The sequence below is a fragment of the Vicia villosa genome, linkage group LG5 (genome assembly GCF_029867415.1).
Source record: "Vicia villosa cultivar HV-30 ecotype Madison, WI linkage group LG5, Vvil1.0, whole genome shotgun sequence".
In the NCBI taxonomy this organism is placed as follows: Eukaryota; Viridiplantae; Streptophyta; class Magnoliopsida; order Fabales; family Fabaceae; genus Vicia; species Vicia villosa.
Genome location: NC_081184.1, coordinates 132,080,326 through 132,152,414, shown reverse-complemented (window position 1 = coordinate 132,152,414; position 72,089 = coordinate 132,080,326). Strand labels below are relative to the sequence as shown.

At 33.8% G+C, this 72,089-nt stretch overlaps 6 protein-coding genes and 3 non-coding genes across 9 annotated transcripts; 5 read left to right on the top strand and 4 right to left on the bottom strand.

Moving 5' to 3' along the window:
* Positions 1 to 626: 626 nt before the first annotated feature.
* On the bottom strand, positions 627 to 708 carry TRNAS-AGA (transfer RNA serine (anticodon AGA)). The gene has a single exon. It is a non-coding gene; the product is annotated as a tRNA-Ser (tRNA).
* A 2,112-nt stretch (positions 709 to 2,820) lies between these two features.
* Positions 2,821 to 2,902, bottom strand: TRNAS-AGA (transfer RNA serine (anticodon AGA)). Its single transcript has one exon. It is a non-coding gene; the product is annotated as a tRNA-Ser (tRNA).
* A 2,054-nt stretch (positions 2,903 to 4,956) lies between these two features.
* TRNAS-AGA (transfer RNA serine (anticodon AGA)) lies at positions 4,957 to 5,038 on the bottom strand. Its single transcript has one exon. It is a non-coding gene; the product is annotated as a tRNA-Ser (tRNA).
* Positions 5,039 to 11,945: 6,907 nt separating this feature from the next.
* LOC131607392 (10 kDa chaperonin, mitochondrial-like) lies at positions 11,946 to 12,760 on the top strand. The gene is made up of 3 exons (XM_058879402.1): positions 11,946 to 12,132; positions 12,219 to 12,358; positions 12,465 to 12,760. Exons 1-3 carry the CDS (start codon positions 12,028 to 12,030, stop codon positions 12,511 to 12,513), a joined length of 294 nt encoding a protein of 97 aa, XP_058735385.1. The 5' UTR covers positions 11,946 to 12,027; the 3' UTR covers positions 12,514 to 12,760.
* A 4,837-nt stretch (positions 12,761 to 17,597) lies between these two features.
* Positions 17,598 to 18,623, bottom strand: LOC131607391 (mitochondrial import inner membrane translocase subunit TIM17-2-like). The gene has a single exon (XM_058879401.1). The coding sequence runs from the start codon at positions 18,547 to 18,549 to the stop codon at positions 17,902 to 17,904; it is 648 nt and encodes a 215-aa protein (XP_058735384.1). The 5' UTR covers positions 18,550 to 18,623; the 3' UTR covers positions 17,598 to 17,901.
* Positions 18,624 to 28,711: 10,088 nt separating this feature from the next.
* On the top strand, positions 28,712 to 35,314 carry LOC131602543 (protein ESMERALDA 1-like). Its single transcript, XM_058874683.1, has 10 exons — positions 28,712 to 29,390; positions 31,188 to 31,257; positions 31,774 to 31,841; positions 31,935 to 32,023; positions 32,207 to 32,404; positions 32,890 to 33,094; positions 33,199 to 33,366; positions 33,583 to 33,750; positions 33,834 to 34,024; positions 34,121 to 35,314. The coding sequence occupies exons 1-10, from the start codon at positions 29,037 to 29,039 to the stop codon at positions 34,281 to 34,283; spliced, it is 1,674 nt and encodes a 557-aa protein (XP_058730666.1). The 5' UTR covers positions 28,712 to 29,036; the 3' UTR covers positions 34,284 to 35,314.
* A 9,790-nt stretch (positions 35,315 to 45,104) lies between these two features.
* On the top strand, positions 45,105 to 48,015 carry LOC131607389 (phytanoyl-CoA dioxygenase). The gene is made up of 9 exons (XM_058879400.1): positions 45,105 to 45,249; positions 45,332 to 45,456; positions 45,544 to 45,604; positions 45,690 to 45,758; positions 46,705 to 46,823; positions 46,962 to 47,109; positions 47,226 to 47,370; positions 47,492 to 47,578; positions 47,696 to 48,015. The coding sequence occupies exons 1-9, from the start codon at positions 45,138 to 45,140 to the stop codon at positions 47,736 to 47,738; spliced, it is 909 nt and encodes a 302-aa protein (XP_058735383.1). The 5' UTR covers positions 45,105 to 45,137; the 3' UTR covers positions 47,739 to 48,015.
* Positions 48,016 to 52,856: 4,841 nt separating this feature from the next.
* Positions 52,857 to 53,639, top strand: LOC131605466 (uncharacterized). Its single transcript, XM_058877815.1, has 3 exons — positions 52,857 to 53,142; positions 53,266 to 53,326; positions 53,420 to 53,639. Exons 1-3 carry the CDS (start codon positions 52,857 to 52,859, stop codon positions 53,637 to 53,639), a joined length of 567 nt encoding a protein of 188 aa, XP_058733798.1.
* Positions 53,640 to 65,624: 11,985 nt separating this feature from the next.
* LOC131607388 (WUSCHEL-related homeobox 6-like) lies at positions 65,625 to 68,052 on the top strand. Its single transcript, XM_058879399.1, has 4 exons — positions 65,625 to 66,218; positions 66,344 to 66,682; positions 67,041 to 67,117; positions 67,472 to 68,052. Exons 1-4 carry the CDS (start codon positions 66,074 to 66,076, stop codon positions 67,826 to 67,828), a joined length of 918 nt encoding a protein of 305 aa, XP_058735382.1. The 5' UTR covers positions 65,625 to 66,073; the 3' UTR covers positions 67,829 to 68,052.
* The last annotated feature ends 4,037 nt before the right edge of the window (positions 68,053 to 72,089 follow it).

Genomic DNA, 72,089 nt, shown 5'->3' with positions numbered 1-72,089 from the left:
CGATTATTTTATTTAACACTAAGTAGAATTTTAATTTATCCCCGAAATTTTGGAGGATGTGATGTTACCATGATGTAACATTGACGTGACACATCAGAGATGTTGATCTATAAGTGAAACTATGTTGCCTTTGCGAAACCAAGCTCTCAAAGATCGTTGATCATGAGATCTCTAAGCATTTTTCAAGATAAGAACCTTGAAATCAAATTGTTAAAGAGTTTATTGAAATTGTAGATGTTAGACCGTAGTACCAATTTTTTCTCACAGCAATAATGATTATTCCATTTCATCAAAAGAACACGAGATCAAGAAATCTCTATAAGATTGTAAAATATGGGGGACTAAAAATCCAATTTTAAAAACCAAAAGATTGCAAATTAAGTTGTCAAAATAGAAGAACAAATTATGTACTTTCTACTTTTATATTAAAATCATAAATTATTAAAAATTAATTAAGTGATTTTTTGTAATTTTAAAAAAAAATGATGTGTTACTAATAATTTTTATTGTAAATTTAGTATATATAACTAGAAGTGGTATTTGTATACGTTTAAAAATATTCTTTAAAACTAAATACAATTGTGTCCCTACTACTACTATATTTAATAGTATTAATTAAAAAACTTCGTGGACGGCAGGATTCGAACCTGCGCGGGCAAAGCCCACATGATTTCTAGTCATGCCCGATAACCACTCCGGCACGTCCACCTTTTTGTTTTATTTCTTCGTATTTAGGTGTATCACAATATTGATTTTTTGATATTAATATTTTATTACTCTTTCACCCTAATAAGTAATACTAAATGTAAAAGCATGACATTTAGTATCACACAATTAATCTAAAACAAGCCTTTGTTTGAGCAATCACTAAATAATGTAAGAAAATGAAGAAACATGCATATTTTAAAAGTAACTGATTTCATATGGCAAGTTTTCAATAATTTATATAGAGACTCGTTACATGATATCATGTATCCTTAAATACCAATGTTCTATGATAAAAGACATAGGCATTACAACCGGTTCCTAATGTGAATCAAACTGCGCAGCTCCAAAAGGAAAGAGTAAGGGGACTAATTGTTGGCAATCTCGATGTTTGTTCGGGCTCATCTGATAGTTGTTTCCCAAACCTCCTTGTAGTAGAAAGTGGTGGTTTATCCATGCTGCTTGGATATTTTCAAAAAGCAAGTTCAAACGCGAAATTCAATATTGACCTAGTGAACGAAATTTTCAGAAGTATAGATAACAGTTGCCTTATAGGGGGTGTCAATTTTGTTGTGGAACTGTGAAAGATAACTATGATCAAGTAATACCCATCAAAAATGATTCTCTAGTCTTCAAATAAATACATTATGGAAGAAACTTGATATCTTATATGTTGGCTTCTTTACTTCTCTAAAGAGTATTAAGTATAATGTGATGGAATTTTGAACTACAAGCCTAAAAATGCATAGAAAACTCCTAGTCGAGTTGATAAAGCTTTAAATATAGCTTTATTTATTGACTGGATATGTGCACTTTATTATTGGATGTGGCATTTATTGAGAAAATTATCAAAACGGCAATAGAGTTTCGGCCTTCTTAATTGTTGCCTTATTAATTACTCTACTGGAATAATGCATGAGATTTCACTATAATATGATGCATGTGTTTCCCGATAATTGGCTTGGTTTTGTTTTTTTTTCTCAACATGTTTCGTTGTTTTGTCCCCTATGGGCATCTTACTTAGGTCTAGACCCCACAATATTCACTATATTTGATTAGTGGTGCTTTAAACACATTACAAGATCATAAAGACCAGTCTTCCTATCCTAATATATTTTGATTGTGTGTAAAGTCTTTGTCATCAGAGAAAACTCTACAAGATTTGAAAAAGACTCATTCAACTCACGTTCAGAATAGTGTATGCCCGTTTGGTTTACCATCGGATAAGGAACGTTCACCTTACACTAAACTCGCAAGTTTTTTCGAGTTTTTGAACACACTCTAATTATTTTTAGGATTAGTCAACTATTTAATATGATTATAATATTAGTTTTTTTTATGAAACTACTTCACTTTTTTTGCTCTTTTTTTATAAAAATAAAATTTTATGTACCCCGTAATATAAGACCGGGTTTTCGATTATTTTATTTAACACTAAGTAGAATTTTAATTTATCCCCGAAATTTTGGAGGATGTGATGTTACCATGATGTAACATTGACGTGACACATCAGAGATGTTGATCTATAAGTGAAACTATGTTGCCTTTGCGAAACCAAGCTCTCAAAGATCGTTGATCATGAGATCTCTAAGCATTTTTCAAGATAAAAACCGTGAAATCAATTTGTTAAAGAGTTTATTGAAATTGTAGATGTTAGACCGTAGTACCACATTTTTCTCACAGCAATAATGATTATTCCATATCATCAAAAGAACACGAGATCAAGAAATCTTTATAAGATTGTAAAATATGGGGGACTAAAAATCAAATTTTAAAAACCAAAAGATTGCAAATTAAGTTGTCAAAATAGAAGAACAAAATATGTACTTTCTACTTTTATATTAAAATCATAAATTATTAAAAATTAATTAAGTGATTTTTTGTAATTTTAAAAAAAAAATGATGTGTTACTAATAATTTTTATTGTAAAGTTAGTATATTGAACTTAATCAACTTACAATTTTATTATCTAGTAGATGAATTTGTAAGTAGATGTATCGGACGAGTGATGAATAACTAGAAGTGGTATTTGTATACGTTTAAAAATATTCTTTAAAGCTAAATACAATTATGTCCCTACTACTACTATATTTAATAGTATTAATTAAAAAACTTCGTGGACGGCAGGATCCGAACCTGCACGGGCAAAGCCCACATGATTTCTAGTCATGCCCGATAACCACTCCGGCACGTCCACCTTTTTGTTTTATTTCTTCGTATTTAGGTGTATCACAATATTGATTTTTTGATATTAATATTTTATTACTCTTTCACCCTAATAAGTAATACTAAATGTAAAAGCATGGCATTTAGTATCACACAATTAATCTAAAAACAAGCCTTTGTTTGAGCAATCACTAAATAATGTAAGAAAATGAAGAAACATGCATATTTTAAAAGTAACTGATTTCATATGGCAAGTTTTCAACAATTTATATAGAGACTCGTTACATGATATCATGTATCCTTAAATACCAATGTTCTATGATAAAAGACATAGGCATTACAATCGGTTCCTAATGTGAATCAAACTGCGCAGCTCCAAAAGGAAAGAGTAAGGGGACTAATTGTTGGCAATCTCGTTGTTTGTTCGGGCTCATCTGATAGTTGTTTCCCAAACCTCCTTGGAGTAGAAGGTGGTGGTTTATCCATGCTGCTTGGATATTTTCAAAAAGCAAGTTCAAACGCGAAATTCAATATTGACCTAGTGAACGAAATTTTCAGAAGTATGGATAACAGTGCCTTATAGGGGATGTCAATTTTGTTGTGGAACTGTGGAAGATAACTATGATCAAGTAATACCCATCAAAAATGATTCTCTAGTCTTCAAATAAATACATTATGGAAGAAACTTGATATCTTATATGTTGGCTTCTTTACTTCTCTAAAGAGTATTAAGTATAATGTGATGGAATTTTGAACTACAAGCCTAAAAATGCATAGAAAACTCCTAGTCGAGTTGATAAAGCTTTAAATATAGCTTTATTTATTGACTGGATATGTGCACTTTATTATTGGATGTGGCATTTATTGAGAAAATTATCAAAACGACAATAGAGTTTCGACCTTCTTAATTGTTGCCTTATTAATTACTCTACTGGTATAATGCATGATATTTCACTATAATATGATGCATGTGTTTCCCGATAATTGGCTTGGTTTTGTTTTTCTTTCTCAACATGTTTCGTTGTTTTGTCCCCTATGGGCATCTTACTTAGGTTTAGACCCCACAATATTCACTATATTTGATTAGTGGTGCTTTAAACACATTACAAGATCATAAAGACCACTCTTCCTATCCTAATATGTTTTGATTGTGTGTAGAGTCTTTGTCATCAGAGAAAACTCTACAAGATTTGAAAAAGATTCATTCAACTCACGTTCAGAATAGTGTATGCCTGTTTGGCTTACCATCGGATAAGGAACATTCACCTTACACCAAACTCGCAAGTTTTTTCGAGTTTTTGAACACACTCTAATTATTTTTAGGATTAGTCAACTATTTAATATGATTATAATATTAGTTTTTTTTAATAAACTACTTCACTTTTTTCGCTCTTTTTTTATAAAAATAAAATTTTATTTACCCCGTATTAGAAGATTGGGTTTTCGATTATTTTATTTAACACTAAGTAGAATTTTAATTTATCCCCGAAATTTTGGAGGATTTGATGTTACCATGATGTAACATTGACGCGACACATCAGAGATGTTGATCTATAAGTGAAACTATGTTGCCTTTGCGAAACCAAGCTCTCAAAGATCGTTGATCATGAGATCTCTAAGCATTTTTCAAGATGAAAACCTTGAAATCAAATTGTTAAAGAGTTTATTGAAATTGTAGATGTTAGACCGTAGTACCACATTTTTCTCACAGCAATAATGATTATTCCATATCATCAAAAGAACACGAGATCAAGAAATCTCTATAAGATTGTAAAATATGGGGGACTAAAAATCCAATTTTAAAAACCAAAATATTGCAAATTAAGTTGTCAAAATAGAATAACAAAATAAGTACTTTCTACTTTTATATTAAAATCATAAATTGTTAAAAATTAATTACATGATTTTTTGTAATTTAATAAAAAATGATGTGTTACTAATAATTTTTATTGTATATTTAGTATATTGAACTTAATCAACTTACAATTTTATTATCTAGTAGATGAATTTGTAAGTAGATGTATTGGACGAGTGATGAATAACTACCTACTACTACTATATTTAATAGTATTAATTAAAAAACTTCGTGGACGGCAGGATTCGAACCTGCGCGGGCAAAGCCCACATGATTTCTAGTCATGCCCGATAACCACTCCGGCACGTCCACCTTTTTGTTTTATTTCTTCGTATTTAGGTGTATCACAATATTGATTTTTTGATATTAATATTTTATTACTCTTTCACCCTAATAAGTAATACTAAATGTAAAAGCATGGCATTTAGTATCACACAATTAATCTAAAACAAGCCTTTGTTTGAGCAATCACTAAATAATGTAAGAAAATGAAGAAACATGCATATTTTAAAAGTAATTGATTTCATATGGCAAGTTTTCAACAAATTATATTGAGACTCGTTACATGATATCATGTATCCTTAAATACTAATGTTCTGTGATAAAAGACATAGGCATTACAATTGGTTCCTAATGTGAATCAAACTGCGCAGCTCCAAAAGGAAAGAGTAAGGGGACTAATTGTTGGCAATCTCGTTGTTTGTTCGGGCTCATCTGATAGTTGTTTCCCAAACCTCCTTGTAGTAGAAGGTGGTGGTTAATCCATGCTGCTTGGATATTTTCAAAAAGCAAGGTCAAACGCGAAATTCAATATTGAATGGAATTTTTCAGACGTATAGATAATAGTGCCCTATAGGTGGTGTCAATTTTGTTGTGGAATTGTGGAAGATAACTATGATCAATTAATACCCATCAACAATGATTCTCTAGTCTTCAAATAAATACATTATGGAAGAAACTTGATATCTTATATGTTGGCTTCTTTACTTCACTAAAGAATATTAAGTATAATGTGATGGAATTTTGAACTAAAAGCCAAAAATTGCATAGAAAACGCCTAGTAGAGATGATAAAGAATTAAATATAGCTTTATTTATTAATTGGATATGTGCACTTAATTATTGGATGTGGCATTTATTGAGAAAATTATCAAAACGGCAATAGAGTTTCAGACTTCTTAATTGTTGCCTTATTAATTACTCTTCTGGTAAAATGTATGAGATTTCGCTATAATGTGATGCATGTGTTTCCCGATAATTCGCTTGGTTTGGTTTTTTTTCTCAACATGTTTCGTTGTCTTGTCCCCTGTGGGCATCTTACTTAGGTCTAGACCCCACAATATTCAATCTATTTGATTAGTCGTGCTTTAAACACACTACAAGATCATAGAGACCAATCTTCCTATACTAATGTGTTTTGATTGTGTCTAGAGTCTTTATCACCAGTAAAAACTCTACTAGATTTGAAAATGACTCATTCAACTCACGTTCAGAATAGTGTATGCCTGTTTTGCTTACCATCGAGTTTTTGGAGACACTCTAATTAATTTTAGGATTAGTCAACTATTTAATATAATTATAATATTAGTTTTTTTATGGAACTACTGCACTTTTTTCGCTCTCTTTTGATAAAAATAAAATTTTATGTACCCCGTATTATAAGATCGGGTTTTCGATTCTTTTATTCAACAATACGTAGAATTTTGGTTTATCCCTAAAATTTTGGAGGATGTGATGTTACCATGATGTAACATTGACGTGACACATCAGAATTGTAGATATATAAGTGAATCTATGTTGCCTTTGCGAAACCAAGCTCTCCAAGATCGTTGATCATGAGATCTCTAAGCATTTTTAAAGATAAAATCTTGACATCAAATTGTTAAAGAGTTTATTGAAATTGTAGATGTGAGACAGTAGTATCACATTTTTCTCACAGCAATAATGATTATTCCATATCATCAAAAGAACACGAGATCAAGAAATCTCTATAAGATTGTAAAATATGGGGGGACTAAAAATCCAATTTTAAAAACCAAAAGATTGCAAATTAAGTTTTGTCAAAATAGAAGAACAAAATATGTACTTTCTACTTTTATATTAAAATCATAAATTTTTAAAAATTAATTAAGTGATTTTTTGTAATTTTAAAAAAAATGATGAGTTACTAATAATTTATATTGTAAATTTAGTATATTGAAGTTAATATAACCACTCCATCACGTCCACCTTTTTGTTTTTTTTTTCTTCGTATTTAGGTGTATCACAATATTTATTTTTTGATATTAATATTTTATTACTCTTTCACCCAAATAAGTAATACTAAATGTAAAAGCATGACATTTAGAATCACACAGTTTATCTAAAATAAGCTTTTGTTTGAGCAAACACTAAATAATGTAAGAAAATTAAGAAACATGCATATTTTAAAAGTAATTGATTTTAGATAGCAAATTTTCAATAATTTATATAGAGACTGGTTACATGATATCATGTATCCTTAAGTACCAATGTTCTATAATGAAAGACATAGGCATTACAACTGGTTCCTAATGTGAATCAAACTGCGTAGCTCCAGAAGCAAAGAGTAAGGGGAACAATTGTTGGCAATCTCGTTGTTTGTTCAGGCTCTTCTAATAGTTGTTTCCCAAACCTCCTTTTAGAAGAAGGTGGTGGTTTATCAATGCTGCATGGATATTTTCAAAAAGCAAGTTCAAAAGCGATATTCAATATTGACCTAGTGAACGGAATTTTCAGAAATATAGATAACCGTGATGAAAAATATCTATACACTCATCGGGAAACAAAAAATTTCCTTTAGTTGATCCTTACGAATGAACATGATTAGGGATTGAAACAGTTACCTCCTGTGGAGATTAAAACCTTTGATACAAAATATGGTCCAATGACATTAAGATGTGTATCATAAGCAAGGATGTAAAATTCAATGAAGATGAGATGGTAGGCATAAAGGATTCATAGGAGAAAACTGAAGAAGGTCTAGTGACAGGTTCAACCAAGTTTGAGGTGAAGCTCATCTCAGGTGGAGACTAATTGAGGCCAAAAATTGATCACTCCTGTCAGGAGGCTGATGTTCCTTACGAAGACCAAGTAAAAATTGAAAAGGTGCATGCAAATGTCAATGTTTTAGATTTCATGACCAAGGTGGTGTCCTTGTGAAAGTTCAGGCTATGCCTGACTCTGCTCAAGATTGAGATTGGTTGATTCTGCGCAAGTCTCTAAAGCTAAGAGGGCTATCTAATCCAAGATAGAGATTGTTGAATTGGATTAGGACTTGATATTGTTATTGGCTATCGCAAGTGTGAGTTATAATTATAATCGTTGTGGTTTTTGTGCTACCCTATAATAACCTCTAACCGTTCTGAGTCAATTGCTTCGCAGGTCAAAAAGGTTAGAGACCGTGGATAGCTTTATATATCTTGCTAGCTCTATTTCTTAGAGTATCGATGTAGATCAGGATCAAAATAATCAATTAGAGGAAAAAGATGTCAAGTGAGTGTAGGCTTGTTTTAGGATGAACACGGGTGAAAGGTTAGTGTGAGGGAGAGGTGAATCTCCATTGTTGCACCTTTGTATTCTTCAGTAATTGCATCTTGGATTACCTCGATTTTAGAGTAGGAGTTTTCTCTTTGAAATAGGTTACCAAAGTGTTTGTTGTGTTCTTTGATGTTCTTGATTGTTCTTGCATTATATTATGTTATCTGTAATTGTGTGACTGAAAATTTCTTGCTTTGATTGATTTGGTGTTTGTTTCCGGTACACCAATATGCCATAACATAGCCATTGTTTAATGGTGGTTAAATTTGGAGATCATGTAACACATGTAACAGCCCGGGGCCCTCGCAAGGCGCTCTCGACACTGCCACCTCACGATCTTCTCTACTCCTCACTAGTAGAGTTTTTGTCTTTCGTGGGAATCAAACATTGTACCTTAAAGTTCAAGTACATGTTCAATCCATCCTCACTACCAATTGAGCTACTATCACACCTTATCAACTTTGCGCACCTTATCAACGGCTCTGCTAATGCTATCTCCCATAAATTTTAAAATCGAGTTCATGTAGCCACGATTTAGGCTCTTCAATTATCTCCAGAATCTAAAGGAATCACATATCAAAAAGAGAACAACATAGATGACAACTAGTCTAAGTACCATAACCACATTTCGTGTAAAGTCATTGCACTCATAACAAGATAATAACACACGATGTTGAAATACATGTTTCTTTTCAAACCGAAAAAGTTGCTATAATGGCAAAGTGTATTCGGCAAAGTGAAATTGTGGTCCTTAGAATGTCAACAATGTCACAAAAGGTTAGCAGCTAAAATAGTGCTAAAGATTCTTCCTTGTGCTACATAACAATGTATAAATGGTAGAGATTTGAAGCATATAATTCATGCCTAACTTGACTCAAATTAACCACTTGTCTATCTAGTCAAAAGTTAATCTTCAATAGTGGTTGTCGCCTTCATAGTCTTTTGTGGTTTAAGCTAAGGTTAAGATGGGTTGGGATAAGTCAATCGTAATCGAGGCCACTACATTTTGCTGGTTTAATTTTGGTAACATAAGAAAAATAAAAAAGAGAAAAAAACAAAAGGAGAAGAGATAGTGGCAACTCGTGAACCATAGCCAAGATATACATACAATGGACTCCAATTTTGTTTGAAGTTTGCAGGCATATTGTCCTCACAAAGAATGCTATTAAGGAAAAAATTTCAATCTCTTTTCATGTGATAATTTAAATTTCCAACATATTGGCATAACAATGAAATGATGTGTGCGCATACTAACTCATGGATCACGTGAAGAGAATCTGAATAGCAGATGATTTTTTAAAAGATAGTTTGTCAAACACAATTTGAGATCAACAAGGAGAGTCAACCAAATAAATTTGGAGGCATAGAGCAAAAATTTATATGATTTCTCTTAGGGAAGTGTTAATAAACACGTTTATATTTAAAAAAGTATTTAATAATTAATTATAAATTTTTAATAAAATTAATATATAGTTTTTTTTTTTTACATTTTGTTCTTAACTCATGTCCTTGTTTTATGTATTATCTAAATTACATGAATAAAATCAAAATGAAAAAATGAATACCGTTGAAATTGAACCATGGACCTTTTATCTTAAAAATCTTAAAAGAGACTCTTCACCGCCAAAGAATGCTAAAACAATAAAAAATGTTTGCCCACACCTTATTAATTATATACAATTTTTGTAAATCGGGCATTTAATTTGAAATAAAATATTTTAAAATTAAAATTTCTTAATGAACTCTAGACATCTCTAGTGCATTCCATGAAAATACACTAATGTTCTTAAATTTCGGAGATGCATCTTCGCACGCATCAAATATATATTGATTAGCTTGTTTAAAATTTAGGAAGATGTATTTCCGGAACGTACTAAAGCAAAAGCAGAAAAACTGAAGAAAAAATAGTATGTTGACAAAATAAAATTACTATTGATATCATAAAATCAGCAATATAAGGAATTTTAACATAGATCAAATATTACATTTTAATATCCAGGTGGATGTTGTAAAATGTTGATAATATCACCCACCGATCTCAAGACAGTCGCATCCAACTCGATCGTAACTTTTGATTCGAAACGAAAAAAGTATTCCACATAGCCCTTGAATTAGCGTCCGTCTTCAGCTCACAGTTGTTGGATACAATCTTCCCTTCTTTGTCAACGGATGGCGAACAATACTCGATCTTCACAATTTTGCAATTGTCGCCGTATGGTAGGAGCTCCTGCAGTATGTATTTAAGATCTCAAAGAGGGGTGTACTCAGTGATCTTCATTAAAGTAAACATTTTTTACATGCCAAATGATATTCATTCTCGTGTAATGTGTTTTGGCATGAAACAATAAGACAAATGCCCTATATTTATAGTAGTTGTAGAAGTACCAGGGGATGTTATGAAAATCCATCTCCGGTACCACTCTATTCTTTCAGATATGTATTTCTAAAACCTCCCCTGACAGAACAAAACAAAATAGAACAGAAACATAAAATGTAATCAAAGTAGATTTTTTGACAAACTTCAAAATATATATATTAGACATCATAACACATAAATACAATATTACTTATAATAAATTGATAAGTAAATACTAAAATGAACCAAAAGACTTGTCACCAGCCAAATCTATACTTTTAATCTCGCTCAATTTTTGTTGATTTGTTTCTCTTTCAATCTCGCTTAATTTAGTGAATTCTTGCATTCTTTCAACAAAATGGTCCGATTAAATCTCGGTTTAGTTGTTAAATGAGCTATTTACTCTGATAAAATAAAAATGTTGTTATTAAATAAAAAAATTAATTAAAATAAAATAGACATTATACTAATCACTCGGAAGATAAAAGTTATGTCCTTTGAAAAAACAAATCATAAATATGAGAAAAAAATTAATCAATAAAATGTTCTTGGAAAGTATACTTACGGACTTCTCTAAAAGTATATTGTTAAACTATTTTATTTTATAAAACAAATGTGTGATTTACTTACACATTAATTTGTTGTATTATACACTTTTAAATTTGAGTTAAAAGATATGCACAAAATAATTTTACACTGTCATCCAATAAAAAATTATAAATTTATCATGTCATTAAAATTTTTTTAAATAAAAAATAATTTAATTAAATACATGGGTGGTGATTGGTTGACATCAGTGCATTAGTCTTTTCTCTTCAAATTTTACCAATATTTTATATTTTTCAACTATCCCTAAAACTTGGAATGAAGCAAAATTCCATTTTGCAACTTACAAAGTTCTTTTAAAATTAGTCCCAAAATAAAGTTCTTTTAGAAACTATTCCCTTTGTGTAGGCCTTTTTTTCATACTTTAAAAAAGTACTTTATAAAAATGATAATAACATCAAATGATACTTCCTCCTCTCGGATTCAAAGATCATACAAATTAGACAGAACAACACAAGCAAAATTCACTATTTCTTTCCAAAAAGAAGAAGGAATATTCATTTATTCGTTATATTTATATTTTAAATTTGTATGTATCATTAAATATTTAAACCATGATTTGAGAGAGGGGATGGTGTATTAAAACAGTTAGGGGTGCGGATAGTTGTAATACTAAATAAAGTAGAAAGTGAAAGCCCAGGCCCAAAATTCCGATTAGAGCCCAAACTAGATCCTAGAACGTTCTTTTGTGATCTAGAACCATTGCTTCTTCTTGTCTTAAAACCCTAATCTTCTGCAGAACCCAATTCGCAGTAAAACCCTAATCTCCGAACTCCAACACAATGGCAAAGCGTTTGATTCCAACCTTCAACCGCATTCTCGTCGAGAAAATCGTCCCTCCTTCCAAAACCTCCGCCGGTATTCTCCTCCCGGAGAAAACCTCACAGGTTAGAACTCGAGACTCACTTCATTTTGTAAATGTATCTTAATCGATTTCGATTCGGTTGCTAAACTGTTTCTGGTTTCGAATCAGCTTAATTCCGGAAAGGTTGTTGCTGTTGGACCTGGATCGAGAGACAGATCGGGAAATTTGATTCCGGTGTCTGTTAAGGAAGGTGACCACGTTCTCTTGCCGGAGTACGGTGGCTCTCAAATTAAGCTTGATGACAAAGAGTAAGTTATCGGAATAGTGTTATTTGTTTGTGAAGAATTGCGTTGAAATGAAAATTTGTTTAACGAATTGGTTTTTTTTTTTCTGTTTTTGTTTTGATTTTTGCAGGTTCCATTTGTTTAGGGATGAGGACATTTTGGGTATTCTACATGATTGATTGAGTTTAGAGTTTGTGTTCGTGAGGAAATGTTAGTTTTTATTGGGTTTAAACTTTTAAATAACTTAAATCTGATATCGGTGTAATTTTGTTTAAACATTTGAGAGGGATTATCTCTTTTGTATCCTGAAAATGGCAATGATAATAGTGATTTTTATGCTGGGGTTTGATTTAATTGTGATTGTTCTTTAGCTGTATTTGATGCTAGTTATTATGATGCTCATGTTAGTAACAGTGCTTAGGCTCACATATATGTTGTTTGATCTATTTCAATTATGCTAATTAGGTGAAGATAAGCACTCAGTCAAGGAAAATTTGAATCCGAGTAGTGTGGTTTTTCAGTCTGAACTTATACCTTAACTAATATCCCCGATAATATCCCCTATGAGTTGAAACAGACTATTGCTATACTAATATTAAAACTGTTTAAAAACACTCCACCATGTTAAAACGGTTTAAAAACACTCCCCACCAGCTGCACTACCAAACCTATGTTTTGAACATTGGTTGTGGTTGTATAGAGGTTGCCTTGGTTGAGTTGGGCAGATCATTCTTGAAAGTGCAGTGTTGTTCCTTGCAGCATGAACTTATGTTCTCACTTGTTCTGCGCAATGGTGAATAGGTGATGAGTTTTTTTTTTCTTTTTTTTCAATGATTTAGATTGGGCAGCAATGGTGAATTGGTGGTCAGTTTTTTTTATCTTTCTATTTTTCAATAATTTAGATCGGGCAGCGATGATGAATTTTTTTCAATTTTGTAATGTAAGTTGGATTTAGTATTTCTGTTTGAACTAAACTTTATTGTTCAATCAATATTAGAAGTTTATTTGCTCCCTAATGAAAGAAAAAGTAATACTTTCCATTTAGTTGTGAAAATTCAATTTTATATATGCTGTCAGTGTCACGAAAACATTACACTGGTTGTTTGCAACATGATGCAACATTCATATTGCCATTTGAGAAGTATATGTATGTATGTATATACACAAATGAGGAACTACAAAGATAGTTGTCAATTTTTAAAGAACAGGGCCTTATTTTTGCTTAACAGTGTTAAATTTTCATTGAAAATTAAGGTCAATTCGGCAGTGCAGAGCCAAACAGGTCCTTCCAAGATCACATAATCTTTCTCTCTACAACACACTAGTTCATTGGATACAACTAGCATGCGATTCTGCCAGGGCCATGTGTTTTTTTTTAGAGAATACATTTATTTTTTTAATTAAAGATGATCTTCAATTGATGGTTTTTTATCTATGTTTCCTACTTGTCTTGAGAACGCTATTCTCTCTTTGATTTAATAATGATTTGAGTGCAAGAGTACGGGGTTATGAAGTTTGTCAAAAAAGTGCAAGAGTTTAACTTTGATGTACCTAGAAATCATTTTCAAGTCAAACAATATTTTTCTCCTCCAAATCATTTTCAAGTCAAACAATATTTTTCTCCTCCGCCTCTTTCATACTTATTGCAACACCATTAAAGGTGACATCATTAAGAACTCTCCAAATAGACATCATATGAAAAATCACCTTTATACTTAATTTTCCCCATTAAAAAAGAAGCCAATGTTCACTTAATTTTCCCGTTAAAAAAGAAGCCAATGTTTTCTCGGGAGCAGTACATGTCATCCCAAACAGAACTAAATCACAAGTGACAAAAGGATGGGAAACCAACTCAATCAAAGTTCTATAAAAGGGATATGAGATCTTACTAGGTTCAACAACCACCCCATGATTTGATAAGTTTTTCATAGAGGAGAATTTGTCTCAATCAAAGTTCTATAAAAGGGATATGAGATCTTACTAGGTTCAACAACCACCCCATGATTTGATAAGTTTTCCATAGAGGAGAATTTGTCTTGCAGAAACTGAGAGGAGAAGACCACCACTTAACTAACCCAAATAATGGGTAGGTCGAATTCACATTCAAATTATACTTCGGAATAGAGATTGACCTTTCCCACTAAACATGATATACAAAGGCAACTGAAAAAGTATCTTGTCTAAAAAAATTTAAAACCCACTTGTCTCTATTGAGGGAAAGATTAACACCCCGAAGATTCCAAACCATATTCTCATTAACCACTAGGCCGATCTCTCCTACCAACCCATCCGGTTGAATTAAATTACAGAATAGACCAGTGAACTTAATCTTAAGGGGAATGGAGCCTAATCAATGGTCATTCCAAAAGGATGTTTGGGTGCCTAATCCAACTTTCCTAAGGATGCCATCAATAAACCAATATAAGGGGTCTTCCTCTCTAAATTTAAGGAGAGACAACCATTTCCACTAAAAGAAGAGCTAGATCGAGAACCCAATATCTTATCCCCAAAAGAGAGGAAACAACTAGAAACATACCTAGCTACAAGAATATCTCTCAAAATGCCTAAGGCACCTTCAAACAACCTCCATTTTCACTTCGCCAATAGGGCTATATCAACCAGTATGAGGTCCTTAACTCCTAACATTTCTTTACTCTTATGTTTACACACATCTTAGAATCTCCTTTCACCTCTCCTCAAAGGAACCTTCTTTGTAATCCAACAAGCTTATTCCACACCTTTACAAACATTTTAAAAAAAGACAAGAAAAAATGGAAATAATATTTTGCAGAACATTAAAAAGGAACATTAAAAAGGACCAGTATGTCACCTAAACTAACATATATATGTTTTCAAGAGTGGGGTTTCCTGGTTAGCAAATTGAATAAAGTATCCCAGGTGATTTCACACCTAGGATAGGTCCCGACCGACAAACTAAGGTACTTAAAAGGGAGAGTTCCAATTTCACTGTGAAAAAATTCACCTGTAGAGGATAAAAAGATTAGGCTCATATTAACCCTGCAAGAATGCTCATGAAGAAGTTAACCTGAAGCCCTGAGACCCGCTCAAAGCCTCTAAGGACATCCTTAATATTCCACATATTCTCAAGAGTATGGACTAGCACTATGAGGGTATCATCAACATATTGAAGATGAGATACCACCAAATCAAACGTACCCACCCTGAATCTAGAATATAGACCAACCTCCTTAACTTTAATAATTAAGCCACTTAGCCCCTCAGTCACAAGAAGAACAAGAAAAGGGCTAGAAGATTCTCTTACTTCAAACCCTTTTGGATGTTAAACTCTTGAGTTGTGCACCCATTTATCAGCACCACAAGATTACCAACAAACAAGAAGCTATCATCGAAGATTTCCACTTGTCACATAACCCGTATTTGATTAGCATATAATTTAAAAAGCTACAACTGACTGAGTTGTACACTTTTTTAAAATCTACGTTAAAATGAGATAAACTTTCTTATATCTCTTGACCAAGTTTATCACTTCATTCACGATCACCACTCCATCAAGCAACATTTTCCTTTTAAAGAAAGTCAGTTGATGAGGGCAAATAAGCTTATCCATCATTGACCTAGTCTTATGGTCAACACTATAGCCACCAGCTTATATAAGAATCTTACCAAAGAAATCAGCTTAAAGTAACCCAAATGAGGCGGGGAATTAATCTTGGGGATCTAGGTCACGAAGTAAGATGCAAAACTACGTGGTAGAGATGCAAAACAATGGAATTGCTCAAACATAATCCTCAAATCCATCTGGACCCGAGCTTCTATTACTAGATTCTAGAATCTTTTGAGAAAGGAGAAGTTAAACCCATCTGAACCCGAGCTTTTATTACCCTCACATTGGAAAACAACATAATTTAATTCCTGAAGACTAAAGGGGGCCGACAACAAAACAAGATTGTCATCAGATTGAGAGCAGAAGACGACGCCATCAAGTTGAGGTTTATTAACATTTAGTTCTTTGGAAATATAAGAGAAATGGTTCACCACCTCTTGACTAATTTCAGACACCCCTTTAATCAATTTTCACCAACCTTCAGAGCTAAAATAGTATTTCTCCTACCTCTACTTTTGACTGACTCATGAAAGTAGTGAAAATTAGCGTCTCCTTCCTTAATTCACTTAGACCAAAATCTTAGGAACAATCGAAAATCTTTAATCCTCAGTAAGGGCCATAAATCTACAATTGCTCTAGGTCAAGCCTCAATCTCATAGTCAAAATTACCAAATACCTATTTTTTCGAAGCTTTTATGACTAACTTGAAAGCTTTTAATTTCTTTAACATAACAAAAGCTTTCCAAATGTGGATATCTCACCAGTAGGGGTGGGAATAGGCCATGCCGACTAACAGGGGCCTACGGCCCAGCCTACATAGGCCTAGGTCAGGCCAGGCTTTTTAGATAAATAGAAAAGGCCTAGGCTTTTTTATAAGCCTATTTAGCTAAAAAGGCTAGGCCATAGGCCACATAAAAAGCCTTTTAAGCCTAAGAGGCCGGCCTATTTAAATACATATGAATAATTTTATTATTATTATATTATATTTTTTACTTTGAATTAAAAATATAAAAATAAATTTTAGTTATCTTGAAGAAATTATGAAAGTAAGATGAAAAGAATCTTATGAACAATGTCATAAGTTGTTTCGATAAGTTCTCTCAAACAAATAATATCACAAAATTTATGCTACTAGGTAAACTCAAATAAACTAATGCAAACAAACATTTAATCTCATTGATCTTTTAATTTGTTAGTCTATATAAAAACGAGTTGAATGACTTATTTACAAATGTTCAAATGAAATAGGCTTTTAAGTAGGCTGATAGGCCAATCAGGCCTTCAAAAAGGCCAGGCCCAGACCAAAAAAATAAGCCTATGATAGGCTACAGGCCAGGCTTAGGCTTTGAATATTATAGCAGGCCAGGCTCAGGCTTGGCAAAGCCTAGCTCGGCCCAGCCTATTCCCATCCCTACTCACCAGTCCAGCATTCTAAATAAAACAGAGAATGACACAAACTAATTGTACCCAAACTATATTTGGGGATGCATTAGCAACCAAACAATCGCCCTTTGTACTTCCCTCATAAATAATAGAAATATCATGTCCCAACAGTCAAAGAAGTCTTAGTCTCATACTCTCATCTAGCAACTAACTCTTGCTAGAAGATTAACATGTGATTTCCACTATTCAAGCATGCAATCTAATTTCTATCACTCCACATTTCCCACATTGAAATTTGAATTCAAATTTGATTACTACTTCATTGTATTTCCAGTTCCCATAAAAGAACACCACCACACCACACATATCTACATAATCCATTGAACAATTATTCAGTTTCGTCAACACTGCCTCTTATTCTCTTACATAGATATCATAAGATTATATAAAACACTCTTGCATAAATAACCTGACAATAAACCAGACTAAACAAAACTATACGTGACAATATATAGTAGAAAAGGTTCAATAAAACTAAAACCTTTGTAATCAGATATTCAATATTTGATTCATAATTCATAATAATCAGATCCAAATTTCACTTGTAATCAAAATTGGGGACTGGAGGAGCATCAAAACTCTCCAAAACCTTGGTCTCACTTCCTCCACCAGAAACAGCTTCATCTTTTTTCTTATCTTCACCAAACAATCCACCACCAAACCACTGTTTAGCTTCCGAATCAACCGGAGGCGGAACCTGTTTCCCCGGAAAAATACCATTGGGCTGCCCGGAGATTGGCTCCTCCATGACAGCAGGCCCCGGCTGCTGCCCACTAAGAACCTTGTTAAGCATAATCCCCGCCCCCTCAATAAGCGCTAAGAGAACCCCACCAAACGCAGCAGACCTCCCGGAAGCGACCAAACCTTGCCGCATGGAGAGAAAACCACCGGTAGCAGCGCCGGCGAAGATAGAGTTCCAAGGGTCTTCTTTTTGGCGGAGGTAGACCATGGTGCAGTCGAAGGAGGAGAAGAGACCACCCCAGACGGCGAAACTACCGCCGACTCGGGGAGCGTTGAGACGAACGGCTTGGGAAGCGCCGACGAAGCGGGAGCCTTTGGGAGAATTGTAGAGGCCTTTAAGGAAGTGGAAGGCGGAGCCACCTACGGCACCCATGCCGAAAGCACCGCCTATGTCGTCGAGAATTCGATCAGGGCAGGGTTCTCTTGAAGTCTCTGGTGTTCCCATCGTTGTCTCTCTTCTCTTCTTCTTTCTCTATGGCTTTGGTTTTTCTACTTATCTTCTTTCTAATAATTGTACTTCAAGATATATAGAATAACAATGCAATAATACTCCTTTCCTCTTAAATTTACTTTCTATATTTGTTTTTTATTAGCATAAGACAATTTTTAAACTTTTACTTTTGTTAAAAAAATTCATAAAAATACTCTTTATAAATTTTACTTAAAAACTTTTGACTATGTGAAATGAGACTATTTGATTGGAATAATGTAGTTGATGAGGGTTTTTCTCCTAGGTGAATCCACCGGATCAAGAACGAGTTAGTCTTATAATTGCTTCAAGTCTTGTTAATGGTAATCTCGTCGGATCAAGAACGAGTTAGTTTTATAATTGCTTCAAGTCTTGTTAATGGTAATCTCGTCGTTAAGTTCAATTTAAAAAAATTATGATGTTAGAGAGATCGTATTTCTTCTTTCTTAATTTTCATAGCAATAGAAGGTTTTTTTTGCTATGCTAAATGCAAAAATATGTGTTGGCTTCATTTCAAATTGTCACATAAGAGTCGGTTTCATTTTAAAATTTCACATCTTCAATTCACAAACGACACATTGACCTTAAGAGAAAAAAGTTTGTTTAGCACTAGAGCAATAAAGATTAGTTAATTTTGCTTGAACTTATGTGTTGTCTAAAAGTCAACTTTTACAAAAGTTTACTTGTTGATATTCTTTGTGATTATTTTTTGGTTGGAAGATGTTTATGGTATGTTGATTGGTCATCTTCTTTTTGACTACTTTGGATTTTCCATTGGTGGTAATCTACGAAGCCTATACTTTTAGAATCTTTTAATTAACAAGGTTATAAGGAGGCTTTGTAGTTGGATGAATAATAGCTTTTGATAGGTGATCATTTCGTTTTATACAAATCTCATTTGTCACATCTTTATTGGTTTACTCTCTAACTTTAAGGTTTCTTCAGGTATCATTTCTAAAATTAAATCCTTTTAAAAAATTCTTAGGGGGACATGGTGAGGAAGATCATAAACTTCATTGGATCTATAGGAACAAAATGTGTTTAGACAAATGTAAGGGAATTTAGGTGTGTGGAGGATGAAAGAACTTAATTACTCCTTGTTAGAAAAATCTTGTTGGAGGATTTTAACTGATAAGGAAGAATTGTGTTATAAAGTGTTGTCTCATAAGTACAAAGTGAAAATTGGTTTAAGACAATGTAGTATCAATAAAGCTTCCACGGTGGATGGATTTGCAACTTATTAAGGAGGGTGGAAGTATCAATAAAACCTATTGATTTTATGACATTCTTTTAATTGGAGAAACAGGGAGTCGATGTTGTTTTATCATTATCCTTGGTTGAAAAGTGACTCCTTGAGAGATAAATTCTACATATTATGTATTTTGTCTCTTGATAAACATTTTTTTGGCATATCTTTTTAAGGTCATGGCATAGGATGACATTAGAGAATAAATCTTTTTTCTTGGAAGAAAAAATTGTTGTCAAAATTATACTTTTTGCTTTATAAGGTTCTTTTGCATGACAATGCTTTAGAATAATTGATTTAGAGGTTTATCATAGTGAGACCTTCTGTGTTAAAGAAACTTATTAGTCGTTCATTTAACGGAAGTAGGGAAACATTTGTCCTTCGAGACTTGATTTGGAACAAAATATTTTTCTTAAAGATTTATCTTTTCTCTTGGATACCATGTCAAAATCGACTTCCTACAAAGACAGACTTGAGACAATGCGATATTTGTAACATTGAGTCTTCTTTACGCCTTTGTGGCAGGGAGTTAAAAAAAATTTGAACACTTATTCTTTGAATATAATTTCTCTTGGAGCATTTGGTATGATATTTTAAAATAGTAAGAATTTTGAAAACTTCACATGCCTTATTAAAAAATGCTATTATCCATGTTCAACAGTTTATTGACCTCTTTTTTTTTCTTAAAAATGAATTTTGTGATTGTCTTTGTGCCATTTGGTTAGCTGGTATTTGGAAAATTTGTTCTGATCGTAATTTGGGCTCAAGTTCAACTTGATCTCATATGAGCTTAATCATTGGTGGATCACACCTCTAATTTATTTAGACTTTTTAACTCTTGGATGTTATTTGCTTTGACTTGGTTGTACATTTATCTAAACTATCTTGTATTTTCTTTTGTCTATAGGTTGATATTGTTGCTATTGAAAATGACGAAGATCACTGGATATCAAAATCAAAATTGCACAAAAATTTAAACCATCATATTTGAAGTTTGTTAAACTCCTGCCTTACACATCAAGTAATAGATTTGCAACTGCCAGCAACCAGTTACTTATGTATCAAGTAACCTTGATTCAAGTCACTATTAGTTGCTAGTGATGTTATTGTCTTACAATAATAGGTTACAAATAGTTAGTTACCAATTAGTTATAAAACTACACTTTGTAATTTAACAAAATTATGTTTTCACTATGATTTTGTCCAACCTACTCCTAAGGCAGACATGATGGGATCTGAACCAAGAAGATGGTGAAAGATCCATAGAGTCAAAGGGCACCACACTGAAGATTGTTATCAGTTCAAGAAGGAAATCGAGAGTTTAATCCATGAAGAGCACCTCACAAATACGTGAAGGGCGACTCCTCTCATGCTCAAGACAAGTCTAACTTGCGAGGGCGAGATTACGCTGGAAGTTCTAGGCCACACAAAGATAAAGAGGCGTCTCATGGAGAGGGTAGTAAAATGGCACGCCATACGCTCAATACCATAGCAGGAGGATTCGTTGGGGGTGGGGAAACCAGCTTCACCCGAAGAAGGTACGTTCCTCAGATTCTGAGTGTAGAAAACCTCCCTGAAACCACGATCACCTTCTCAGAGAAAGAAGAAACTGGAATCTACCTTCATAATGATGTCCCCATGGTTATTGTCCACAAGTGTGAATATAGGGAAACAAAAAGAATTCTTGTTGACCATGGGAGTTCCGCAGACATACTATACTGGGAGGCATTTGAAAGACTTTTCCTCGACCTAGAAAACTTGGATTCCTTCAGAAGATCGTTGGTTGTATTCTCTAGAGAACATGTATAGTTAAGGGAATATATCACCTTGAGAATCACTTTTGGAGAGTGGGATCTGACCAAAGAAATAAAGGCCAGGTATTTTGGCCATTGATGCCCATCTTCTTACAATGTCATTATAGAGCGACCAACTTATAACCGGTTGGGCGCCGCCTAGTCTACTTTGTATTCGTGCATGAAATACCCACTCCCTAATGGGCGAGTAAGAGTTGTACAAGTAGACCAGGAGATCGCTTGGAAGGTTTATGTAGGAAGCCTCAAGTTAAAGAGGATCAACTAGGCGTGAAGTCCAAGAGGATGGGCTCAGGAATAACGTCGTCATGAGAGATCTGTGAAGGCGAGGATTCTTTCTCCCTAACTTCTACAGAAAATGAAGGTTGAAGATCAATAAGTGATGCCTTTTAGAGGCATTAGCATAATTATCATTTATCTTTTTTTTTGCTTGATTAATGTGTTGACAGTTTTTATAAACGAGATCCTTTCCTCCCATAGAGTTGATCACTTTGCTGAATTCCCAAGTGGGATCCTTGCCGCCCATATAGGCGCTCTACATTGCTGGGTTCCTAAGTGGGATCCTTGCCGCCCATAGAGGCGATTATCTTTGTTGAGTCCCACAATAGGATCCTTTATGCCCATAAAGGTGATCACTTAATTGGGTCCCCAAGTGGGATCCATGCCTTCCATAGAGGCGATCATTTTCGTCGGGTCCCCAAGTGGAATCTTTGACGCTCATAGAGCAGTTCACTTTGTTGGGTCCCCAAGTGGAACCCTTTGTCGTCCAAATAGGCTATCATCTTCACTAGTTACCCAAATAGGATCCCTGCCACCCATAGAGGCAATTATCTTGCCAGTTCCTTAAGGGGAAGCCTCGCAATTCTAGAGGGCTACCACAAACGTCTGATTCCTAACACAAGGATCCTTGTCAAATCCCCTCGCAGGAAATTAATTTATTGCAAAAGGGGGGCAATCATGATAAATTCCCCCATGCTTAACACCACATAAATAGTCATAAGATAACAAGAGCAGTTAACATAAAAGACACCCTCGAAGGATGTCGTTGTTCATTATAATTATAAAATGTTAGGGGCATTGGAATACAACAAAAAGGGATCAAAACAAGGACTATTCTCCATCCACCAGTTATCCCTCTCGAGTTACCTAAAAGGGGTCCATCAAACCTTGGTCTATCTTAGGATAAAGAAAGGCGACTTGCTTTCTCGCCTTCTCAAAATGATGAACGAAGGTCGCCCCGACTTTGTAACACCCGTATAATTTTAATATTAATTTAATTGGAATATTGAATTAATAATTAGAATTATAAAGATTTTTTGGAAATAATAGAAAATAATGGTTTATGGCATTTGGGCCATGTGAAGAAATAGTAAAAGAAGGGGGGGTGATTTTGTAATCCTTTTACTAATTTTATTATTATTTTCATAAAACAATTGAAATTGGGAAGAAAGAAGGAACGTGCAAGAACAGAGGGTTGAGAACACGAAGAACGTGAAGGAGAACTGTAGAGGGAGAGACCAAGGATCAAGAACTCTTGTCTAAGGTAAGGGGGGACTCTCCATTTAATCTCTATTATCGTGTTATGGATAATGATGTTGATTAGGAGTATTGTTTGGATCAATGGATTCTATATTCTGAATTTTTCTGTTTGTGTTCATCAATTGGATTGAAAATTGTGACTGTTAATCCCTAATAACTGAGTAGATTTAGGTTGTGATGAGTAAAATCGATTGTAGAATCATATACTATTGATGTTGAGTGAATTACATGGTGTTTAGAATGTGAAATTTCTGGTTTTGAGACCCAAATCGCAGGCTGTACAGATGAATTCGCGAGGAAGACGAATGGGTAAGTTGCAGATTTTGGGAAGACGCCGTTGATACGCGTATGATACGTGTATGATACGTGCCATACGTGTATGATACGAGCGATACGTGTATGATACGTGTATGATGTTGTTTTGTGTGGAAATGTGGTTCTGTCCGTACGCGTATGATACGCGTATGGTGTGTATGTTTTGTCTGAAATTATGTTTCTGCCTGTACGCGTATGGTGTGTGTTTTGTGAAATTCTGGCCCTGTTGGTACGCGTATGGTACGCGTATGGCCAGCGTGACCTGCAGATTCTGCTGTTTTGCGATATTTGAAAGTCTGACGACGTGTGACTTTAAACTGATGATTCTGTATGAAATATTTTTGTTTGATTTATGGAATGATGCAAATATATATGTATTGAACATACTTGTTAAATGATGATGAATGATGATGAATGAGTATAAGATGATGCTACTCATAGTATGATGATGAAGATAGTATGTTGTGTATATGTTTGCATGCATTCATAATCATTGTTGTGGGTTGTATCCGAAGGATGAGAGGATTCAGTGAAGGGCAAGATTCCCACTGTGTGGAATCTGTGCTGGCAGGGCCGTATCTGGATGATGATAGATCGGTCGGTGGGTTTTCCCATTGATGATGTTGGTACCACATGCATAGTGTCAGTTTCATACATGTGCATGAATTGTTCTATAACATGATTATATATGTTATGTGAGGACTTGTCTGTTTATCTGCGGATGTGTGATGATGACTTGTCAGAATATGAAACAATTGGGTGAATGATATAACTATGATATGTTGTTATTTATGATGCAATAACATTGGTTAACTGTGATGAGACTCACCCTTACTTGTTGTCATTTTCAGATTGAGGATAGCGGCGCGACTTGGTGAGGATTAACTCATAAGTCGGTTTTTAGTTATTGTGTCGGTGTCATGCTCTGGTAGATGTAACACTGGGAACGCGTTATTTTGGAGTTTTGGATTATAACTCTATTTTGTTTTGTTATTTGAAGTCTTATACATTAAATGATGAATGTTGACTTAATAATTAAATTCCGCTGTGTAAACATGACTTTGTTTTAATGAGTTATAATTCCAGATGTTTTCAGTGAATGCATGACAGGTGCCAAACGTGTGTATTATTTATTTATTTTATGAATTTTGACACCTCTTGTATGTTTACTCTGATTAATAATTGTTTAAATGCCGCGGGTTATTAGAGGGGTGTTACAGACTTCATCTTTGAGTAGGGAGACCTTCCCCTCTAGACTAACTAAGGCTCTTCAAGCCTTATCGAGCGATCGCTTCAAATTTTCCAACTCTTCAAATTGATTAAGAGCCTGAATGGCCGCCTCCTAGGTAAGTTCCTTCAAAGCGTCTTGTTCCTCCTTCAACAACTTCAATGCCATCATGTCTTTCGCGAGTGTGGTTATTCACATGGGTCACCCTGAACTGTAACCCATTGAGAGTGCGTGAATATTTCTCCTGCTATGCTTTCTACACTAAGAAGCACCATATAAGTCGAGCTTCCAACAAAGAGGATAGTTGGGCGAAAGACAGGTCAAAGAGTGACTGATAATTACTAGAAAAATTCTCAAGCAAGAAGAAGTAGTGATCGGTAAACTCCACCATATATAAAGCATGGTTATTCCACATAGAGGGTTCACGCGGGGAAGATTCACCTCTGGCCCTATCCTCGCCTAGTCCATCCTTATGGTTTTACGATGTCCCCGAAGAACCCTCCTCCCTTCGAAGAACCTTGCCAGGATATGCCTCAGCGGTTCGTGAAGTCTCACATTGCCCTGCCTTCCTATTGCCGAACATGTCTTGGGGGAAGGAAAAGAGGAAGTGTCGCCCGCTGTTGGGCCATTTGTATTTTCACCAGGCGTTCCCTCCTTTTGTCAAGGGGAACCACCGCCATCTCCTTTACAGATAAAAATATTGTTAAAACATATCAGGAAACAAAACTGGGTCATAAAGAGTTCTTTCATACCTAAATACACATTCACTCCAACATCGTCTTCATGATTTAGATTAATAAAGGTGTTAGATTCTAGAGAACAGAACACCTCAAAATCTGAATCACTTCACGGTCAAGGGGGATAAAGAACGCCCGGATCCACCATTTAAGTAATTCATGGAGATGACGACCAAGGCAAAGGGAAAATGTGTTCTTCCCTTGCCCCCGCAATAACTAGAGAGGCATTATCTCGCCCTCTTACCCGCACGAACTTGTATTTCCAATCCTTGTAAAGATTTGCAAATAGTTTTAGTATACATCCACCAGGCAAATCGAGTAACATCATCTAACCATTAGTGGGAAGGATTTTCGTCCTGAAGAAATAAAGAAACACTCTGACAACATAACGTATGTCTATACGACAGTAGACAATCTAAAAATCCATGAGTATGCCCCATACATTCAGAGTAACTTGAGAAGGGGCAACTTTGACGACAGTTAGAAACTCTATTTCAAAAGAAGTGAAGGGAATCAAAACCATCACCTCTTCAATAATAGGAAGATGGATGTAAAATATGGAGCAGACGACTCTTCATAAGTATCCATATTAGCCATCCCCTTCTTTGAATAGGGTTCTATAATCATATCTCTCTCTACCTGTATTGGAAAATCTAATGCCAAAACAGAACTTATCAACCATACCCACGGAAGAATACATGGAGGCAATATCTTCGACATTAACAAGTTTAGTTTTCTTCCCAACGATCAATAGGAATAGAGAAGAAGAAGAGATGCTGTCAACCAAAAATGTTTCTGGAAAAAAGAGAAATATGAAGAAAAAAGGAAAAGGGTTTTCCGAAATAATATAGAGAAAACCCCAATGGCATAAGCCATACGTTCAACCAATGGGGTAACTGCCACAAGAAGTGGGAAAATCTCTACACTTGGAAGACGCATGTAAGAAATATAACAAGTTGGTTTTCCCAAGAAACTCCATCATGAGGTGCATTAAGTGACATCCATATTCCTTTTCTCACTAAAGCACTCAAGCTTTCAATAGTGATTGACGTTTTGACGTCTTGGGGCCTAATCTAAAGAAATATGACATATTCTACTATAGTCCAATCGTTAAAGAAGGATCACCTTCTGTTGAGGGACTCGTTCTTTAAATGTAGTCAACTTCTATTTAGAGATTCACCCTTTAAATATAATTACCTTATGCTAAGGGACTAACCCTTTAAATATAGTCACATTCTGCTGACAGACTCACCCTTTAAATATAGTCATCTTCTGCTATGGGACTCACCCAAAGCTGAGGGACTCACTGATAAGGTGAGGGGCGCACTTCGAATGAAAAAGAAGTTTAAAAATACTTCTTCCTTAGCAAAGCCCTTATGCTTAAGGAATTATGTAGTGTTATATTTTTGAAGGTCCTAATTGGCGCCCTCTCCTGAGAGCCGTATCGCCTAGGCGATATTTTAGAGACTCACCTAGGGGGTGCCGATGATGTGTTAGGACTTTAGTCAAAGGATAGGGAGTCATCCACTAAGTCTTGAAGGATATATGATCAATAACCTCTCATGATTAGAAATGAGCAGTTGTCGCCACTCTGGGTGACTCAAAATCCTAAGCCTAAAAGATCTCTATAAATACTCTTCCCCTATGAGATGGAGACAAATCATTACACCCTAAAGTATAAAGCTTAGAGAGATCATTACACCTTAAAACATGGTGCTTAAAGAGATCAAATTTACACACTACAATATCTTATTTAAAAAGATCATTACACCCTAAGCCTATGTTTGTTTTGAGAGAAATTGATGCGAGAGAAGTTGGAGAGAGAGAGTTATGTGAGAAATGGACTACTTCTTCTGCTTGGAGGATAGATGAAGTAGGAAAGAGAGACTAAAACTTCTGGGGCCCACCACTTTTTCTTTTCTCCCCTGATATGCGAAGAAAGACAAAAAGAGATGCTACTTTTAGTTCTTTTCCACTTTTACCCATTCAATCTAGTGTTTATTAATTAATAAAACAAACATATGCAAACTTGCTTGAAATAATATAGATGAGTAGAGTTTTTTTTTTCATGTAATATGAGTGTGTGCTGTTATTTTAATTTATTAACAATAAATAAATGAGTAAACCATATTAATTTAAAAGATTAATTAAATTAGAAAATAGTATAATAACTAACTAAATTCATTTAAATAATTGAAATACTTTAATATTAACTAATATAAATTTAAAAATTTATTAAATACTTATATTTTTTAAAGTGAATAAAATATTTAAATTTATGTTGATAGAAAATATTTCCTAAACATTTAAAAAAGTTGATAGGAAATATATTTTAAATAATATAAGTTTTATTTTAATTTAAGGGTATTTTTGTCTTTACAAAAATAAATACACTTCTTTCTCTTCCATTTCTCTTATAATTCTCTTATACCAAACAATACTTCAAATCTACTCTATTTCCCGTCTATTTCTCTCTTATCATACTCTTTCTTACATATTTCTCTCTTTTCATTTTCATCTCACTACCAAACACATCCTAAATATTATACATAAGCATATCGTCCATCTATAGAGTCTCTCACCTCACGTGAGCAGCACTCCTAAACCACCACAAAATACCATCGTAGTATATCTATAAGGGCATTTGAGTTTTCATGCGCTTATAGGGGGAACACACTTGTACTTTTTTACCAGTACAAAATAAATTAAACATTATCTCAAGAAGATTAAAAAGAATTAAACAATGATTGATTATAGTTTTTTTTTTTTTTTTACTTTTGTACCGGTTCTGACCTACATCCAAAATTAAGACAATTGAATAAATAATTAAATTTATGATGAAATTCTTTGTATTTTTAATATAAATCAAATTAATTATGTATTTAATTGAATTAGTTAACAATATATTTTTGCACGCTAAAAATGTGTAAAAATAAAAGAAAGTCAACTTGAACATTTTTCTTAAAAATTATGATACTACAATATAAGTTTATAAAAAGAAAAATAAAATCGCCAACTAGACATGAGTACTCAAACTCATCAACAATATAAGTAACACAATCAGAATATTTTACCAAATAAGTCATTATTACTAAATATCTCAACTAATTAAAATAAATCAGTTATTACTATAGAAGAAAAAAGATAAGTACAACTAATTTAGAAAAAGGAAAAAGAAAAAATTGCCAGCTGGACATGAATACTGAAACTCCAATATATATGTTATTTGTTGAAAGGTCAATATCCAAAATCATGGTCTTGTTCGGTCTTTTTCTGAAAGCGAAACTCAGAAAATTCCAAACATCAGATGAAGCTTTTGTTACCACTATCGGAAAAAAACTCGATTTGTTGCAGCACATTCATTTGATTTGATCCCAAAAAATATATAATAATTATTGAATTTATAATAATTATTCAATAACTATTATTTTTTATTCATCAAAATTTCTTCATTCATTGAAATTCCCAGCTAAGCCAAACTCAAACCCACGTGCACGTTTTCTTTCGTCGTTTTGTAATAAACGGTGTCGTTTTTGATAGAAAGAGGAAAAAAGTGTGTTACGATGATGTAGAGAGGTTGATCTGAAATGCACCGGCTACCGAGCAGCGGACATTCGACGCCGTCATCTCCGCAATCGCCGGTACGTTCGCCGAGGCTCCGTCAGGGGAGGTCTAAGGCGGGGAAAATTTCTTCTGGAGGGAATAGTTTAGCGCAGAGGTTGAGTTTGATGTTGCTTTCGGTTCTTCTCCGGCGACAGGGTGTTTTCCTGTTCGCTCCTTTGATTTATATCTCCGGGATGCTTTTGTATATGGGGACGGCGTCGTTTGATGTTGTTCCGATCATTAGACACCGGCCTGCTCCGGGTTCGGTTTATCGGAGTCCGCAGCTTTACGCTAATCTTCGTCGTGATATGGATTCAGATAACTCTTCTACGGATGCGGTTCGATTCTTTGCCTTTTTTAAGCTTTTCAAATCTATTTGTAATGTTTAGAATGTTTGAAATGAAATGTGGATTCTGTTTGCTTATTCTGATGTAGATTTTTGAAATGTTGCTTGTGAAGAAGTTTTAGATTTATATCTTGATTTAGAATTTCAAATGTAACTTGTTTGGATTTTTAGTTAAATTGTTTTCCAGGTCTGAGTTCTGTGGATAGATATTTAGTGGCAATAATGCAATGTGGGATCACTGATTTGATTTCCCTCTGGTTTTGTATGTGCTGTTGACTTTAGCTTCTAGAAAGCTGCCGTTCATATTAGGAGCAATGTTGTTAAATAGCTGGTATAGCGACGCCATACGCCCACTATTACGTAGCAAAATTTTGACAAACCACTATTGTCCTATGATAGTTCCATGATAGGTTAATTAATATAACATGATGTCAAGTAACTGCCATAGTGGACCTATAACACTACACTAATGCATATTGGAATTTTCCGCTATCCACAATTGACTAAACTAGTTAGGAGTTTGATTGGATTGTGCTTGTATGAATTGGATTTCATTAGTTTTTACTTGAACTTGGGTTATTGTTATCATAAAATAGAAGTTTCACACTTGTTCTCCTTTCCCATACAATCTCCAAATTTCAATAATCTGTATAAGGAAAAATTACAATGATTATGCAAAAGGTTGAATGGAATCGGCAGTACTTGCTTGTGTTGCTTGTGTGATACTTACTATTGGTATGTGTGGATATTCATTTTCGGAAAATTGTTTTTCAGCGTTCTTGAGCTTATTATTTAGAGAAGTGGGATCGAAGCAATTTGTCCACATTCACGTAATTGCAACAATGTCCCTTCGCTTTTCTTGGTTAACAAGGGGGGTGTAAGTCCTGGTGATTCGATTTGATAAGATAGTTTAAGTATGACATTGAGACTTGTAGGGTAACTATGAAACTTGACAAGAGGTGCTTGGTATGGAAGTTAGGTGGCCATAGGAGAAAAAGCTATTTGGAAAAATCATCAAGTTTATTGTAGCTGCTTTATTTCGCGTTAAACTCGTAGCTCTTTTCTTTTTAAAAGACTGATAGCAGTGCTGTTAAATAGCAGCTATAGCGTAGTGGAATTTGGACAAACCGCTATTGTTCCACGATATGCTTTTTAAGATGAAATGTTGTCAAATCGCCGCTATAGTGGCACAATGGCACTATTGTGTAGCAGGATTTAACAATCGGTTATTATTTGCTTTCCACAATTGATTCCATTACTGACAAGGGATGGATTGCTTTGAGATGATACTAATGATTATCAAATAAAGAAAACCTCTGTAACCTGCTTATGTATAGCGTCTTTATGAAGAATCTAGGAGATGTATCTTTTCAGAACATGAAAACATATGCTTCTTTTGGGGATATTTCTTGTTTGTACAGTAATATCATTATTATGACATTTTGTACTACATTTTTTTAATTTAATTTAATTTAATGTTTTTCTTGATTGGCGGCACCTAAATTTACAAGTTGTATACATATATTTTCAGCTTCTGTAAGGTTAATTTCTTCAGAGTCTTTCATATCATTCTTGATTGTTGCCATCCACTAACTATTGGAGAATGGATTCTGATCAATCAAACACACACACACACACACACATATATATTCATAATCGTTATGAGTCTTATTAACATTGGAGTCTGTTTGTTGGTATTCCACCATACTTTATATTACTTTACACTTGCATTTCTTTTTGGGAATGAGATTGGCCACTTTCAATGATATGCTACTGAAATCCCTTTCAGATATTTACAATATGGAAGAGTCCATATAGAGGCGGTGAATGGAAACCATGTGTAAACAGATCTTCAGAAGGTATATTATTATTTCTATTTAATTTATTCACATAAATGATCATTTTCATATAAGAGAACTTGAAAACTATAAGAGAAACTATTAAGAAAGGCCTCGAGATAAACGAATTGGATAGAGACATGGTATTGGATAGAATATTATGGCGGAATTTGATCCATGTAACTGATCTCACTTAGTGGGATAAGGCTTGATTGTTCTTGTAATCTTCCTTTTTTGAAGGATATATTTTCCTTGATGTAGCATTTTACCTCTTTTCTCTCAGATTGAACTTTTTTTTCTTATTTAAAGGAAAAGAATTTTGGGAAATAAAAATCTTTGTGTTGATGGCATTATATTGCCATTTAATGTATGAAGTGTTCCACTTTTGTCAGGATCCCTTATGCAGGAATTGATGCTGTTGGTTGTTGCTGTATATTATATTGTTGTAGGAGAGTATGTTGGAAATCATATCTGCATATTCTTCGACTACTTTGTGTCGCATATTATTTTTAAATTTTTTTTAAATGCTGTTGACAGAGCTACCTGAATCTATTGGATACATATATGTAGATGCTAATGGTGGTTTAAATCAGCAGAGGACATCGGTTAGTGTTTTTTGTACATTCTGTGTTTTCAAATATTGAAAGCATATTTAATTTATTCTTACTCACTTTTGGAATGATGTCATTGCTTTATAGATATGCAATGCTGTTGCTGTGGCTGGCTATCTAAATGCTACCCTTGTGATCCCCAACTTCCATTATCATAGCATATGGAAAGATCATAGGTTGGTTTGTTTTACTTAAATTTAATTTGTGTTTCTTCACTGTTTTCTCAGATGGAATATTTTGTATTATATTTGTGCTATTAATATATATTGGTTGTCGTTCATTTCCTTAGATCCCCATGATGGTGTTGTTAGTTTAGTTTGAAACAGCCCAAATTGATCCATAATGTTTCTCATGTCCAGCAAATTCAGGGATATTTATGATGAAGAATATTTTATCGACACCCTAAAATATGATGTACGGGTGGTTGACAAGATTCCTGAGTTTCTAATGGAAAGATTTGGCAGCAACATGACAAATGTTCACAATTTCAGAATCAAGGCATGGTCCTCCATTCAGTATTATAGAGATGTGGTACTCCCAAAATTACTCGAAGAAAAGTGAGTTTATGATGTTTGTTGATGAAATATTTTTTTCGTTCATTTTGATCTCTAATAGTTATTGCTTAAACAGTTTGAGGTGATTGATATGTGTCCAAGGTTAGGAGAAGAAAGGGAGGAGTGCACAAATTTTTTGTGTTGTTTTGTGGCATTTTGACTGTAGTATGATATATTTGACTTAGTTAACATGCTGGGATTCTTTGCAATGTATGATTATTGATTAGCATTGTGACTCGGGCTCATGAGTCATGACAACAGCTCATCACAAAAGAGTGGTCCATTGGTAGGGAGAGCTGTACCACTTAAGTACCACATTGAGCTTTAACTACTGTGGCACATGATAGATAGAATATTGTTTTGTATTAAAATGTTATTAATGCCCCCATAAAAAATATCGGAGTTTTATAATCAAATATGGGCTATTTGTTTATGATAAGGAGGCTGAAAGTTTTAATTATGTATTGTATTTAATTTTATTCATGCAGGGTTATAAGATTTTCACCTTATGCGAATAGATTGTCCTTTGATGCTCCTCCAGTTGTCCAGCGCCTCAGGTGCTTAGCAAATTATGAGGCTTTACGGTTTTCAAGACCTATATTAACCATAGGCGAATCTTTGGTTGAAAGAATGAGAAAGCATAGTGCCATTAATGGTGGTAAATATGTTTCTGTACATCTTCGTTTTGAAGAGGTTAGTTTTGATCAAATATGAACGTCTATCAGTATATATTATGAATATTGACAATACATGTTAGTTTTTGCTGTAACCAATGTCACATGGTTTCCCGTTCACAGGATATGGTTGCTTTCTCCTGTTGTGTTTTTGATGGTGGAAGACCGGAGGAACAAAACATGAGTGCTGCAAGAGAAAGAGGTTGGAGAGGGAAATTTACAAAAGCTGGACGAGTCATACGTCCTGGAGCAATCAGGATCAATGGGAAGTGTCCCCTCAGCCCGACAGAGGTTATTATCTCCTTGAAACTTGAGTAATTTTAGTCTGAAAGAAAAGGAAGAAAAAAATCCAGCAATGCATATTTCTTTTTGTAGTGTTTACTTTTTAGTCTTGCTAAAAGTTTCAAAGGTTTCCTGAAAGTTCTCCTTATTCAGCAAATGTTGATGACTGTTTTTTGTAAATGAATTTATTTTAATCATTGTAAGTGCCCTCATCCATCTCTTCAGGTTGGCCTGATGCTGAGGGGAATGGGTTTTACAAAAAACACATCTATCTTTTTGGCATCTGGAAAAATATATAATGCTGAAAAAACAATGGCTCCACTACTACAAATGTTTCCTAATTTGCATACTAAGGAGACTCTGGCTTCTGAAGAGGAACTAGCTCAATTTAAGGTACAGATTTGTAATGTTATGTTATTTGTCCTCTCCGGGACTGCTTTAGTTCTAGGATTTTTTACTTGAGCTACTTGTTCCAGGGTTATTCTTCCAGGATGGCTGCTATAGATTATACTGTTTGTCTTCATAGTGAGGTGTTTGTCACAACTCAGGGGGGCAACTTTCCCCATTTTCTGCTGGGCCACAGAAGATACCTGTATGGTGGACACGCTAAGACAATTAAGCCTGATAAGCGGAAGTTAGTGTTGCAGTTTGATAATCCCAATATAGGGTAATTTATCATTTCATACTAGCATATATCTTCTTGTTTGAGTTTACATAGCTTAAATTAATTAGAAGATTCCTCCTCTAATTTATTGTTTCACAGATGGAAAAGTTTGAAGCGCCAACTGCTGAACATGAGGTCACACAGTGATTCCAAGGGAGTTGAGCTCAAAAGACCAAGTGACTCTATATACAGCTTTCCATGCCCCGATTGTATGTGCCGTGCCAACAAAACCGACAACTCAAAATCTAAATCAGCAGCTTGATCTACTAACAGAATTTGACGGGTGTTTCTGCTACCTATAATTTTGTGAGCATGCCTTGCAGCATTTCTGATACCGTGATTTTCATTTCCCCCTATTCCCTTCTGGGAGAAGGCATACACTATTTTTGGAGATCAAAGGATTTTGTGGGAGGTCTCATTGCTGAGTATATATTTGGATTAAATTTCAAGGGAGTGGCCTGCTTTTTACACATGATGCCAATTCAGGACAGAATAGAAAATGTTCCTTTGCAGGAATCTCTCCCAGAACGATGAGTGAGCTATGTTCCGCACATGAATTAGCAGCTGCTATGCCTGTATCAAACAAGCTGTTTATAGAGTCAATGAAAAAAAGCTCACATTACTTCACAACCTGCCTGTACATTACCCGAAGTATGATATTCATGTGTTAAGGCTATAGCAAGCAATAACTCGGTACATTTAAGAATTTAGGGTCCTGCCATTCGGTTTTCTTGGTCTGTTTTAGATTAATTCTATTTTTCCTTCGTTTGTCCTCATTGAGGGCCTAGTTGTTAGTATCTTAGCTCATTTGTTATTCTTTTACATTGGTACCCTCATTGTTTTAACGATGATACTGGTGAATGTAACTATTCCGCCATTCATAACAATCAATTACAAAAGTTTGCGGGACTTGTTATGAAGAAACAGAGTCCAGGATAAACTTGTCAAAATTTGTTCTCAATAGATTGAATGATAAAATAAAGTTTTCACAAGAGGATTCATAGTCACTGACAGATAGTTTAAAATGTTAGGCTGTGGTTGAAAAGGATATTGATTTTAATTGAGTTATGGAACTTCACAAGAGAAGCATATCAAAGCTAGAAGTCACCACACTAACAAGATTGACAAGGGTGCTTCAATTGCTCAAGCAAAAACATAGCCTAATAAAATCACATTCCTCGGCCTTGGCCCCCTTATATTATAGTACATATTAAACGAGAGTGGAGATATGTGTAAACTTCTAGTTTGACACAAGATGTGCTCAAACTAGAGCCAACGGACAACAACTCACGAATACGAAAGACAAAAAATCTGCTTCCAACAAGTTATAAATCACACAACCCAGGCAGCAGCAAGCACAAAGGATTAAACTACTACAAGTTAAAAATACAAGGGGAGTTTTTAATACCCCCTCATGGGTGAACCACACATCTGAAAATCCCAAATTGCCATTGAGAGATGCTTCTCCGATCGTATTATAATGAATTTAAAAAAAAGTGATTCAGGTATGCATATTCGGAAACACCCTAAAGACGTTTCGGATATGTATCTCCAAAAACATGGCTGGACATAATGGTTGGTAGAAATATAATTGTTTTTGACTTTTTTTGTGTGTGAAAAGAATCAATGTCGGTTTGATCCATAACTTGATTAAACCATTAATAAACACACAAATGAAAAACAGTAAAAAAAATCACAATGAAGGTATGTAATATTGTTCTGATAAAGCGAAAAATAATACAAATGTTGTTCAGAAAATACAGAATGTAAAATTAATGCATCGGCAAATAAAAAAAGAAGGGCATAGCCTACTGCGTATGCCTAATCCTTACCCCGACCCCTCCTCTGCCTTCTTTATCCCGCAACACTCGATGCCTCCGTAACCATCATTTCTTTGATGACCACCATTTCAGGGTCACCTCTCTCAATCACCCATAAGTCCAAAGCGTCTTGTCCAATCTACTGTATACACTGACAAATCGGTAAGACATCACTGAGATGGTCATCATGGGCCTGCTGGTTCTCCAAGATCTCTTCACGAGCTGGCCTAGGTGGACGTCTAGGAGCGTCCGATGTCATGATAGGGTGTGACATTGTGTAGAACCATGTCACATATCCCTCCACATAATGTCAACTGTTCGATGCTGACAACACCCAATACTCCTCTGGCACCATATGATGCTCTCAATCTTGAAAGATGCCATGAGATCTCGATGGAAAATGGTGTCAAGAGCAACCAAAAAGAGAGATATGGGGATGGTCTGCACATATCCAAACTGCCGCATGTATCGCTCAGGAAGATATCTGACCATAATGTTACTCTCACTTGTCAGCCACCCTGAGTATAATGAGATGGAGTCGAATGGGACCATCTACTTGTGATCCTCGTAAGGAATCCAATTGATGTCATCATGAACAATCCAGATAAGATACATCCAAAATAACGGCGCAATATTATTCCCTCTTTTCAAGATATACATGGCAACCCGCAATAACTCTTCACGATACTTCTCACAAATGTAGAAACCATGAATGCGATGGAAGTGGGAAATGATCCATCCTTGAAAAATGAATAAGAGCTATGTAAGAACAAAATATTGATACCAAATTAAAATTAATAATTGGAATAAAAAGTATCATTAGTAGTGTGCAAAAGCCTGTCAACTACCTCATCCTCTAGTTAGAGGCTTCATTCAGCTTTTGGTATAGGTATATCAAACATCTTGCCTCCCAGTTCTACTCGCTAACTGTATCAAAATCAATAAGTACTACAGGTATGCAACATCCACGTAGATTGCACTTTTTTTCACAAAAATGGATGTGCCAACCAAGAACATGAAGTGACACCGCAAAGCACAAGCATAGTGGTACAAAACAAAAAAATCACTGCCCTCGCTCGCGGAGTGTGCTGCCGCATTCAGGTGCTCTTCATACAGTGTCGCCAGGAAGGAGAATTTAGCATGAGCTCCATTAGTTGGGGAACACTGGTCAAAAGTGTGTTCTGGTTGAGCTCCCAGATATTCGACCATCCATTCAATCGATTCATTACGACTGATTCAGGAGTGGTTAAGTAACCTCCATCTAATAGGAAGGTGTAGTAGGCATGCAACGTCATCAAGTGTGATCAGCATCTCCCCAACAGGAAAGTGGAAAGATGGCAATGTTTTGCATATTTTAAGATTTAGAATCATTTTGAACATTGAATGTATAAAAATTGAGTTTATATTTTAGTCATTTAAAGGAGGTTACAAATTTAAAGCATTTTTTTAGTCACCCATATTATTGACTTTAGATGACGTAACATCAAATGTGGCGTGCCACGTCAGTTTCCGCTAAACTAAACAGACGAAAGGAACCAAAATTGTGGACCAGAATTTTAAGAGGGCCATTATTTAAAACAATTTTTTTAGAAACTAAAATTAAATGTTAAGATATTTAGGAGGATCCCATACATATTTAGAATTTTTTTTGCAATAACCATGTATTTACAAAAAAAATACACAAATAACCACGTTTCAGAGAAAATTACACAAATAACCATGTTTCAGAAAATGTTAACACACAGCAGCCAAGTGAGATGGCGACTCCTCTTGTAGATTGGCCTAAGGCGCCATCCCACATGGCGCATACACTTCCTTCAAGCCATGTGAGATGGTGCCTACTCTATAATTGTGGGAAGAGGCGCCATTTGAGTTGGCTTCTACATGTAATCGGGTTTTCTTTAAATAAAACACCTATTTCTCCAACATTTTTCACACTTTCTCACCTTCTCTTCTTATTTTCTCCTTGTTTATTTTGCGTCATGACATCTCCCTTAATTTTCACGAGAGATTGATACGTTATTTTCTCGACAATCAAACCTTCGATGAAAATGAAATTTTGTCACATTCATTCCATGGAGTGTATTGTTGAATGCAGTATAGGGCAAGCAACAAAAAAGATTTGGAAATATTGATCCGGGAATTATCGTCCTCAGAGATAGAGAGATGCCATTCAACAGTTTCTACGGTTTCGAGCTTGGGTTTGAATGAGCAAAAAGTAAACAAAGATATAGACAAGAAAAGAATAAACACATTCTTAGAAGAGAAATAACTTATCAAGAATGTAAATATATTCACTATTCACAAGCATACACTTACCAACCCGTTATACTCAACCTACGATACTCATCTATGTTATCACGTATCTCTCACATAAGCGTCCATCTCTGGAGCACAAACGAGATCATCTCACAACTAAGGTTATCTCTAACGCGAAGCTGCGAGAACATCCGTATTCTCGCGTCGACGATCTCTCGCGGGCCGCTCAAACACGAAAGCATTAAGTACAGATACCCACAGTGAATGCTAGCTCTAAATCTATCTCTAGAGTTCAGAAACTAATAGATAATCATCCTAGATAAGGATTCAAGAAGTTTATCTCTAAAGCACCCCAAATCCCCAGCATAGAGCAAAAATCCAGGATAACATCAACACAGATTTGTAAAGCAAGTTAAATATAACATTATAATCGGTAAATATACATAAGATTCAAGTAAATATACAAACAAACCCAACCAAAGAGAAATACACAAAGAAGAAGAGAAATGAACCGAAAATCTCCCGGTTTGTCAGCTCCGTTCGATGCTCAATCCACCCCCGATCATCCTTATGCAACCTCTGAAGTTGTTTTCTAAGCTAATTTTGATCTAAGAATGAAAATGATGGAGTTGGGACTAAAACTTTCCCAAAACCATAACCCTAAAATGTCTCAAATGAAGAAATATAAAGAAAATTCTACGCAAGTCCGCTCAGTGGACTCAAAATTGCATCCAGCCTCTGATTTGCTCCGCTAGAGCTCCGCTCAGCGGACCCCCTCCGCTTAGCGGATGACAGCAAAAGTGAAATCTTGTTTTCGCCATAAGTTGAGAACCGTAACTCCGAATTGCGCCCGGTTCGAAGCGTTGGAAAGCTTATTCAATGCTCTATCCAATAATGAATGAATGGAAACCAAAATGATAATTTTTATCATCCTTATTTTGAGCCTTATTCTTTGATGAATTGGTAGAATTTGCATTCTTGAAGCTTAGTCTTTGGTCTTTATTACTCAATGCTCCAAAGATGCATGAATACCTATAAAATGAATGGAAAACTATTAATTGGTATAAAAATGAATCAAAAACACAAGTATGCACATATTTAGACAAAAGTTAGGATTTTATTACAAAAATCATAAGAATAGAATCGATAAGTGCCACAATTATATACTCAAAATATCGACATTTTGGCACTTATCATTTATGAAGAGAGAATTGATGCGATGGTTAGACGAAGACATTGAAGATGGTGAAAAAATAAGAAGGATCCAGAGAAGAAGAACAACCACTTCACTTGCAACTGGAAAACCTCGTAGTTGGTTGGAGGAAGTCAAAACAGACAGAGATGTAATCTCGATGATGCACGAATCAGATGAAATTGTTTTGACGGCTGTAATTTCTTAGCTATGCTGTTGCGTTGTTGATGTTATTTTTATGTGGCGTATGTGTTGTTTGTTTATCTGGTGTTTGTGTTGTTGTTTTAGTCGTTATGGCATTTAATGTCTTTTTTATGTTTGGTATGTTGTAACAAATGTTCGTAATGAAAAACATTCCATTGAGATAATAAAAAGTGCATATATTGTGAATACGATTTTTATGTTGTCGAGCTAGTAGCACGAGTGGGACAAGTTTCTCAGTCGTGTCCAACCTGACGGCATAAACTACACTTTCTTTCTAGCTTGTCAAGATAGTCCATTTCAGTTGTGATACGCTTGCTTTTGGGACGACCCTTTTTATTCCTTCGCATTTGGTCGTTGTGCCAAACTATTTCCCCTTCGTACACAGGCCAATAATCCAGTTTTGCTACCACTAAAAAGCCATTGTTGTATACGTTGAGCAAATTCTTTGCCTTGTAAATGGGAGATAAAAGTAGTAATGCATCTTGATGAGCATACATACATGCCGCAATGACATGAAAGCAAGGCATACGAAAGGCTTGAAACTTTGTACAATCGCACCAACGAGATGGTAGTATAACCTATATTCTTGTCTTAGAAGCCCCTCGTTGTGGTAGATTGTCCCTTTGACAATGAAGTTATGGTTATGTCGGTCGAATCTTGTCACATGATGAGTGTTGGATTTGACACTTTCTGCCTTAATAAATTTCATGCTGCTTTCACTCCATAGTTGTCTCGATTGTAATACCGCATTTCACATTTCATCTCTTTTTGCAAACAATAAAGTCATCCTAAAATATGTTGATTTGACTAAAGCGGTTACTGGGAAGTTTTGTATGCCTTTGAAGACACCATTCATTGATTCAATGAGATTTGTTGTCATGTGGCCCTATCATTGTCCATTGTCGTATGACCTCGTCCATTTCTCCACTGGAATATTATCAACCCAACTACCTGCATCTGGAATTGACAATTTTATCTCTTTGCGATAGTGTTGAAACGAAGTTTGTGTTAATGCATACCCCGTGTTCATAACTATTTTCCAAAGAGCTCTGTCTTTGATCTCCCGCGTGAACTTTTGTATGATATGTCTAACGCAATAGACATGTGTAGAAGGGGGTCATGTTAACCATTAGCAGGATTATTGTATGCACTCTCAATAGAAGCATGTCTGTCGGAGATCAAGTATAGACCAGGTTGCGGAGCCACGTGTGTTCAAAGATTCTTGAGAAAGAAACTCCAACCACCACCAATCTCTCCCTCGACAAGAGCAAATACAATTGGAAAAATATTATTGTTACCATCTAGTGCAACTGACATAAGTAGCGTGCCTTTATATTTACCGAACAACCACGTTCCATTTATCTGAATAATAGGTTTGTAGGACGCAAATCATGTGATGCAAGGTTGAAAAGCCAAGAACAGTCGACAAAATATTCCATTTCTGTTGACACAGGTACCGTTTGGGGCATACACAAGCAATGTTTCCATAATATAAATTGTTCTAGGAGCATACATGCGAAGTGGATGCAGGTAGTGCAGTAATTCTTTGTATGAATCCTCCCAGTTTTCGTATACCTTTTCAATAGCCTTTGTCTTTGCTGACCATGCCTTCCTGTATGAGGGAGTATAGTTGTAGACTGTAGGGATGTGAGAGATTATTGTTTTCACCTTCAATGACGTATCATTATTGACGATAGGATAAATTTTTTGAGATATTAGATCATAACTTAGTTTACGATGATCTTGTGATTGAGTAGAATTAACGCAAGTCTGGCTGGACATATAGCCTATCACCCAATAATCACTTCTCATCCTGTATGATGCAGTGAGCATGAACATAAACTCTGGGTGGACACACTTGATTTTGTACTTATCTGCATTTGTTCGATCTACCCTAAAATTGACAGAGTTTACCATGTGAATTTTTTTACAGCTCGCACACAATTTTCTTTTGAAGAAAATTTGTCTTTCTCTTTTAAATTTTCATCTGGCTGCAAATAAGGGTTGTTGAAAACATTTGATGACGGTTCATCTCCGCCCATGTTGAAGTTTGTCATGTACGGGGGTGGTGTGTATATTTTGTTGGGAGGTTTTTCAAGTAACCCATCGTCTTTGAAATCATCGTTGACCATGTTATCAAACTCTAACTCTTCATCTTCCTCTTCTTCGTCAACGACATATACTTCAGCTAGTTCGTCTTCAATGGGACCAACCACTTGTGACTCAATTGGTTGTGACAACTGAGGCTCTTGGAGCATAATGTACAACTCAATCGAGTCATACCCAGAATACTCATGATTAGCAAATATATTTTGAAGGTCCTCGTCATCTTGAACCTCTACCTTATAAAATTTGATTTTGTTCTCACAAAAAAAAACTCGGATGTTGGTAGAAGATGTGTGACACTGGACCTCGTTCAATTTTGACCTCTAGATGTTTTTTAAAATATGAGAAATTATCTTTTCTATTTAAACAAAATCGGATATTATTGGTGTTTCTAAATAAAAATCCAGATTCATCACAATGGTATGTCTCACCATTTAAATGTGCACTGATAACATATTGTGGTGCATATGACATTTTGTATGCGTGTTTGGGTGTTTTAGTGTTGATAGCAAATGGCTTGTGTAGAAGAATAAATAGGCGTAGTTGTACAAAACAAGACAAAATTTATTGGCCAAACATAAGCCAATTGGAATGGCGCCTCCACTATAAAATGCACTAAGGCACCAACTGACACGACGCTTCCCTAGTAGGCCTGCATATTAGCCTGATTCCCGAGCCTGCACCGTTTCTTGTAGATTAGCCTGATTCCGTAGCCAGCACACTAGTCTGCACCCTAGCCTGTCCCACGCCACTTTGAATGGCGCCTTCCTTGTCTTTTGCATGTAGTCGCCAACTTACTTGGCTTGTGGGTGACATGTGTTCTGCATACAAACAACTCACCTCTATACAATTCCGCCTTTAAATATGGCGCCCCAAACACTTATTTTGCATCACCAATCCTCGCCTTCTCTAATACAAATTGTCTCCTACCTAATACAATTTAAAATATAGTTCTTCTCACAATGGGTGATACTCATAGAGGAATAAAAGCAAACATTGTCGCTTTTGTAAGTTTAATCATAATATTTAATCATTTATATTTATAAAATAATTAATTTAGTCATTTATATTATTTACATTTTGAATTTAGAATACTAAAAGATTTAGATGTCGCTCACACACGTACATTGCTCCGGATCCGTTGATCGTCCCACTCCTAGAACATGCCGGTTTTGGACATGTTATTAAGATCTCAAACTACACGATTGATACCAAATTTATACTTACAATGTTGAAAAATTGGAGACCCGAGACACATACCTTTCATTTACTAATTGGAGAATGTACCGTCACACTAGAGGACATGTACATGTTAATGGGTCTCCCTATTGATGGTAAGACGGTGAATGAGTCAGTTCAAATACGCAATTCTCTATGCGAGGAAATGTTGGGCAAAGATATGGTGGATAGAACTGTTGCTAGGGGCCAAGGTATTTTTCTAATCGAACTTAAATTGCATTATGGGTCTCTTGAGTTAAGTGAAAATTCATCCTATGAAGCCAAAATAATTAAAGCCAGAAATTATATTATGATACTATTTAGAAACCTATTATTCCCCAAAAGTACATGGAATAGTATCAATATGATGTATTTAAGTTTGCTTGGGGAGTTTGATAAAATAAAAGTATAGTTGGGGTTCCTCCGTTTTAGCCTATCTATACAGTTCATTATGTAAAAATGCAACAAATGACACATGTACTTTTTATCGATGCGCTTTCTTGCTCCAAGCATGGGGTTCGGGGAGAATGGAGTCCCTTAACCCCGTCAACCACAATTCGTTCACGTTCTCCTATGCAACAAAGTAAGTCTATAGCGTAAATAATTAATTATTTCTCTCTTCACTAAATAGATGTACATAATTAATTGTTTTTTCATTCCTTTAGGTATTGTGTAACGGTATGGATTACAACAAGAATCCAAGATATAATGTATCTCTATATCGTAATCTTTTGGATCACCTTGGCCCGAATGATGTATGCATTAACTCTAAACTTTTCTTCTTTTAATTTAGGCCTTTTTTAAGTTATCATTATTCTAATTTAATTTTATCCACAATTTATCTAAAGACCATATTTGGGTTTGGACTGCAAATACTGCAATCATACGGTTCAACATCGTGGAGATGCACCAAAGTGACCGTGCCAAGATGCAGTTCGGAATGCATCAAGCAATACCGCGCGATCGAATTTGTTTAGAACCTTGGCATCTCAAAAGGGTCGATGCCCAATGGGGTATTAATTGGAAAGAATTCGCTCCGAAATGGTGTAAGATGTGGCATAGGCATCACCGATATGTCTTACAATTCCATGTTTTCCTCACCCAGAATAATATGCGACACAAAAATCAATATATTGATTGGTACAAATCGATTAGTAACCCTGAAATGTTTGTGTCTGACCCGAGGTGTTTGATCGAACCACGCACACAATGGGCACAATCCTCAAATCCCCAACAACACTACCAACAATCATACACCACCGAACAACAAACACAACACACTTCAACCTCCCGCCAAACACCACGACGATACAGATCCACAAACACCCAACCCAATCACAACCTCTATACCAATACACCCATATGCCTCACACTCAACCCCAATACCAATACACCCTTATGCCCCACACCCAATCACAATACCAAGAATACATTCGTCATCCTGATGTGGGCCCCTCATCATCTCACCTTAGCCCAGATATTGGCCTACCTAAAGAATATTCCCCAACCAACCTAAGTTACGATCAACAATCACATTACCATAACACCCAACAATCACAGTACCAAACTCTACAAAATTCATTTCCCTTGCACCCTGTTATTCATACGACTAGTGCTATCGACCACCCGTGGAACCCCACCCCCACCAGTACGACCAAACTTTGAGGACATGGGTAACCGACTATTTGAAAGAAGATCTTTCAGATATGAAGATCTGACGAATTTCATGGATCCTGAATGCACCAACTTCGCAAGGCCCTCGACCCAACCGCAATAGCCCTCGACCCAACCGCAACTGGAAATTCATCGAAACGCACCACGAGTTAAGGGAGGACGCGGGTGCAGAACCACAAGTCGTTATCGAGTCCAGAGAGACAACTAAATAATATGTAACTTTTATTCTCATTATGTAATCGTTTAACTATTATTGAAATTCGAACTTTTATTTGCGACGAAATTGTCTATTTTTTTAACCAAAAAAATTGCAAAAAAAAAAAAAAACTAATTTGAACCTAGGCGCCATCTGAGATGGCTAATTCAAAATCATATACACCTATGAGTCATCTCAGTTGGCATCTCCTTTATAAAAATCAATGGAATTGCCATCTCACTTGACTATTGCGTGTTATCATTTTCTGAAACATGATTATTTGCGTAATTTTTTAAATGTGATTATTTTTGTATTTTTTTTCAATACTTGATTATTGAAAAAAAAATCACATATTTACCAAAAAAAAAAAAAGAAGTAATACTAATAATTAATTTCATATCCATTAACAAAGCCTATATGGAAATTTGACTTGTGAGGCTAGATGATATGTATCCTTTCAAAAGAAGAAAAAGTAAAAGATTTGGATTACAATTCAACACAACAGAAGAGAAGATGGGTTTGCTAAGTCCAGATCAACTCAAATCCTTCAACTCTCAAGGTAACCAAATCCTGTCACTTCAATCAACCCAATCCAATTCCATTCCACTCCTTAATCCTCAATCAATCAATCATTTTCACAGGTTATCTTGTGATTGAATCCTTTGCTACTGAGGATGAGATTCAAAGCATGACAAAGAGGATGGAACAGTTGGTTGATGAATTCGATCCTTCCTCCACCGCCTCTATTTTCTCCACCAAAAACCAGGTTACTTACGTACTTTTCATTTTCATGTTTAAAGTTTAGTGTTTTTCTATCTGTTCTGATTCTCTTTTTATTTTTAATGTTTTTCAGCAACAGTTGACTGATAATTATTTTTTCGAGAGTGCTGAAAGAGTTTCGTTCTTCTTCGAGGGTATTGATGGAAAAAAAAACATTTTTTTTTTTGGTTTTATTGTAATTAGGGTTTCTTTTAAGTTTTATTAATCTGTTTTATGTAGAGAAAGCATTTGGGGATGATGGTAACTTAAAGCAGCCAAAGCAAGTTTCCCTCAATAAAGTTGGCCATGGTAAGAACAAACCTCCAGTATTTTGATACCTCTTTGCTCTCTTTTGAACTAGAAATTGGAGTCCTCACTCTTGACAATATATGTAATCGATTTAGTTTATTTGTTCATTATTGGCGAATGTTAGTTGTTAATTTGTTAGGGGGAGAGAGAGTTTCTTAGCGATAGGGATCGAATCCTAGACGTCATTCTTAATACTCCTTCGATGTCTCAATCAGAGTAGTCAATAGTGGCGCTATTCCACTATAGCGGAACGGAGCGGAGGCCGGCTGCTATGGGAAGAGCCTTAGAGGTGCAGAACATTATAGGCTAGCAGCCACTATAGGGTAAATAGCCGGGTAGCGGAGCAGAGCAGTTTCTAGCCTGCTATCCTTTTTTCCTCTAAATAACCGAAATTATCCCTTAAATTTACAATGTTGTAAGGGTGATTTTGCATTTTTCAATTAAATTTGAATTTGGACTCAATCTTTTTTTTTTATCACAATTTGGACTCAATCTTAAACTTCTTTCATAGTCGTTAATGTACTTAAAGAGTCGTGTGTGCTTTGATTTATGAATATTTTATGAGTTGAGTTATTTGTTTAATTTTACAATGAATTTATGTTTATAATTATTGTATGTAATAAGTCCAAAAAATGATCAAATAGAGCGGCCATCCCACCATACGCTATCCCGCTATCCCACTTTTGGGGTCGGCTGCCATCCTAGAATGACTACTCTGGTCTCAATTGATACCACTTGGCTACACCTTTGGAGTCATGTAGTTGAATTAGTCTGTTTAGGAAAATGTGTGAATGATAGTGAGGACACTACTTTTCTTAGTTTGTAATTTCGTATTAATGTTTGTTTGGGAAGTATCTGGGGTAGAATTGTTTGGTGGAAATTGATTTTGCTTTGAATCTAACTTTTCACTTTTGTGGACTGGGTTTGTGTTGTGATTTTTTTACAGCACTTCATGAGATTGAGCCTGCATTCAAGAACTTTTCTTCTTCTGAGAAGACTTCAAGTTTGATGCGCTCTTTAGGTTACAAGAGACCGGTAATCATGCAGTCTATGTATATATTTAAGGTACATTTTCTAGGTCTTTTGTGTGTTGAGTTGCTGTCTTGCTAATTATATGGCTGCAATAACTAAAGGGTCTTAGTATATATAAGCATCTGATGCTTAATCATTATCATAACTGGATTATTTTTTTTTTATTGGCAGCAACCTGGCATCGGGGGTGAAGTAGTGCCACATCAAGATAACTCATTTATTTATACCGAACCACAGACATGCACAGGGCTGTGGCTGGCTTTAGAAGATGCCACCTTATCAAACGGTTGCCTTTGGGCAATTCCTGGATCTCACAAAAGTAATTTTTTTTTCCTTCTCTTTCTGGTTTATTTGTTATCCGGATCATTTAACCTTTGCCTCGGTTGATCAAATCTAATCATTTTTCCTTTCTATTTTATTCTATGGTTGCTGTAGATGGGCTCGTTAGAAAATTCTATAGAGATGAAGATGGTGTTAAATTCGACCGACCATCACCATCTTATGATAAAAAAGATTTTGTTCCTATTGAAGTAAAAGCTGGATCTTTGGTTGTTATCCATGGCAATCTTATCCACCAAAGGTTTGTTAAAACAATTCTCTCTCGGCAATGTATTTCTTTTCATGAAATAGAACGAAAGTTTTTCCTTTGAAGGTGAGTTACTGATAATCCATCCTTATCTTATTTTCTGTGTGGATGAAAGCTTTGAAAACCAGTCCCCGAAATCAAGACATGCATATAGTTTGCACGTGGTAGATACGGATGGCTGCAAATGGGCACCCGAAAACTGGTGAGTTTGGATCACTGGGAGAGTATTTTTGTTGGCTCTTTTTCACTTTTACAAATCAGTACACAAACTCTTTGGGTGGCATTCTCTAACACTTTTTTCTGTCAATTTATATTTCAGGATCAGACGGAAAGTGGAGCCAGAACCACTTTATGTAAACTAACTATCTTTGCAAATTATGAAAAACTGCTGCTTCAGTCTAATATTCACTTGGCAAGTTTGTACTAAGACTAGGTCATTTGTTGTTAAAGCATTGTAATAAAGTCAACCCCACGTGTTGCCATCGAATGAATACAAATCGATTATTTGGCTTAGTGTTATGAATAAGGGAGAAACTTAGGTGGACAACATAATATCTGGTGTATGAGTATACAACTAATCTGACACATGATAAAAAATATTGATAGGCCTTGTACTTTATAGCATTTTCATGCAATTCATGTTACTTAGTCTGCACTTGTTTACTTCAAATTGTAGAATCTAAGCATACATGCTTTTGGTATGTACAATCTGAACAAGTGGCAAAATCCTTATAATGCATTTTCAGATCCTAGAACTTGAATTGATTGTGAAACCTTTTCTTAAAATTAAATTGGTTGTTTTAGATACGGGCGGTCCTTATGAATTTCCTGCGGATGCATATGTTGTTGCAATGAAAGTTTAGATTGTATCTCAAATTGTCGATGCGAAAATTGACACTGTATCTCTATATGTATAGAATGAATTGTTGCCATGGATAAAATGTGAAACATAAAAGTTAGGATTCACTATTGAAAGATCAGATTTACCTGCGAATCAAGGAACCATGTTAAAAATGCAACATATGAGAAAATGTTAGGTTGAAAGTATAGCCACAAATTGAGTCCTGACTGTCAAAGATATTTTTTGGACCCATATGAATTCCATTAAACTGTTTTAACACTTTTCTGGCTATTTTGGTGATTGATTCCATTTATAAAACTAACAAATATCACATGTTTTTTGTCAGTCACTTTTATTAGAATGATATACTCAATTGGGTTTACTTACATTATCTCTAAGATGGAAGAAAACATCATTTTGGACTTTAGAGAGGTGTAATGATTTGATGAAATCTCTAAAAAATTCTCTCAAGGTAATTGTGATTGACTGGAACAATGCTTTGATGAATATTATTGCCGATATCACATTTTCAAAAATGTTAGAGTATGACGTAAGTTGGATGTTAAAGTGAAATATTTAAATTTTTAAGATGAGAAATAGATCAAATCATCTAAAGTATTGAAAAGATGCATGACAAACTATATTGGCCTTTGACTCGGAGGAAACACATCTTCGGTTGTTTAAAATTTTATGCTAAATTTTTTCAATTTTGTAGAATATGTGGAAGGTACAATGTTAAGCCGATGAAGGAGAAAATGTAAGAGCCTAAACTGACCACATAATTCATCATATTGGAATGAGTATGCTCATAGTAGGTTAAGAGAAATATTTAGGAAACACTATGAGTGATATGTGTAAAAACTGAGAGTCAATTATACATTTGCAACATATTGAAATACACACTTCATTTCAGAATAATATCATTATAAGGGAACATAAATTCAATAGAAAGTTATTATGGTCTCAATTGGATTGGATGGAAATATTTCTAGAAACATTTTTTCGTTTAATGGCGAATGAGGAAGGTTAAGTGAAATGATGTGGTATGTATAAATTTAAATGTGGTTGTTTAGTAAGAATACCATACAAATCGTGGTGTGCATGTTTAATTGCTAGGAAGCTATGGCAAGATAAACCCATTTGTCTGAATCAAATTCCCACTCATTTTCGTCACTTTGCTTATAGAGAAACAACTTCAATATCTCTAAAGTTTTTAAAAAAAAAATCACTCATCGTCTCACATACATAATCACCTAGCTCTATTACCTTTATCTCTCTTCATCTTCTTCCACTCACACATTTGTACTCTTGCTGTTTAGCATCGTTCATCCACCAACAATTTGTTTTCTTCCAGTGTCTTCTCCCTCCATTAATTTTGCTTCTTTCTCTATCATTATTTTTTTAAGAAGTACACTTTTTATTTAATTATTTTATTTTATTTATAACTTAATGTATTTATTAAATTATAATGGTAGAGATTTTGTTGTTAGGATTTTGTAGTGCTTGTTTGAAATTATTGTATTTGCATATGATTTTCATAACATGATACATTAAACACTATTTTATTTCTAGCAATAAGCAACGTAGAAGTATTTCAAAAGAAAATCTTGAGAGCAATCATCCACTCCTAATCTAAGTATTTGAAGAATGTAAAAAACTAAAAATTGAGTCCATATATGAAAAAAAAAAAAAAAGATTTTTGAAAATCAAATATGAAAAACTTTCGAAAGATTCTGATTTAAGGCCAAAAATTTAAAATGATCATCCAAGTGAAAGAGATGAAAGTAGAATATATTATTTACAAAAAGAGTTCTTGTCAACAAAAAGAAAGTAATTTTTCACAAAGGAAATTTGAGGATACTTTTAGTAAATTAAATTTAAATTAATATTTAAAATATAATAGCTGGTTGGAATATAGTCAAAAGAAGAATATTGCATATTGTTTGTGTTGTTATTTCATTAGATCACATTCTGGAGAACAGAAAATTAGTGGTGATTCCTTTATAACAAAAGGTTTTATAAATTGAAAAAGAATTCAAAGGTTTCAAGTCCATCTATGAGATTCAAATAGTACTAATAATTAAGTCCGGAGAAGTAGTCAATTACTAATAAAACAAAAACAACGTCTTGAGGGTGTCTTGTGTAAACGATTCACTAAGTTACAGAGGAATATTGAGTTCATTTGACTGGTATAATTGACTACATTAACTATTTATTATCCTAAGATTTAAATTTTCATGGTAACGACGAGTTAGTGTCATCAAGAAATAAATATAATTTTCTTAAACTTATGAATTTTCTTATTATCCAAAATGATGTTATTTATAAAGTTTGGAATAATTGTCGTTGGAATCTGAATTTAAAATTTCCTAAATTCCAAAGGACATTGTTAGAGTTGCTGTTAGTGCAACCAGTCAAGTCATACTTGATGATCTTAAACATAATTTTTTGCTATTTTGATTGATGAATCTTGAGATATTTGAGTCAATGAGCAAACAATTGTGACTTTACATTACGTGAATAAGAGAGGGCAAGTCATAAAACATTTTCTCAGCATTGTTCGTGTTTCTAATACTAGGGGACTAAGACAATGAAGTCATTATTTGTAAAATATGGATTAAGTTTGTTAAGGGTACGCCACAGCAAATAAGATGCAAGGTGAATATAATATAGTCTTAAAAATTTAATAATGAAATAGAATTGTTCATCATTTTTTATCTATTGTTTTGCCCATCAACTAACACCAGTTAGTACTTGTGACATCAAGATAACAGTAATATGGTTATAACCGGACACTCCGAATTTGACTTCGATACCGACACAACGACATCGGTAATAATTTGAAAAATTGAATAAATTGAATAAATTGAATGTAATTATAACTTATATTCAAAGAAGTGTGATGTACAAAGAGCAATGTTGTTGAATTTGAATAATAATGTTTCAACATCATCATTATTAAAAAGTTAAAAGACAAACAGATTACAATATTGATCTGTTGAATGTATTTTAGTGAAGGATGTGATGTGATATGGGCATAGAGTTGGAAAAGACAGAGAGACAGAGAGAGTCTTAGCCTAAGAAGAGTAAGATATCATTTAGTATTATTAACATACTAACATACTCTCTCTCTATCTCTCCTCAACAGTGGTCTTTGTTGTCCTCTTCCATTGACACACTATTTTGTTTGAGCTTTGCAGACATGCAGTGATGACAAAAATTCTGAAACTTATAGTTTTGCATAATAGGAGACAAACCCTTCTCTCTTTCACCCTTCAATTATGAATGCCACTTTTGCACAAAATGAAAATTTTCATGCAGTATTGTAATTGTACGACCCTATTTTCTGGCCACCTCAGTTCTCCTCTCTTGCTGGGTCAACGTCACACAACAAGGCCCACAACCGTTTTCTCTTTTCGTGTTTTTTTTACATGCAACGAAACAAAGTTTGTGAAATTCAGTGTATTCATCACCACACACAAAAAACAAAACAAGAGAAATTTATGGTTGCACGACAAGAAATCTTGTGTTCACGACAAATGATTAGATCAGACGACAAATATTTGTCGTCCAGAAAATGGCTACATACTTAGTATACTAATAATTTTTTTTGAAGCAACATACGAATAGGTAAATTAAGTGGAGGACCAAGTTTAATTTTCTCATGATTTTTTATTCAATGATGTCAATGGAATATATGAATATAAGAATGGTAACTAACTTTATCAAGATGTCAAAGGATCCACTAACAGAGCAGGAGGTAACAAAGTATCAATCAATTGGTGTAACGAATTATCTCATCACAAGGCAATAGAAGCTTTTGCTGAGGAATCACGAGGACTGTGCTACTTTCTTGGTTTGGGCTTTGCAGTAACAAGGCTTTTAGCCATATAGGTTCCTTGTAAGTTATCACCCATTTCTCACGAGAATTTAACTTGCCACATTCATTTATATTTGACACCCTATATATTTTTTTAACGACAAAAATGTCTTTATTATTATTTATTTTTAAAAATATTATAATCAATAAAAAAATTTACTACAACCAATGTAGTAAAAACAAAATTTCCGGTACGAGATTTTCACAATTTTTAGTAAAAAATTCGCGTTTTTACTGGAAATAGTGTAGGGAAAACGAAATTGTCGGGGAAGAACTATCGAAAATTTGAATATTCCGGTATTTACTTGGAAAAAACAAAAAAAATTATCGAAAATTCCCTAAATTTTTGATGAATAACAAAAACTTCCGGAATATTTTTAAATTTTGGTATACCGAAAATTTTGCTTATATACAAATTCTTTTTGATAGTACAGAAAAATATTTTGCTTGTGTTGTCCAGAACCGACAACATTTTCTACGGATTTCTTTACTGATTTTACGCAGTTCTTCACCAATGATGCTGCATATTTTCTATGTATCAATTTCAAAATTTAAAGGTTTTCTCGTCTCTATGATATTGATAATTTACTCTTTAATTATATGTTGTAATTGACAAAATTTTAAGTCCCGATCTGAAGTTTTAGCATGGGCACAAACTACTGGTAAACGACATGGTATTATTGTTGTCACTATCCGTTCGAAAATTACAAAAGGAAGAATGCATCTCAAAGCAATAATTCCTCAAAAGGAATTTATAGAATGAAAGTTAAATGTCCTTTTAGATTGAGATATGTGCCAAGTGGTATCGGTTCGAATGTGATTATTAGGTGCGAGATGCATAATCATAAACTATCTAAGGATTTAGAAGGCCATGACATATTGGACCGTCTAAAAGATCATGAAAGACAGTTTACGGATGACATGACGAAGTATAATATGACTCAAAGATACATAGTTGCTGCTTTGAAAGACAAAGATTCAGAAAATCTCACGAGTGTTACCCAGGTTTATAAAGCTAGAGCTACATACTATACGAGCATAACAGGTTCATCGATAGAAATGCAGATGTTGTTGAGTCTTATTCATAGAGAGAAAGACATGTGTTGGACTAGAAATAGAGACGACTAAAATTGTATTCCTGATATCTTTTGGACACACCATGTTTCAGTGAAGTTGTTGAATATGTTTCATTTGGTGTTGAATTTTTATTATACATACAAGACAAATAGGTAATCTTACAGGTACCGAATACCACTGCTTATTAAAAAATTTATATTTCAATTTAGTAGTTTTTTGATTATATGCATTGCAAAACCATACAGGTATTGGATACCACTGCTTGAGATTGTTGGTGCTACGTCAACAAAGTTAACTTTTTTGGCTGGCTTTGCTTATTTGGAACATGAAAGGGAGGAAAACTTCACATGGGCACTGGAGAAGCTCAAAAAGTTTTTTTCTTCTGAGAAATTGCTACTGAAGATTGTGGTGATGGGGCGAAAACTTGCGTTGATGAATGCCATGGAAGCCGTGTTCCCAAATTGAACTCATTTGTTGTGTTCGATTCATATTTCAAAAAAATGTTAGTATGAAATGTTACAAGTATGTTAAATCAGACAGACAAGAACATGTCATGGATCTCTGGAACACCATCATGTATTAAAATAGAGAAACTGAGTTTGTCGAACACTTGAAGCACTTTGAGACTGTTTGTGCTAATATACCGTTATTTGTTAAGTATGTGACTGAAACATGTTTGACACATTATAAAGAAAGGTTTGTTTCTGCTTGGACTAACAAAGTCACTCATTTAGGGAACACAAAAACAAGTGGACCGATGTGAGAATTTCCTCTTGGATAAGTTTCTTAATTTCCTAGCTTCCCCGAGGTTGACACTAATAGTGGCCGACCTTCCCTCCATATCGTGATAGGTTACTTACTATCAAGTGGATGGAAATGCCAATGCATCTAGCTTCATCAGGAATGTTCTCCCTAGAGTACCTCTGAAGGCACTTTTACAAGGAATTACCATAAAGTTGAGGATTACCTTTATTTCACGCGTTCCTTTTCCAATTGCTAAAGTCAGATTCATCGCTCCTCAAGGGAGAGTCATCAAATCATTGAAGGCAAATATATCTCCCTGGATATACAAATTCATATATGCTTGTTGGATGCCTAACAATTCCAACGTGTATGCGTAGAGAATGTTGCAAGAACTTTCGTCATCCACGAGGAATCCTGCCAGGTTTTGACTAGCGATGGTAACTGCAAGAATCAGAGGTATATCGATGTTTGGAATTTCATTTATATTTCATGTGGTCTAGAAAACGTAACTCCAATCGATCTCCGTTTCGGTGAACGCTAGTTTCCGTCATAAGTATAAAGCAACCAGGCGAAAGGCGTGTGCTGGATGATGAGGTATCGCATAATACGTTAATCGGAGATATCCGTTGAACAATTAACTTTGAAGGTGGACTAAAGATATTGGACATGATTACCATATAACTTTGATCTCCTATATGGTGGCAATGGACGGATCCACAAGATTAACACTCTAATGTCTAAATCAGTTCAAGATTTAAGATGAGTATAATGAAAAATGAATATCAGATAATGTACCTTGCTTTCCATGTGAACCAACTTATATACCTTATGTGAAGTGGAATGAATTTAAAATGAATTGGATCTTAACTATTTGGGTCTTTGATCGTCCCAAAACTATATATATATATATATATATATATATATATATATATATATATATATATCCATAGAATATTGGTGGTGTAAATACAAATGTTAGTGGTCATACATGTATTATAGACTCGCTTACATAAATTATTGCAAAACACTGGTATGATGTATTATTATAGAGAAATATTCTTTCCACCTTTATGTGTTATCTCACACCACCATGAAATGTCTAAAATACCCCTAACAATTGAAGACACATCTTTGGACGTATCTTTTTTCACAAACATCTTAGTGAAATTGGCGCATGGTCATGGTTTCGAATTTTGCTACTGTTGTTGCTTTACTGCCGCATTTTTATATTTTATCAAAAGACGTACAACAACGGTGGTTTAATACAACTGTTGATGAATGTAGCAAATTATCATGAGTTCGAATCTTGCTGTTGGCGTTGTTGTTCTAATGCTTCATTTTTTATATTTTATTAAAAGACACACAACAACAATTATTCAATACAACTGTTATTGTATGTTGCACACTTATTGAGTTTCTTCAGTGTTCTTAAATAAATCTTGGCCTTCCATTTAGTGATTATCAATGCTCAAAACACTACTATTAGTGATCCACGTGAAACCTAAAATTTAGACGAACTTCCAACTTAGATGAATTTCATCTTCTACCTCCAAATGTCATCTTTCATTTACGACACTCTATTTCTCCACTAAACCAAACTCAAAAACATCATTTCTTTCATAAACAAAACTCAAAAACATCATTTCTTTCATTAATAACTTTCAGAACTCCATCATCTCTTCTCCAACTTGAATGAGACATGAAAAGTATGAATTTGAGTTAGCAATATTAGTTGTTGTTATTCTTTTTTTTGTTATTGAAGTACTTGTTATTCCTGTTGTTATTGTTGTTGTTTTTGTTGTTTGTTGTTGTTGTTCTTCTTCTTCTTCTTCTTCTTCTTCTTCTTCTTCTTCTTCTTCTTGTTGTTGTTCTACTGCTGCATTTTTTAATTTTATTAAAAGACATACATCAACGGTTGTTTAATATAACAGTGGTTGTATGTAGCTCGCTATCCAATTTACTACCACAAGCAATAGATCGTGATTGTAAATAATCCACTTACAACCACACCCTACCTAACAACGGTTGTTCAACCGTTATTATAGGTCTTTTGCGACCGTTGTTATATGTGTTTTTCGTCGTAGTGATGAAATGTGGTGTTTTATCAAATTTTGTACTGGTCATTACCAGAGATGCATCTTCGAAAATATTACAGAATTGTTATTTAAATAAGTTGAGTGAATAAAAAAATCACATAAATTAGTGCAAAGAGTATTTCTGAGATGCATATCCGAATACACCAAAATAGTATACGGAAATGCATTTCCAAACTATTTTTTTAATAACTGAGATGAAACTCAAAAAAGAGAAAATTAACGTGATTATAGATCATCTAGAAATATATCTTCAAACAAAAAAACAATTTCAAAATTTCAAAGACATTCCTACGGGTATGAGTGACAATTCCTTACTTGTCTTCCACGCAATCTTCTAGTGACAACTTTTATTTTGGCTGTCAAATGCATTTTGTCAATCGAAATGCATTTTTCTTTAAATAGTATTAATTCCACGAGGGCAAAACAAATCAACATTAATTGTCACGCTTGTTTGCAAGAAACTAAGTATTTATGTAACTTTTGTCCATTCTTTATTTAGACTAGGTTGATGACACTCTCACCAAATATCTCATCTTCATAATTTTTCTTTTCAAATTGGCCGTAGTGAGCATTTATTTAATACCTAGTTGGAGGAGAAGGGTATTATCTGGCAAATTGATCACCAAATAAATGAATGTAAAAAATCGGCTAAAGTAATTACTTGGTTGGTTAGTTATTTAGCTATGCAAGTTTTCTTTTCCTTATGTTTGTTGCTTTATGAATTAAATTTTGTGAGTAAGTGTATATGATATTTATCAAGTCTAAGATGATTAATTATAATGAGGTGGAGATGATTATTATGAACGCCAAAACTATTACACAAGGGAATTAGGGCATGTTTGTATAAGTTAAAAAATAATTATTATGATTTTTCAAATGTAAAAAGTTATTTTACATTGATTTTTAGAAATTAATTTTGACATTCTAAAACATAAATATATATTAAAAAAATATAGTTAAAATTACATAATTTAAAAAAAAAATTAAATTATTTTTATTACAAAATTTAAAATATTTCTATTTTGTCTATAAATTTAAAAATAGTTCCATGAAAAAATTTAAAATATTTTTATTACAAAATTTACAATAGATAATAAATTTCAAGATATCTTTTTAATATAATGTTACAAAAATAATTTTAGATTCTTTTTTAGTGAAAACATTAAAAGTTATAGTAATTTTTCTCTACTTGAAATTATGAGTTCGAATTCTTAAAAATACAAAAAATATATTAATCTAATAATTACTTACGTATTTTCATAAATTTAATAAAACATTATTTTTATTTTTCTTGCAATAATTTTTTTAATTATAAAATTAAAAAATGAAAAAAAATATATTAACCTAATAACTTTTTATATATTTATAAAACTTATAAAATAATAATTCTATTTTTCTTACAATTATTTTTTAATGAATAAAAAAAATCACATATCATTTTCATAATATATATCTAAAATAATTTTAGCGTCTTTTTTCTTCTTCTTCTTTAAAACAAGATATTATCCTACTCTTACATCATACTATTTACAAGAAATAATACTCTTATTACAAGCCAAATACAATATAATACATATATCATTTTCCTATATATTAGTAACATACTCTGGATCAGTGGCGGAGCCAGAAAAATTATGAAGCCTGGACAAACAAAGAGTGTTTTCATTTTGATCTCTCACTAAGAATTTCAATTTTTGCCCTTTTTTTTGCCATACAAATTACCTCAACTCTAAAGAAATTTTAGGCCAGAGCCTGAGCAGGTGCCTGCTTGGTCGGGCCTTATATCGGCCACTGACTACACTAAAACAGTTTTATAGAACTAAAAATTTATACATGACCAATTTTTTCAAACAGATATTTACAATAAAACATAACTATTAATTTACTAATAATCAAAAATTTGTTTATAATCCTCATATTTCCATTTTCTATAACAGAATTTATAAATAAAGGTTTAATCAACTTTTTATTTCAGCATCATTAAACTTCTCAAATAAATAAAGAGCATTTAACTTAATATCCCTTTTAGAATATGTTACTGAATTTCAAAACATCATACATCCACATATTAGTGTTTGATTGGCTAATAAAAATATAATAACTTGATTAGAGTTTCAGTTTTAATTTTCATTCCTATCAAGATGGTTGAAAATGTTAAAATTGTTGGGAAATAACACAACTGAAGAAAAAATAAAATAAACAGAACACAACCAATAACACAAGAATATAACGTGGAAACTCCAAAACCGGAGAAAAACCACGACCGTTGTCTAAATAGACAACCAGAGAGTTATTACTATATGAAAATTTTACAACACATAGACTTCTCTACTCTCACCCCAATCCCCTAGTACACCACACTCTTACAAAGCAAATATTTAAACTAAATCTCACAACACTCTAATACAAGAGCATAAGAGATAAAAGAAAACCAAATATAAGCTTAAAGTGCTTTTTGACTAGTGTATCTAAAAACTAAGAACTTAGGTCCAATATATAGCCTTAGTCTCCCCCTTGCTTCACTACACTAAGCAATGTGGGACTTCTCAAATATCTACTTTTTAACTTCCTTCTTTATTTAAGAATTTAGGCAACATTAGACATACAATCAACCCCAACAATCTTCACCTTGATTGTAATGGTGTTCAATCTTCATTGTCTACACCGACAATCATAATTCTCATTGTCTATACCGACAAATCAAATTATCATACTCCACTATAAAGAGTACATTACACTTGAAACTATCATCCCAAGAATTTTCTTCACGTCGAAACCTTGGTGAAAGATTATGGTGCAACTCCCATGTTGGCTTTTAGGAAGTTCTTCAGCCATCGACACATCTCACCACACACCTTGCATCAATGCCAACCAATGCCTGTGTGTTGTTCTGAATCCGCTAGCAATGATTTGTCCTTTTGCATGGTATAGCGGAAATACCATAAGGACACACCTTATCTTCTAAAAAGGATCCCCATCATCTCCCAAAACAAGGGAGACGTTGTTAGCACTTGCCTCAGAGTCTTTTTCAGATACTGCTCCACCTGGACAATTTCTCTTTAAATGCCCAGACTTTCTACACTTCCAGCACACCATATTATTTTCATGGATCTTCTTCCCATTAGCCCCCCTTCTAGTTACCAACGCCGAGTTTGATGAAGTACTTTCATCACTTTTCATCCTCCTTTCTTCAGAAATAATTTTAGTTGCAACTTCTTCAAAACTCAACTTTTCTTTCCCATACATCAAAACAGGTTTGAGATGAATATAAGAAGGTGGAAGGGACAAAATAAGCCTTAACGCTTTATCTTCATCATCAATCTCAACTTTAATAGATTCAAGCTCAGAAACAATATTATTCAAAGTACTAAGATGATCAGAGATTTTTGTACCCTCATCCATGCGCAAAGTGTGGAATTGCTCCTTTAGCAACAAACGATTTGAGATGTCCTTTGCCTGATATAACCCTTCGAGCCTTTCCCAGAGTTCCTTGGCTGATGACAGATTCTGCACATTCGCGAGAACATTCTTTTCCAAACACAAACGAATTGCACTTGCAGCTCTCAAATCTAGTTCCTCCCACTTGTCAGCATCCATGTTGGAAGTGTTTCCTTTTAACGCCTTGTGTAATCCTGATTGTATCATCACATCCTTGACTTGTACTTTCCACATGCCAAAGTTGATTCTTCCATCAAACTTCTCTATGTCAAACTTCATAGCACTTGAATAAGACATAGTAGTTAGTTGCACGCAGACTGCAAACCGTGCACCAGGTAGGTTCCCAGGAAAGAGAGGTGGGTCACAACGGACACGCTTAAATACCAAGTCTTTCCTTAGCCAGAACCTCCCTAAACAACAGTTTCACAGTACCACCCCTTCTTCAGCACCTTCACAATATCATAATTCTTTTCTTATGAGGAAGATCAGACTATGCTGCAACCACAGAGAATACTAAGAATTGTGATATCTCATCGAGCCGAAGCTCTGATACCACTGTTGGGAAATAACACAGCTGAAGAAAAAATAAAATAAACAGAACACAACCAATAACATAAGAATATAACGTGGAAACTCCAAAACCGGAGAAAAACCACGACCGTTGTCTAAACAGACAACCAGAGAATTATTACTATGTGAAAATTTTACAACACATAGACTTCTCTACTCTCACCTCAATCCCCTAGTACACCCACACTCTTACAAAGCAAATATTTAAACTAAATCTCACAACACTCTAATACAAGAGCATAAGATATTAAAGAAAACCAAATATAAGCTTAAAGTGCTTTTTGACTAGTGTATCTAAAAACAAAGAACTTAGGTCCAATATATAGCCTTAGTCTCCCCCTCGCTTCACTACACTAAGCAATGTGGGACTTCTCAAATAGCTACTTTTTAACTTCCTTCTTTATTTAAGAATTTAGGCAACATTAGACATACAATCAACCCCAACAAAAATAGCAATAGAAGAACAAATTTACTAACCATACTAATAATTCTTCTGCTATGAAACACAAGACTTTCCACTTCTGAACCATTGTAAGAAGAATTAGAGTGCACATAAATACTACCCTTTATACCCTTTGAAGAACTTCTTCCACAGAGGAGCCAAAGGCACAAGACCCTTTACCAAGAACAAAAAAGTCACCTGGGAAACTCGATCGAACGGGTATTCATCTATCTTAGGAGTCAATGAATCTCTCCATAACAATTCTTCATCATACAAATCATGTACAACATGAGAAGGCTCAATGATATTCTTCAATCCTACATGACTATCATTGAGGCTGGAATTAGATACTCTTGGCATCACAATCTAACAAGGTTTCCACCATATTACAGTTTCAAAAAATCAGCGGTAATCACCAAGCTCTCACGCATCAAGAAACTCAAAAAAGATTTCAAGATTGATAAACAAAAGAATTTGATTCAGTCATTCCATCGAACACTTCGCATGCAAATACAAAATGGTAAATACGTTAAGACATTTAGCACCGATTGAAAAACCAGAATTGAACAACAATCACACAACATCAATCAAAGAAGAGAGACGAAGAAGATTATAACCGAAATCAAACCGAATTCTCACCGAAGTTAGAAACCGAGTCATTCTCAGAATTGAGAGGTGAGTACACAATCTGCAGAATCTTTTTGTCTGCATAATCGCATAATAGAGTTCAAAATGCTACTTTGTTGTCGGAGTGATTCTTGTGTTAGAATTTTATTCTTATTATAAGAAATATTTTGAAAAGTATGGATTTAAAACTCATTTTAAACTAAAAATTCTAACACAAGAATCACTCCAACTATATACTTAATTAACTGAGAATATTTTTCTAAAATTCACCTTTTGAAAAAAGACAAATTTACACATTAAGTTTTTATTTGAGGTCACAAGTTCAAATCCTAACACATTTAAAGTATATTATTTTAAATGTCATTTTTTAACTTTAAAATAATAAAATTTATAATTTAATAGTCATATATCATTTATATAAAACAATTATACTTTTTTGAGAGACATTTTAATTTTACACCAATAAAATCATATCTAAAAAATCATTTTAATTATTTCAATTATATAAAATTTTGAAAAATAGATTAAACACATCCGCGCAACGCGTTTGTCAGATTATAGTTATTATTATTATTATGATACAATTATTATTATTATGCTAACTTTATCACAAATGCGAGTTGTTTGTTCTGCAATGATATGGTCCACAAAAATACAGGTTAAAAAATGAGAAAAATTATAAAAGCAGGATTATATTTATTAAGTATGTAGACAATTTCACAACGATTATATAACGCAACCATTATAATATCTCGCGTGTTGTCCAAAATAATATAAATACCAAAACGCTACTGCTGAGAATCAAACCTAAGACCTTTATGTCTATCACAACGGTTGTTTGGCACAACCTTTGTGATAGGGCGCGCACTTTCTAGTTACTACAACGGTCACTGGAACGAGATTGTAAGTAACACATATACAACCACACGCTACATAAAAATGTCTGGTCCCTGCATAATTATATATCTTTCTCAATCGTTGTTGTAAGCCTTTTTTATAATAGTATATATATGAGAGCACAACATTATTAGCACTTGCATTTTCAACAGTTACACAACAAACCTTTTTAATCCTCCATTATTTTAAGCGTGCCTCTAAGTTGTTATCAATTGTTTCTCTTTTGTGATTCAAAATCAGATTAAAACTTAATATTTTTCTACTCAACTATACTGATGTTTAATAATGGGTGGTAATAGAAATAATTATTTATTTTGCCTACAATATGCTCTTTGAGTTCTTTTTCTTATCATTATACAAAAGCATGAACAATGACACAAGTAGAAAATTTAAAATTAGGACAATAGTGAGCTGAATAAAGATGGAGAAGGGTAAATAAAGATAGAGAATGGTTGGGTCAGTGAAAATTTTGGGCTTAATAATTGTTTGAATTATAATAAGCGAGTATCTTTAGTTATATGTTTGGTTCATCGGTTTTGTGGTTCCTAAAAACTAAAATCGAGAACGGAACTGAATCACCTCGATTTTCATTGGGTTTTGAACTAAACAAAAAAATTAGATTTTTCTAGATTTGTTTGGTTTGAATTATGGATTTAATCGGATTTTTCTAATCCACTTACACTCTACTTATTTAACCAAACCCTCTTTGAACATATAACCTTTGAAATTAATTTTAAAAATAATAATATGAAAAATTATGTTGTATTTGAAAAATATCTTATACTAATAAATATTTTTCGAGCATTCTATAACTCATTATTCATCTCTAGTTTTTTAATGGTTAAAATTCTCTCAATGCTAGTTTTCGTTCAACTTTCTTCTATACTTGTTTATTTTACAAAGAATAAAAAGATGTTTTCGCCATTTAAAAATTTCGACGTGTTATCTATGGGGACCAAGCCCATGACCATTACACATTTCCGGTTGGTGGAATTCCAACTGAGAGGTAAAGTGTCTCACTTTTAATAAAGCCTTTTGTTACTTCGCATATAAAATTGAGGTAACACCTCATATCCAACTGAGGTTAAATGTGTGTTTTCTGTAGTACTTTGGACTTGTGCATAATTAGATTCATGTCTTCAACTTTTGGCCGGTTTAAAATAGTTACCCAAAACTTATCAGACGTGTTCAGGAAGTCTTCGAAGTCGTAGTTGGTCTGAGTAGTTGGTCTGACCGTGTCCTAACTATTAAAAAATACATATTCACATACAAATGATTTAAATTTTTTGTATAATTTCACATTGACAATCTATATAATATAATATTCCTATCCAATACACAGGGCCGGTCCCGACTATTTAGAGGCCCAGGGCAAATAAAAAAATGGACCCCTAATAAAAATTATTTTTTACTCGCCAAAAAATCTCGAAGATAAGATCAAAATTTGTAGACAACAAACACCGTCTCAAAGAAATGAAAGTGGTATTTTTTCTTACTTCAGTTGCGGAAAACCAAATCATATGACTAAAAGATGTAGGCGTAACCTTAAACAACGTCTTGACTCTAATTCGTAAATTTACCTTACTGGTAAGAAAATAATAAATCAAAACACAAATGATAATGAATTTGGTTTCATCATAAAAATTTGATAATAATAAATTAATTGTATCATAAACTTTTAAATATTTAATTATAACATATCAATAATTTTAAAAATTTATAGTAAAGTAATTTTAATTATAAAGTAATTCTTAAAATTTATACTAAATGAATTTGATTAAAAATCTCAATTTTAGTTAATTGTATAAAAAAAAGTTTATAGTTAAAATTTAAGAAACATTAATTGTCATATATGTGGCACTATTTAGCATTATGCTAATTACATCTATTTTTATTTACAGATGTGGCTGCAAATGCAACGTACTTAAAAAAATATGGCAGCAGAGGATTTCGAACTGCTGACTGTAGAATCTCAGACAGCAATTTTAACCGCTGGGTCACATGTAACTGGCTGTTAATAATTTTCGGTCACAAATATATATTTTATAATTAATATATTATAATTTTTTAAGTATACCTCTCCCATTTTTTTTGAGGCCCTCGGCTGTGGGCCTGCTTGCCCTGGCCCAGGGCCAGCCCTGCCAATACATTATATGCATACAATACAAGAACTAGTAAGCTAAGGCGAATAAGAGAATAATCAACAAAAACAAAAAAACAAAAAGTAATTATTAATCAAATTTAAGAAGAAAGATGACCCAATCAACAGTACCTGCGGGGTCTATTCCCAAAAAAGCAACATCCTGCTCATTATTTCATATATATATATATATATATATATATATATATATATATATATATATATATATATATATATATTCATTAGATTCAGAAAAAAACAACTAGGAAGCTTATAAGTTATAGCAACCAAGAATAGCTTCAAGCCTCAAAATGATTTAAAAAATAACCTTTCTTTTAATATACTTTCTCTACATACTTTGTCTTGTAAATTAATATACATTCAATCATTTTTTTTCCATGCTTTCAATATTAGCTCAAAACTGTTCATTTTAAGAGAAAGGACATAATTTGAATGAATAGAAAGAAAATGAGCAAAAGAAAGATTTTATCTTTGAATGTGAATTGGGTCACTTGGATTGGCTTTGTTGAGCCATTTAAAGGGGAATCTTTGTAAAAGAACTCCAAACACCTTAGATCACAATATGGTTGGAGTTGTTTATTGTTTAGCAATTTTTAGATAATTCTTTTTTTCTAATTTTAGATGTTAAAGTTGTCACATCTTAAAGTGTAGTGTGCATATACAGTGTCAACTGTCAGATACATTACAAGACAAATCAAACAAGTACCCATTTGCAAAATTAACACAGATTCAACATTTACTTTATGCAATCAATGTAAGTTCAAATATACACTGAGTCATTAAGGATGGATGTTTTTCTTCCATATCCTATGTGCATAACAATAAACGGGCAATGCGCATCTCATATAGGTCTATTTAATAAAAATTTATAAAAGATAGAGTGAGGTAGGTGGACATAATTTTAGACTTGGTATAAAATCTTGACCCGTTCCGAAAAAAATATGGGAGAGATGAAGCGGATACACGGACATTGAACATTTTAAATTTAATAAAATGCCGGTAAAATGAATTTGCCCAACGCATCGGACCCATTTTGCCATCTTTAAATAACAATAAAAACAGTTATGTGTCGTTCATAAGATCTATACTAAAAAGTTAAAGAGCAAAACTAGACTTTCGCTTAGCTAGAAATAGACAATTATGCTCTTCAAGGTATCAATCACCGTCCGACTAAATAAGACAGTTATCCGCACAATACACCACTACTTACGCGAGGGTTTCTTCTTAATACATAAGGATAAACTGCACTATTTTAAATATTCAAATTCATTTTCACGCACATTACTTCTCATTTCTCTTGTTGACTTGAATCTTGGAGTATTAATTTCATTTCTAATTCCTAACCGAATGAAATCTTCCGAGTTAAGGAGAACTACAATAAATTGTAAATAGATTGTAAAGCTCTCTTTCAAAATATTTAACACTGTTTCGTATTCAAGACAGGATTTGAATTCGGAACAGATACATACTATTTAAAATGCATTAACCATAAAAGTTACAGTGTGAAGTGTTTTGTAAGAGCAAATAGCTGGAAACATATGGGGAAGAAGCAAACTTTAATAACACACGACATAATCATCATGCAGTAACTGTTGTCCTTTTAAACAAACACCTCAACTCTCCACATCTCTCACAATTCTACACTTTCCATCTCTCTCTCTCTCTCTCTCTCTCACTCATTATTTTTTTAATATAGATTGGTCAACTCTTTATGTTTGCTTGCTGCTCCACCTAATGCTTTTACTACAACGTTCTTTTCTTCTTCCTATAAATACACTCTCTCTTCCTCTCCATTCTATCTTCCCTCACCTTATTGTTTCACACACAGCAAAATTCCAGACATCTTAGTTTTCCAATGTGAAATACTATATGACAAAAAACCTTGTAGTTTGTAGAAACTAATTAACCTAAATTAATTCACATCATGTCTGATTCTTTCTGTAGTTTTCTCTCTGCTACTCCAAATTCCAACCATAATTCTCATGCACCTCCAAAACTCTCTTCCATAGTTCAACCTTATTGTCTTTGCACCCATTGTAATCATCTCCTCCCCTTCAATCACCACGCCGGTAAGACCAAATCTTAGTATCATTACTAACTATATTCATATCATTATTAATGTTACATTACATATATTTAAATTGAGGTCGTTATGTTATGTCTCGTTAAGACAGTTCAGTTGGTATCTGTGCAGGAACATTTGACTGCAGAGGCGCGGACCAAGGAACGAGCAATACTATGCAGCCACAGCAAAGCTCAAGGTGGAGTCCAACACCGGTTCAATTACTAGTCCTTGAAGAATTATATAGGAAAGGCATGAAAACACCATCAGCTGAACAAATCCAGCAAATAGCTTTGCAGCTTCGTCAATTCGGGAAGATCGAAGGGAAAAACGTGTTCTATTGGTTTCAGAATCACAAGGCAAGAGAGCGGCAGAAGCGTCGCCGCCGGGAGATGGAGGAAACAACTGGTTCTTCAACTGAAGATAAAAAAGAGAAAGACAAGTACGTTATGAGCAACTCAGAAGCTGCAGGTACAGCTAGATATTATCTTTAGGTCTTTTCAAGGTTCTTTTAGTGGTCAAAAGATTCCTATATTATATATCACTTATGACATTATAAGTTTTTTTGATTTAGACTCATGACATTACAATTTACATCACAGAAAGAGAGAGAGAGAAAGATAAATGGTTTTTGTAACAACCATAATTTTCGCTTCAACGCGGATGCAGACACTGTATTAATACTGACACGTCGATACTGATAATAACATAAAAAGAATAATAAAATTAAATGTAATCACAAGAGTCTGTCTCGTGTCAGACACGTCTGATATGAGATATACATTTGTTTAGAGGTGTGATATTTGAGGTGTCTTGATTTTGAGTACAGGATTGAAAGAGACAGGTAGTGGAGTTAAAGAGACAAAGAAGTGGGCAACCACTTCAAACTGCAGTGAACAAGCAGAGGTCTGTAATTACTCTTGTCTTTGTTCATGGTACAACTACAACATTTTATTCACCTATGTTAACCAAAGATACTCAAAAGATTTTACAATAACAAAAAAACAACAACTTCAATTTTGTATATTGCAAAAAAAGTATCTTCAAAAGCTGTTTTTTTAATCTTTCTGTTGGGGCTATTTTATGCTACACTTCACAGACTTTCTTCCACTTTTTTTTGTGAATTTTTCAATCTCATAATATGAACTCTCTCAATCACATATCATCATCATACTCTCTCTCTTTCTCTCTGTCATTCTTTCCATTTTTTTTCTTTTTACTTTAAATTTTAACTTTATACTATTTGCTGTAATTTTGCAGGAAATAGCAGAAAAAGGATCAATACAAGTTTTGAGGAAAAACATAGCTGCAGAAAGTGAAGGAAAGTGCCAAAATATTGAGATTCCTTATTACTTCACACCTTTTACTTCACCAGCATATAGAACATGTAGTAATAGTATTAGTAACACACCTCAAAGCTATGATTTATTACCATTTAACAAAGAAAATTTCAACTATTATGAAGAAGAAAATGCAGCTCCTAGGACACTTGATCTTTTTCCGGTTAAGGAGGATGAACAAGATGGAAAATCTATGTTGTGTGTTAATGATTCTATGGAGACTGAAATTGCTTCTTCCTCCAACCAGTTTTTTGAGTTTCTTCCTTTGAGAAATTGAAGTAGCTAGAGAAATATTAATCTATGTAATTTTAGAATATTTGGAGTTTGAAATTGGATGTGTCTGTAGTGAAAAATGACAATATATTTTTTGGTTTCAGTTTCTATCTTGAAGTGAGTGAGTGAGTGATCATGCATGTGTGTTAATGTAAGTGTTGTACATTTGAATGTCAGTCACTATATCATCATCGCGTATGAAAATGTCAACCATGCCCTTTATTAAGGTCAGAGAATACAAATGAAAAGAAAATAAAGTTTGAGCATGGAACAACTTTATACAGTGCTTCCAGGACCATATTTTTGACCTTCTCTTAGTTTTGACATGAATACTTGAATCACACAAAGTAGGGAAAGATAGAAAAAAGCTATCTTTCATATATTGGGAAGAGGAGAGGATTACATAAAGAAAATAAATGCAAAACAAGCAAGTAACTAAAGCAAACAATATCAAGCGAAAGCTATTAGATATCTTCATTATTATCATCATCGAAAAGTTTAGGAAGAATAGGTATTCTGGAGTCAGCTAGGTTGCGCGTTAGAAAAACAACTTGGGCAGCCATCTGGTTCATATCTTGGCCTGCACTTGGTGGTTGGTTATGATGGGTCTGAGCATTGCTTCAGTATGAGGAATTTGAGGATCTTATAATTGAAGTCCTCTATGTTTGAAGCTCCGGCTTGTTGCTCAGGTTGGGAAGCTCGCTTTTTCGTCTTACGGCTATTATGCACTAAGACCCTATTTTGATCTTTGATTTGTATCCGACTCAAAGTTATCAAGAATAAACATCTCTAGGAGGAGTAGGCATGTCACGGTGTCCGACACTTGTATGACACCGATACGACACGTATTAAAAAAGTTATATAAATGTCGGAAAAGTCAGACAAGTGTTGTCAAATAAATGATCTATTTTTTTTGCTTTAACACTCATTAAATCGGTGTCTGACACCTATATGATACACATACAATTTGTATGGAATAATTTAGAGAAGTGTTTAAAAAAAAATTTGTTTTTTTCTTTACTTCAACACGCTTTATACATTTTTTTAAGGCAGATGTCTCACACATCTAAAAGAATTAAACATGCAATGTTACAAATGTCTCACACATCTAAATGAAAATTAAAGACAATATTTTCATTAGAATATTTTTAACTCTTATAATAATTGATGGAACAATTAAGTTCATATATGTAGCGGTGTCGGTGTCTTATATTTTTGAGATTATCGGTGTTAGAGTGTCCGTATCGTATCGTGTTCTAGTGTTCGTGTCAGAATCCGTACTTCATAGACTCAAAGTATATTTTCCAATTTTGGTATCGATTCAACTATTTCTAAATTAAATCAACCATGTATCAAAATTTTCATAATCAAGTCACCATATGAAAACCATGCGCTTTTCTTTCTCCGACTTTCCAAAATATGTTGGAAATTTAGACATTTGCAAAAGGATTGTCCAAAATGCCTGACTTGGTTCAAAAAAATTGTATGTTTAATGTTTATGTAAAGTTTCACACAAATCTTGGTGGACTGATTGTTTGTGACTGCATTACATGTGTTTATATATATATATATATATATATATATATATATATATATATATATATATATATATATATATATATATATATATATATATATATATATATATATATATATATATATATATATATATATATATATATACTCAGTAAGTTATCAACACTTACTCCCCATCTTGACCATTAATTCTTTTCAATCTAATGGTTAAAATTAATGAGTATAGTTTTCTATCTCCATATTTAATTACTCATTAATTTTAACTATTAGATTGAAAAGAATTAATGGTTAAGAAGTGGAGTAAGTGTTGATAACTTATATCTAGGGATGGCAAAGAGACCCAAACCCGCGGGGCCCACCCGCACCCGAACCCGAGTCAACGGGTGAAAACCCGAGTTGACTGGGTTTGGGTTTGGGTTCGGGTGCCACCCGATATTTCGGGTGCGGGTTTGGGTAGTGTGAAACCCGCACCCAAAATCCGAAATCACACCCGATTATATATATATATATATATATATATATATATATATATATATATATATATATATATATATATATATATATATAATACCCTTATTTTCTCAATTATACCCTTATTTTCTCAATAACTCCACCTCACATTTTTCAATTAGTTATTGGAAAGAGAGAGTGTATGAATAAATTTATTTGGAAAGAGAAAAATAAATAAGGGTATGATAGGAAAAATAACTCTAACAATCTACTATCTTGGTTGAAGAGCTTTTTGCTAAAATGACACTTAAAAAGGAACGGAGGGAGTATATATAAAATACTATATATATATATATATATATATATATATATATATATATATATATATATATATATATATATATATATATATATATATATATATATATATATAAATTGTGGAAAGTTGTAAGAAAATTGTAGGAAAAATATATTTTATGTATTTTGTTGCGGGTACGGGTTTGGGTGAAAAAACCCGAACCCAACGGGTGTGGGCGTGGGTGTTATTTTGTCACCCGAATAGCTTTTGGGTTTGGGTTTGGGTTCGGGTGGTAATTTCGGGTGCGGGTTTGGGTAGTATGAAACTCGCACCCGCGGGCACCCGTTGCCATCCCTACTTATATCCCTCCTCCAAAAGTTTGGTTTTAACTTTTACTGTCAAATTTTCGCCCGAGAGAAACTACTAAAAACAGTTACTTGGAATGACAAACATCTCTTGTACTTCCTTACCTGCAGAGTCAAAGTTAATCTTTCCCTTACCATTTTTAACTTCTTAAAGGAATGATAATCATCTCTTGCAAAGAAATGACTTTCCTCATACCATATGGAAGAGTTCTTTCTGAACTTTTCTCTCAGTTAGAAATAATTAATATCGATAATATTGAAGTTGAATGGACTTAGAAGTTTGAATATGAGTAATAGTTATTATCAATGAAATAATTATTTTTCTATTATTGCCTAGCAGGGCCGGCCCAAACAATCTGGGGGTCCTGTTTAAATTTTAAAAATAGGCCTAAAAATATATCAATTTATATCAATTTTTTTAAAATAATCGGTATAAATCATAGATTCTGAAAATAAATCACGATTTTACCTATGTTTTTAAAGTTCAAGTGTAAAATAGATTTTGAGAACAAATTATAATTTTATATCTATTCAAAAAAGCAGGCATAAAATATATTAAATTGATAATTAAAAAAATTATTGGGCCCTTCAAGATTTGGGGCCTAGTGCGGTAGCACAGGCTGCACCTGCATTGGGCCGGCCCTGTTGCCTAGTATTCTTGTTTATTGATATAACAAAGATTTTGAGAATTAATAATTAACAGAGATAAACATGAGATCTAGAAACATGCCAAATGAGAAATTTTAAGAAAAACTTTAAACGAGCGAACAGGGCTTCGGAACGAGATCCCTTATAGCTATAATCCCACATATTTCCAAAAAATCAAGGTAAGAGGTTTATTATTTTTTATGGATAACACATGGCGCTAAATTATAGCTATGTTACCTCAGTTTTTTTGAGAAAACCGTGGGAAAAGATTGTTTTTTTTCTTTAAAAAATCAAACATTACGCTACTAGGACCTATACTCTCGATTTTTAGCATGTTCGAGATGAAAGTTTTATCATAAAAAGTGTTATTTGTAGTAGTGAGAGTCCATTTAGGACTCTGATTTCGACATCCAACAAACCATATTCGATCAGAAAAATATATTATGTAATTTTCTACCGTTATCTTACTGATATAACACTATTTTCATGTATTATTTCATTAATTGATTGAATTCATGTTCATGGTTCAAAGCTTTACAACACAATAATGGAGTCAAAATCCAAATAGACATAAACATAATTTATACCACTTAATCCACACGAAAATCAATCATGAAAACAGTTTATAACAATATTCATGCTCATAACTTCATATAAACATATATTAACAAGTTAAAACAGGATTGAACCACAATACCATCCTAAAGAGAGTAATGGACTAATGGTCCCTCTTCTACCCTTTCATGCAAAACACCTAATATCTAAGCCTTTCTCCTCCTTTATCTCAGATTTCTATGAGTAATTTTTGAAATTGATTAAGGCCCTCAGTTTTCTATGAGTAATTTCTGAAATTAATTAAGGTTGTTGATTTATATTCTTCTCTCTTCCAGCTATAGCCTCTTGTTCTCCAAAAGCTCTCATTCACGTACTGAATGCTCTAAGTTACTCTACTATTAAATATTAGATAA

Bases quoted from the DNA above. Each gene is read 5' to 3' on its own strand.
- LOC131607388 (XM_058879399.1), top strand. From the start codon at position 66,074: ATGTCTGATTCTTTCTGTAGTTTTCTCTCTGCTACTCCAAATTCCAAC. The intron at 66,219-66,343 runs GTAAGACCAAAT...GTATCTGTGCAG, and splicing joins CCCCTTCAATCACCACGCCG to GAACATTTGACTGCAGAGGC. The intron at 67,118-67,471 runs GTCTGTAATTAC...GTAATTTTGCAG, and splicing joins ACTGCAGTGAACAAGCAGAG to GAAATAGCAGAAAAAGGATC.
- LOC131607389 (XM_058879400.1), top strand. From the start codon at position 45,138: ATGTATCCTTTCAAAAGAAGAAAAAGTAAAAGATTTGGATTACAATTC. The intron at 45,457-45,543 runs GTTACTTACGTA...AATGTTTTTCAG, and splicing joins TTTTCTCCACCAAAAACCAG to CAACAGTTGACTGATAATTA. The intron at 45,605-45,689 runs GTATTGATGGAA...TGTTTTATGTAG, and splicing joins AGTTTCGTTCTTCTTCGAGG to AGAAAGCATTTGGGGATGAT.
- LOC131605466 (XM_058877815.1), top strand. From the start codon at position 52,857: ATGAAAGTTAAATGTCCTTTTAGATTGAGATATGTGCCAAGTGGTATC. The intron at 53,143-53,265 runs GTTCATCGATAG...ACCATGTTTCAG, and splicing joins ATACTATACGAGCATAACAG to TGAAGTTGTTGAATATGTTT. The intron at 53,327-53,419 runs GTAATCTTACAG...AAAACCATACAG, and splicing joins TATACATACAAGACAAATAG to GTATTGGATACCACTGCTTG.
- LOC131602543 (XM_058874683.1), top strand. From the start codon at position 29,037: ATGCACCGGCTACCGAGCAGCGGACATTCGACGCCGTCATCTCCGCAA. The intron at 29,391-31,187 runs GTTCGATTCTTT...AATCCCTTTCAG, and splicing joins ATAACTCTTCTACGGATGCG to ATATTTACAATATGGAAGAG. The intron at 34,025-34,120 runs GTAATTTATCAT...ATTGTTTCACAG, and splicing joins TTTGATAATCCCAATATAGG to ATGGAAAAGTTTGAAGCGCC.
- LOC131607392 (XM_058879402.1), top strand. From the start codon at position 12,028: ATGGCAAAGCGTTTGATTCCAACCTTCAACCGCATTCTCGTCGAGAAA. The intron at 12,133-12,218 runs GTTAGAACTCGA...GTTTCGAATCAG, and splicing joins TCCCGGAGAAAACCTCACAG to CTTAATTCCGGAAAGGTTGT. The intron at 12,359-12,464 runs GTAAGTTATCGG...TGATTTTTGCAG, and splicing joins ATTAAGCTTGATGACAAAGA to GTTCCATTTGTTTAGGGATG.
- LOC131607391 (XM_058879401.1), bottom strand. From the start codon at position 18,549: ATGGGAACACCAGAGACTTCAAGAGAACCCTGCCCTGATCGAATTCTC.